At 34.9% G+C, this 51968-nt stretch overlaps 1 protein-coding gene across 2 annotated transcripts; it reads right to left on the minus strand.

Moving 5' to 3' along the window:
* Window positions 1-1069: 1069 nt before the first annotated feature.
* On the minus strand, window positions 1070-27313 carry LOC124372849 (ubiquitin-protein ligase E3B-like). Of its 2 annotated transcripts, none has more exons than XM_046831258.1 (12): window positions 27276-27313; window positions 23862-24036; window positions 22498-22647; window positions 21541-21640; window positions 20019-20246; window positions 15922-16110; window positions 14025-14216; window positions 13341-13612; window positions 10751-10905; window positions 10185-10356; window positions 7920-8038; window positions 1070-1270 (listed from the first exon to the last, which is right to left on the minus strand). In XM_046831258.1, the coding sequence occupies exons 2-12, from the start codon at window positions 24017-24019 to the stop codon at window positions 1086-1088; spliced, it is 1920 nt and encodes a 639-aa protein (XP_046687214.1). In that variant the 5' UTR covers window positions 24020-24036; window positions 27276-27313; the 3' UTR covers window positions 1070-1085. The 2 variants fall into 2 exon arrangements, with proteins under 2 accessions (XP_046687214.1, XP_046687213.1); XM_046831257.1 differs by having other exon boundaries at window positions 27158-27305.
* Window positions 27314-51968: the final 24655 nt, after the last annotated feature.

Raw genomic sequence — 51968 nt, forward strand, 5'->3', positions numbered from 1 at the left:
GGTTAAGAGTGTTTGTTTAGGTTTAAGGGGTTACTCCAGGAGGAAGTGAAACTGAAGATTGTCAAAGCTGTGGTTTTCCCAGTTATTGTTTATGCTCTTCCTGTATTTGGGGGAAGATTGACCCTTGAGGGTGCGGTCCTGATTGATAGGTTACAGAACTCTGCTGTAAGATTTGTGTACGGCCTGAGAAAATTTGATCACGTTAGCCAGTATCGCCGTACAGCAAGGATCCTCCCGATAAAGTACATTTTCAAACTCCAGGTGGCTTGCCTTGTTCACAAGGTGTTGCTGACGGGAAAACCCTCTTACCTCAGGGGGATGCTACAGACCCGGGCTGAGATTAGGGACTGTCACACTCGGCAGGACGCCATGCTGGAGGTGCCCAGGGTCAGGCTGGAGATGGGGAGGAATGGATTTCGATACTTTGGCCCCCAGATATACAACAGTGTCCCTCACAGTCTAAAGGGTTTATGGATATTCCTCGTTTAAGGACAATCTGAGACTGGCTTTGGAGGAGGAGTGTTTCACCTCTAAATAGCTGTGTAATGTATTAGATTAGTTTAAGTTAGGTTAGATTAGTTTAATTTTATATTTCTCGGATGATGATATATATTTGTATGTGCCTTGATTAAAAATGTATGACTTCAGTTATTTTGAAAAACAACAATGTAATGTTGAAAATCGCTGCAAATAAAGACGTTATTATTATTATTATGATTTTTAGAACAACTTACATTAGGCTTAAAAGGTAAATAGGTCATTCTTGGGAAAACACAGCTACTAGTTCCGGGTGCTTCGATGTCTGTATCTGGTGTAATATTTTCTCCAACAGCTGACTTTAAACTAGGTGTCAATGGTTTTTCAGTTGTCACGTTACGCATTAGGGGTTAATTCAGTAAAGTTTAAAGAGGCACTGAAATCCTTAACTTTGCAAGAAGAATATTTTTTATATTCAGAATTTTGTAACTTTGCAGAAGAGTAAATAGATTGTTAGTGTTTTTTATCAATCTTTCTTTTATTTGTGTTTTAGTTATTATTTAAAATTATAAATCTAACACTAACTGCACATATTGAACTGCACACTCTTAGCAGTTACCTGGTTGGGCTTCTTGCCTTTGTCGAGGTCGGCCATGAACGCAGATGTACGTAGATCCTTGACAAGCCAGTGACCGGGCTGCGTGTAGCTGCGGCGACAGTCTCTGCGGTACAACACCATCAGCAGTGTGTGGCACGAATGGAACAGACCATTGCTGTTTTATACTTTTCGGTTCTAAACAGACAGACAAATGTATGGTACTTTAAACTTGTTATAAGTTCCAAAATTCGATTCTGTACAATTCTTACTACATGTTTTGGGACGAAAGTCCCATCATCGGGTATATAGAACACAGAAGTCAATGGAAGTCAAAAACATGTAAAAATGATACATAATAAAACACAAAATCAATAAATAAGACACATTTACGATAAAAAAATTTAAAGTACATATAGATGATGATGGGCCTTCCATATACCCACAACCATGAACGCAAAAACTGAGGGTTGAAGATTTTGTCACCCCTGCTTCCTGATTCAATCATATCTACTAGAGCAGTGGTTCTCAACCTTTTCAACACTGCGACCCCCTTTTTAGGTTGAGAATTTTGGCAACCCCCTTCTTGTAACATCGTAAAGTAAGCCTTTGTATGCAAAAAAAACAGCAATAATTAGTTTTAAAAAATATAAAAAACACTATTCAAAACTATATAAAAACGTTAGTGAGCACTAATTTCTTAATAATTAATAAACAATCCGGTAATAAATGTAACGAAAGTAATTTTAATCATTTTCAATTCTTCAATATCAAAGCAGGCAATAACTGTGCGCAGTGTATTTACAGAACTGATGCGTGGTGTATTTAAAGCCGCGGAAACAGCCTGACATGGAGCTGCGCGCGCAGCCATCGCACGGCGCAATTCGTCCTCCGACAAGCCACTGTGCCAGTCGACTGCCTGACGTCTTGAGAAATAGTGCGTACTTTGATCTTCAAATTGAACACTCACGTTTTAGTATTAATAATGGATAAGTTTTTAAAAAGAGAAGCTTCATGTAGCAAAAGTAGTTCCGAAGTCTCAAAACCAAAATGCCGAAAGTATGATAATGCATATCTACAGTTTGGTTTTACTGAACTTGAAAACAAACCTCAGTGTGTTATTTGTAGTGAAGTTTTATCAGTTGAAAGCATGAAACCTTCAAAAATGAGGCGTCATCTTGAAACTAAGCATTCTGCGCTGAAAAACAAACCAGTCGAGTTTTTCCAGAGAAAACTGCTGTCCCTTCGCAGTCAACAGGTAAATATTAAAAGTCATACTGATGTTAGCAAAAATGCCCTCAAAGCTTCGTACGAGGTAGCGCTAAAGATTGCTAAAGTGGGGAAGCCACATACCATTGCTGATGAATTAATTCTTCCCGTCTCAATCGATATGGTTTCAAATATGATTAATCCTCAAGAAGCTGACAAGCTAAAAAAAATCCCACTATCAAATGACACTGTATCACGACGAATATCAGACATGGTGAAAGATGTTCAGAACCAGCTAAAGATGCAAATAAAAGAAAGCACGTTTTTTTTTTTCGATTCAATGCGACGAATCAACTGACATTGCTAACTGTGCTCAGTTTTTGTGTTTTATTAGGTATGATTGCGGTCACTCTATTAAGGAAAATGTATTATTTTGCAAAATCTTTGCCAGACCATGCCACAGGTGAAATTCTTTTTAAAGTGTTCATTGAGGCAACTGAACCATTTGAAATTGATTGGAACAAATGTGTTTCAATTTGTAGTGATGGTGCAAGAGCCCTTTCGGGTAAAAACAGCGGATTGATTGCCAGGTTGAAAACGTTAATGCCAAATGCAAACTGAATGCATTTTTTTTACATAGACAAGCTTTGGCAGCTAAAGGAATGCCGGATGACTTGCGTCAAGTTTTGGCTAGGCTATCAAAGTTGTTAACTACGTCAAGGGTCGACCATTGCAGAGTAAATTACTTGAAAACTTGTGTGAAGAGGTAGGAGCCCTGCACAAACATTTGCTATTCCACACCGAAGTGAGATGGCTGTCTCGGGGTAACGTGTTGAGTAGGCTGTTTTTATTGAGATCAGAAATGTTGCTTTTTTAATGGACAGTAAACATGAACTTTCCCATTTTTTCAGCGATGAAAAATGGTTAATAAAGCTTGCTTACTTAGCTGATATTTTTTCTCAACTCAACATTTTGAACTCATCCCTACAAGGACCAGAAACAACTATTTTGTATGCTCAAAGACCGAGTAAATGCATTTGTAAGAAAACTTACTCTTTGGAATACAAGAATAAAGGATGAAGACTTTGAAAAATTTCCAACTTACACAAGAATTCAAGGAGTATGTCCCAAGTATTGGTGACACATCCATTGACACATCATCTCTCTCATTACTCATATCATCACACCTTGAAGCCTTGATGAAGCAGTTGAATGATTATATTCCTGTTAAAGATGCAAGTGGATCTGTGTGGATAACAAAACCATTTTCCGAAAAAGCTGTTCAAAAAGCTGAATTGAATGCTGGCCTCCACGATGAACTGATAGATATATCAAGTGATCAGTCATTGAAACTAACTTTTGACGATGTTTGTCCCGACAAGTTTTGGCTAAGTATAAAGAAGGAACACCCAGAATTGACCAAAGTAGCATTGAAGATTTTGATACCTTTTTCTACTTCTTACAATTGTGAAAAAGGATTTTCCACAATGGTGAATTTAAAAACCAAATCAAAGAATCGTTTGGCACTGGAAAATGATATTATTTTGTGTTTGACAAAAATCAACCCAGACATTCTACAGTTAGTTAATTCAAAGCAAGCTCAAGTTTCTCATTAAGTGATTCTGCTGGAATTAAAAACAAATGTATTTTTTGCAATGTATTTTGTGTAGTGTGCCTTTTTTAGAATAAACAAATTTTGTCTCACAACAATAAGGCCTACGTTACGATACAAGCGGCGCGGCAGGCACCATCATTTTTAGCAGCGATGTTGAGTCATTTAGAGCTCCATTTGTTCCTTTTTGTTAATTATAGTTGTATTTTAAAATAGTATTGATTAATTGTAAATTGATTAAATATACTTATTGTATTTAACAAGCGGACTCAACTCAGTTTCTAAATAAGTACATGGTCGCTTCATTTGATATTCGCCGCTCATATGGTACATATGGCCTGAGATTTTTAGTTTTTTTTTCATTTATCACCTATCTTGCGACCCCCCCAGACCTGTCCCGCGACCCCCAAGGGGGTCGCGACCCACCGGTTGAGAACCCCTGTACTAGAGTCTTATAAGTAGTTAGTAAAGTATTCATGTGACCAAGGATCATATTAAGAATATAATGGGAACTGAATTGAAATTTTTTGTTTAGTATCACACTATTGGTGTTTTTATTTTGAAAACGTTTCTATATGTCGTATTCTTCTATGGTGTCAAGTTTCCTAAACCACGTGGTGATGAAACTTCTCACAACCTACTTCCAGATGAGCTTAAAAAGAATCCAGGACTCCAATGAAAAACCTACCTCACCAACTGGCAACTTTATCACGCCTTTTACACAGTGACAGAGGCTTTTCGTTGGAGGGAGGGTGAATTTGTACGGACTTGATAAACAATGAGTCAAAACAAATTTTGACACTATGTTGATTACATTGTCAGAGTAATTTTTATGTAACCTGATTGGCACTAACTCTAAACTTAATTGTAGACTCTTGGAGCAATTGGAAATTCTTTAAATATTATTAAATATTAATAAAAACACAACTTTTCCAAATTGTTTATTATTTCGGGCGAGGCCTTTCAAAACCAAAGGTTTCATCTTCAGGCAACTCCACAAATAAATATTTACATATTGTTTGTTAAAATTAATATTAAATTAACATATGGTGTAAAATGTAAATACAAAAATTTTGGAAATATTTCAGCCAGTATGAAAAAATTATATTTGACTAGAGTTTAATTTTTGAATAAATTCAGAAGAAAGAAGATTGGAATTTTCAATAGGGCCCTCTTCATTGTTCATGAGTTTTTCTTTACTTCTGTTTATGTATAGTGTTTCCCAAGCATTCAAGTTCATTGGTTTTGTTATTTCTTTTATTAATTTTAGATTTGTAATTGATGTTTTGTGTCCTGATTCAATGCAGTGCTTGGCTACAGCAGATTTGTCAACTCTTCCATATTTTGTGTGTGATAAATGCTCTTTAAATCGTGTTTTTATTGTTCTTTTTGTTTGTCCAATATAAATTTTGTCACAGTCATTGCATCCAATTTCATAAATTCCCGATTTACTATCATTTGAAATTTTGTCCTTAGGGTTTCCTAAAATTTGGGATAATTTGTTGCTTGTTCTGTGAGTGACAGTTTTATTTGTATGCTTTTTAAAAGTTTTGCATATTTGGTTTGAAAAAGTGCTGTATGTTGTGCAAATAAATTCATGTTTTGTGTCTTCAGGTGGTCTTAATGTTGTCTTATCTTTTCTACTTTTTCTTTTTAAAGCTTGTTTTAGTATATTGTCAATGAGTTGTGTAGTGTAACCATTGAACATAGCAATAGATTTGATGTAATTTAGTTCTTTCTTGTAGTTTTCTGTTGAAAGTGGTGTATTTAACAGTCTATAAATCATTGAATTAAATGTTGCTCTTTTTTGTGCAGAAGGATGGTTAGATTCATTGATAATGAACCTATCTGTATGAGTTGGTTTTCTGTAGATATCAAATTCAAATTTTGTTTCATTTCTAATAACTAATACGTCTAAAAATGGGATACTATTGTTTTGTTCAATTTCATATGTAAATTTAATAGTAGGGTAAAACGAATTTAGAGTTGTGATAAAATCTTGTATGTTTTCATTTTTATTAAATATTGCAAAAATATCATCGACGTATCTTATCCATTTTCTTGGGAAATATGTCATTTTAGATTTGGCTGTAGTTTCAAAATAGCTCATAAAAATATTGGCAATAAAACATGAGAGAGGATTTCCCATAGCTGTTCCATCAATTTGGGTATAATAAGATTCTCTATATTGGAATGTGCTCTGATTCATACATAAATTTATCATACGGGAATATTCATCAATTATTTCCTTTTGTAAATTTTGAGAAGTTAACCAATCTGTAATTATTTTAATTGTGTCCTTAATAGGAACATTAGGATAAAGCGATGTTACATCAAAAGAAACGAGATATTCATCTTCATATAGAACAATGTCTTTAATATATGAAGATGAATATCTCGTTTCTTTTGATGTAACATCGCTTTATCCTAATGTTCCTATTAAGGACACAATTAAAATAATTACAGATTGGTTAACTTCTCAAAATTTACAAAAGGGAAATAATTGATGAATATTCCCGTATGATAAATTTATGTATGAATCAGAGCACATTCCAATATAGAGAATCTTATTATACCCAAATTGATGGAACAGCTATGGGAAATCCTCTCTCATGTTTTATTGCCAATATTTTTATGAGCTATTTTGAAACTACAGCCAAATCTAAAATGACATATTTCCCAAGAAAATGGATAAGATACGTCGATGATATTTTTGCAATATTTAATAAAAATGAAAACATACAAGATTTTATCACAACTCTAAATTCGTTTTACCCTACTATTAAATTTACATATGAAATTGAACAAAACAATAGTATCCCATTTTTAGACGTATTAGTTATTAGAAATGAAACAAAATTTGAATTTGATATCTACAGAAAACCAACTCATACAGATAGGTTCATTATCAATGAATCTAACCATCCTTCTGCACAAAAAAGAGCAACATTTAATTCAATGATTTATAGACTGTTAAATACACCACTTTCAACAGAAAACTACAAGAAAGAACTAAATTACATCAAATCTATTGCTATGTTCAATGGTTACACTACACAACTCATTGACAATATACTAAAACAAGCTTTAAAAAGAAAAAGTAGAAAAGATAAGACAACATTAAGACCACCTGAAGACACAAAACATGAATTTATTTGCACAACATACAGCACTTTTTCAAACCAAATATGCAAAACTTTTAAAAAGCATACAAATAAAAACTGTCACTCACAGAACAAGCAACAAATTATCCCAAATTTTTAGGAAACCCTAAGGACAAAATTTCAAATGATAGTAAATCGGGAATTTATGAAATTGGATGCAATGACTGTGACAAAATTTATATTGGACAAACAAAAAGAACAATAAAAACACGATTTAAAGAGCATTTATCACACACAAAATATGGAAGAGTTGACAAATCTGCTGTAGCCAAGCACTGCATTGAATCAGGACACAAAACATCAATTACAAATCTAAAATTAATAAAAGAAATAACAAAACCAATGAACTTGAATGCTTGGGAAACACTATACATAAACAGAAGTAAAGAAAAAACTCATGAACAATGAAGAGGGCCCTATTGAAAATTCCAATCTTCTTTCTTCTGAATTTATTCAAAAATTAAACTCTAGTCAAATATAATTTTTTCATACTGGCTGAAATATTTCCAAAATTTTTGTATTTACATTTTACACCATATGTTAATTTAATATTAATTTTAACAAACAATATGTAAATATTTATTTGTGGAGTTGCCTGAAGATGAAACCTTTGGTTTTGAAAGGCCTCGCCCGAAATAATAAACAATTTGGAAAAGTTGTGTTTTTATTAATATTTAATAATATCTAAACTTAATGTTTATGAAAAAAAATATTATTGACTATTGACATGTTACAATCATGAAATAGCACAATTTTGGTTGTGGAATTTATGTTTACCACTGAATGCAATACTACATTTGATTACTAAAGGAAAATTTATGTAAAATAAAAATAAAATATGTTGATAAAAATAAATTCTTACCAAAATAATTATTCATGATGCCCGTGAATAGAAAGTGGTTGAGGAAGCTGGACATTGAGATGTAGTCATTCAGTGTGAATGGTTTCTGTTGCTCATACATTTCAATGTCATCAAGAATCCTGCAATAAAAACATTACCAATTCATTAGTCTATGAGTAATTAGACCCTGTGAGATTTCATGTTGCTCTTTTGCTCTGTCAGACAGTGTTATAATAGTGTTGTCCACATCATCACTGTTTAACGAAGTCCTTGTAAAACTATACGGAAATCATTAGTTAGGAGAAAAAAGAGTACAGATCCCAGTACTGACCCTTGTGGAACACCACTTTTAATAGGTGACTAATATTGAAGCATTTATACAAATTTGAGCACCTATTAAAAAGCAGATACTGGACAAGTTTGTAGAATCTGTTACCTGATTTGTCAACCAATACTGCAACGTTTACACATCATCATCATCACTAATACTTTAAGACTGCAACACTTTTTGAAACTTGATCAAACTCATTATAAAATGACAAAATCATAAAGGATCTGCTTTATTTGCCTTTTAAATCTACTTTCTACACAAATATTGATCAACAAAATATTGTTTAACCCTTTGAGTAGTACGAGAAACTGCTTCAAAATAGTAATGACGTTCCAGAACGTCAAATGAAAAACAAGCCAAAATGAGTAGTGACGTTCCAGAACGTCATTTATTCTTTGTTATGAAATTGTTTTTTTTTCTTTCGTTTTTGTTTTATTTGCATCCATTTAGAACCATATAGTTATTTAAAACTGATTTAAAACCAAACCATAGTTGGTAGTGTAATTTTTGAGGCAGAATAATCGGCAAATAAGACATTATTATCAACCATCTTATTTCTCGAGCGGACAGGCCGGGCCGCACACGCCATCTGTTAGAAACAACAACTACTCCTGAAGGTCAAGCAAGGAAAGCTCAAAAGCGGTGTTATGTATGCTACAACACAACCACCCGTGAAAAGAAGAGGAAGGATACCACATTTCACTGCCCATACTGCAATGTAGCATTGTGTATTTACTCTTGTTTTGAGGAATTTCACACCAAAAAAATTTGTAAATCACCTGTAAACCACAAAAAATGTAAACATTCCCACTTTTGTACATTTTTATTTGTAATCAATTTTAAAAAAAGAATACGTTTCATGTGTTTTTTTTTTACTCCTAGGTTGTATTTTCATGTTTCAGCTGTTACTACTCCTGTGGAACAGAACCTAGTGACGTTCCAAGACGTCATTACTCCTCAAAGGGTTAATCACCATTCTCTTCATGAAAACATTGATTTAAATATCATTTTTTAATATTTAAAAATATATTTTACACCTTATCAATCAAAACGTTTGTTTCTCTCCTCATACTACTGAAATAAAACCAGCAAAATTTGTACTTATGTAATGCAACCTAAATACACAGAAACGAATACAAACGGAGTATTATGTTTCTGCAACGGCTCATTAGGTAATACAATATTCATGGTTCAGCGACCATAGTGGTACATATTTATTTTAAGAAGTAACCTTGCAATTCCTCTGATATCTGATATAGTCTTTTCAGTGCTCCATTTCTATATGAGTGAAGTCTAACACTCCAGCTACTTCAAGGATTTATGATGAGGATTGTGTAGAACAGCTATATGAACATCAAAGAGAGAATAACCACCGGATCCTCAGAGGTTACGCTACGTGAGTTAGGTATTCCTCCTACCTGTCCCACAGGTGTTGAGAGGTTAATATATCAGGTGTACTGACACCTAGTGATCATTTCATGCAATCAGCAAACAGTATGAGAACCTCTGTAACAGCATCGAATTCTAGACGCTGCATTACGAGGAAGGTGAACTGGGGAGCTAAACTCAACGTTCATATTAAATTCCCACTATGGCTACGTTATGTGTAGAAAACTTGGTTGCTCCAAAGCGCTTTGGGATAGCGTCAGTAACATCGTAGTGCACTCAATTGTGCACCTGATGAGACAATGAGAATACCAACTCACCTGTATTACACTTTATCTTTGATTCTAGGTGTCTCTGATGTTGAAACGATGAAAATATTTCGTTTTAAGCTTCTTCGTTGACAACATTTCTTGGATCTCTTCAGACGAACATGACTCCAGATTCCAAGAGTCAAGTCTGTAATAGCATCAGATTCCAGACGCTGCATTAAGAGGTAGGTGAACTGAACTGTATAATATCTTAGAGAGGTCCAGATCCCATACTGCTGATAAGTACGCTATGTTACTCACGTTACATAATGCGTCATGCAGTCGGCGAACAATATGAGAATGTTGAACTCTGGAGCAGAACCCTTGGTGTTGACAGAGAGCAGGTTGAGGAAGGGCTTGAGACCACAGTGAGGTCCTAGCGAGGTCAGAAACCTCCACAGCTGATAGAGGATCTTGTCTTGGTAACATAGACCTACACACAAGAACTAGAGATGACTAAGAGTATCTTGTACATAATGAAATAAACATTATAGAGATATACACTTTTGTTTGTTTTAGATAGTGGTAAAAATTAAAAAACAGAAGTCAAATTTCACTTCTGCTGATGACAGACACCTTGCTAGTTCACCTTGAAAGAGGATGCTATTTTGATAATAATAGTAGAATGAATAAAAAGTAGATTAAAAACAGTTTCTTACACACTATACAGTAAATTTAAGAAGTATTTGACATTTACTAATTAAAAGATACAAATCCGACATCTATGAATACCAACAAATTACTTTAGTTTTAAAGAAATACATTTTTAGATTGTTTTATCATAGAAATACTGTTACAAAAGAAAATTCAACAAACTCGGTACATACCAGTCAGTATATCTAGACGAAGCTGAGTGAGTGTGTTGAGTGCAGTGTGGTAGAGAGTGCAGATGAGTGCAACTTTGGTCGTCTCAGGACTACCCAGCTTGTTGCGCAGTTGTTTTGCCGCATTCGCTCTGTTTGTCCTGGCCTCGAGGGCACGTCTGAATGATGAACATAAATCAACATTGCGTGTATCGGAATTATTATTGCTGATTAAATTACTTAACCTATTTTATAGGATATAAAATGTGGATCCATTTAAAATTTGAATCTATTTGAAACCCTTTCCACTAGAATGTTGCCACCCTGGTGATATTGCTGGATTTCACTTCCAAGAATTTCATGGTTTCGGCGACATCGTACATCATTGGCTATTTGATATCAATATGGCATTATTATTATACACTGTATTGCTCTAACATGTCAACCTAGTTGTCAGCTTAGCCAAAGCTGTTTTAACCTTTTGGGTACCAGACAAAAAGTTTTCATTGTGTCCAAGAAATACCAGTGACTTTTACCCAAGGATTACCGAATAATATTGGGACTCTTTTTAGGCTGTTGTGCACTATTTTACATTTTTCATGTAACTCCTTTTTTGTAAAAATTAATGATTTTTTGAACAATACATAAATTTTGTAACAGGTGAAATACTATAATATTTTCCCTTTATTTAAGTAAGAAGAAATTCTAAACAAAAAATGTCAGATGCAAAATGTTTGATTTCACTAAAAAAATACAGTGATTTATTGGTTATATAATAAATAAAAAATTTTTAGAACACGGTTTGATTATTTTTTGCACATTTTAAGTTGATAACTTGTAGTGTATTTACAATAACAAATGTCAGTAAAAATTTAAAAAATATAGTATATTTGATTTTAAAAACAATTAAATTAATTTTAAAAAATATAAAAATAACATCTGGAACATATCCAGATTTAATATCTGAATTTCTTTGCATATCTGATTATCTGGATGTTGGTACCCAAAGGGTTAAGCTTGATATTTATTAAATGTAAATTATGTATTTTTTTCAGCTTTGAAGTTGTATTGTTGGAAAAATGTTTAAAACCACACTATAAGCAGCTGAAAAGGTTTCATTATTTAAATGAAAATTATTGTTAATTTTTCTATTTATTTTTAATAATTTTCATTAATTTTAAATTATTACTATGTAAAAATGTTCTGCTGCTACTAACCTATATCTACTTTCAAACAGAGTATGGTAAGCCGTTTTTTTTATATTTTTTTATTTTCTTTATTTTTTTTTTTGCTGACTTTTCTCGGATCTAAGTATATCAATACAAATAAATGCAAGTTCAATGAAACAACAGGGTCAGGAAATTTGAGTGGAAGGGTAAAAAGATTTGATTCTTGGTATGGAGAATAACTATTCATCAGACTATGTACTCCATACATGATCAATATTGTATTTTGATTCATCAATCTTATGTTGTTGTAGTAACTTCAAAATTAACCAAAATAATATGTACGACTTTTCAACTTTATAATCTGCGAGCTAACAGTTAATTTGAATCATTAACCCTGTTTTATCAATAATTCAATAGCGGAATTCCTGTGTTAGTTTTGGTGGAAGTCAAAATAAGAGTATCAAAAGAGTTAATATGAAGTATTAAGTTCGTTCATTGGTCTGAGACAAGAAAAAAGGTTGAAATAAACACTGAATGAAAACATGATAATCAGCTGGATGACATTCTTAAAAAATACAAGTGAGATGATAATTATTTGGTAAAGTAAAGAAAATTATTTGGTTCACTTCAGTTTTTTTTCATTAATCTGTATTTAAGCCCAATCATTCAACAAGTAGTCAGTATTACTGTCCATAATTTAACCCTTCCCACGTCATAGACGGATATAATAGAATGGCAGACTTTGACCAAAATGCCAAATACAGTTATATCCGATATTATAGATTACATCTCTTGCAGAGTTTTTTATTTCACAAAAAGCCTTTGAAATGCCTGGAGCACACTTCGTGCTTATTGCGGTTGCCAAGTAAGTATTAATAAATGACCTTCACTCAGCAGCAGCAAGGGGAGGGGAGTGCCCTTTGTCTAACTCCGACCACCTGCTGGTCAGTTTTGCATCTCCTACAGACCCATAACCAAATATATTCGTGGCGTGTATTACTGCTTTCTTGGTTGTCACGAGCATGCAAAAGTGCGCAAGTCTACTACGTATCTCATTATTATTCATCGTGTAGAGGTGTTGTGATTAGTTTGAAATATTTATCTTAATGTAATTAAACTTTTCAGTTTCATTTCATTTCATAATTAAATTGAAATTTATTTGAAATAAATAGTTCTTATTATATTTTTACAACAAATACACTAATTTTAAGTGAAACGCTCTGTTTTATACTTTATTTACTTTTACCTCTTATAATTTAGTTATATTAAAAATTAGCTTTGAACTTAAAGAAACAAAATTGTTCTACTTGTCTTAGCGTTATAGGAAAGTTAATGGATTTATTAGTGGCATGTGAAGGGTTAAAATAATGACAAACTCACTGTTACACCGGTTGTACAGGGTATATGAATTAAAGATTACAAAATGACAATTGCAGGTGACTCACTTGAAGAGGTTACTGCTCGGAGGAGGTGTGGGTGGTGGAGGGGTCTCTGGGAACTGTTCCAACGCCTGGTCCAGAGCGGAGCCGAGCAGTGCTGCCACGACGGGCTGACTCCACAGCAGGAACAACTGGTCCTTCACTTGCGGGATAGCCTCCTGTAGGCCGGGGTCTAGCGACTGGGCGAACCACCCCAGCACCGGGTTCCAGTGGGTCAGGTTAGACTGCTTGGTCGTCACGTAATGCTGGCACGACTCAAGCAGACGTGTTATAACCAGCTAGCACCATAATAATGTTGTTATCAGTTATATCATTATTATATTATAAGAGAAAGTAGTATGATACAATTTTGATTTTAAAGTGGCTTTTGGGATATTCGGATCAGAAAAATATGGATTATGTGACGGTCCATGCACAAACTTGTGTGTCCATAATCCATTTGTCCAGTTATTTCTAAAAATCAAAAGTATAGCTCAGTTCAAGTTTTAATATGCTCAAACAGTTTTTATTACACTTGTAACGGTTTGTATTGTTAAATAAGGAAGAACTACTCATGCATAAGAATTATGTGTTTTAAAATACTTTATTTTTATTTTGCACAGTAATCCGATTCAAACCAAAAAATGAATTACAAATTGTAATGACATAAAAATGCTACTTAAACAGTGTAAGAAACACCAAAGTACTCACAGTGAACATGGGGAAATGAATAAGCTGGAAGGTGGTATCTCGCTGCAGGTATACCAACTGTATCAGGTTGGCCAACAGACACAGGGCGTAGTTACCCTCCAGGGTGTTGAATACTATCCTCATGTCCTGCTCACCACTCAGCAACTCCAGGGCTCGCAGGAGGAAGTCAGAAGACTCCAGAACTCCAAGGCACTGGAAAAGTTTTCACTGATCCACTCACTGTGCATCCAAAAACATTTTTCAATTGGAAGTGATTTCTTAACCTATTGTATCCTGCTACTGCACAGTTTTAACAGAGTTGTGGCTGCTAGCAAACCTTTTAATTTTGCGTTTCCTTGGACAAACCTGGCAAAATTAAATTACGTTCAATATACTGGGACGCACAGCAGAACGTATATACGTACACACGTGTAGGTGCGTGTGGCTTTCTTGTGAGGTCTATATAGTTTTGCATTACAATACTTGTACGTATGTACGTGCATGTGGCATTCTCATGAGGTCTATATTGTTTTGCATTACGATACTTGGCAGCCTGTTTTTACTCCAAACGTCGAGGCATTTCAGCCGGCAACTGTTGTTTGTAAACACAAATATGACTTCACTTAAGTGTGAAATTATTTGATAAAGAAATCAATGAATTATTGACCAATGATTTTAGTGAGTTATGCGACAGTGACCAAAACAGTGAAGTGGATATTTTTAGTCGTGAAAAATTTGACGATTTTGATAAACCAATACCAGGACCATCAGGTGGTACTGCTACTTTTGCTGATCTTTATTTAAATGGGCCTATTTTGAATTGGGTCAACTTGGTTATAAACGAGGTGGTTCAAAATCATAATGTAAGCAATGGTAATGAACAAACGGGAAATGAATCTAGGCAAATACCCAAGCGTAGAAAGTTGACTCGTACCACCTATCCTTGGGTGAATGATACCAACTTTATACCACACATATTTACATTCTGGGCCATGTAAGTAAAATTATGTTTTAATGTTACTTGTTTTTTTGCATGGTTTTATTGATTTATAAAATAAAAACTTACAATTTAAAAAAATAATTATTGAATTTGTATAACTTAATATATAACATTAAATAAATAATAATCAAAATAAATCTTATATGTATATGATATTCCAGGAGCAAATAATAACTGTAATGCACAATAATAATCAAACCCGAGTCAGCATGGGTACCTGAACTGCAACAACCTGGGACTCCACAAGTTAATGAGTCTTCAACCTATTTATCAAATACAACAAAGTTGTAGGCTTCAGCATGTGTTTTTTGTAAGATTTTTATAATTCTTAACCTTCAAAGTACAGTTTACGGGTATGTCCATACCATCGGAATCGTGATAATTATAATGTACAGTAATCCATGTTCTCTTATTTTAGTTCATTGTGTACATTACAAGTCATGAATGTGTAAATGTATTGATTTATGACAATCAGGAAGTAAAATGAAATGCGTGAAACACCAAAATTAAATCAATAACCAGTGCTATTCTTTTTTTAATTGTTCTGAAAATGCGCAGTACAACACAAAAATATATGCATGCGCCACACCTACTTTTGAGGCATTCAAAAATATGTTTACTATTTCTTATTCGATAAAACAGAAAAAATTTAACTTAGCCAGAATTTCAATAAATTAACGCTAATTGTATCCAGGCCAAATTTTCTTCAGCGTTTTAAGGGTTGAAAGTAAATGATTATAAGTTTTTTTAAGAACAAATATTAAAACCAAAAGTGCATCGATCACCAAATTTATTCCCCACATTAATTGGAATGTCCTCACTACATGCCGTACGAAATTTAATGTGCCTTGTAAAATTATTGCGTAGGTTCTCAAAGTGAAGACTAAACGCACTGTTATCAAGATTAGCAGTGTGTACCTCTGGAGCCAACGTGTGCAAGTGGTGGATCAGGGCTGGTACACTGACGATGTGGATGAGAAACATGGAGACCAGCTTGTCCGTGAGACCGGCGGAGATCAGAGGTCTGGTGGCCAGGGTCATGATTGCGGAGAGGGAGACGTGCTTGAGACACACCTTGGAGCGCGCCAGACCCTTCACCAACAGTGCCTGCAGACAGATATTATGTTGAGAAAAAATGCTCAATGTAAAAATAGTGAAAACTGCTATCAGGTATCACCCAGCAGGGTTCACTTATGGCTGGTTTATACCTTCCAGTTGAACCTATCACTGGGTAAAGCAAAAACCGATGTGTCACTTAAATCTGAGCAATCTTATGGATGTCCAGGAGCGAGTTCAAAATTAATTTTCCTATAACTTTTGTTATCAAGCTAAACAAAATGTATATAATTCAATAATGATGTAAGACAATTTTACACGACAAGTCTATATCTGGCTTTCCGTCTACAAATAATCAGGCCAGATAGTCGTTAATAAGTTAACTCCTTGGTTGTTGGGTAAGGCCTAGTAATGTAATGCTGACACTGCGGAATTTTTTCACAGGATAGGATCACTATTAACCTGTTGGATCCCGTAGCCGCACAGTTGCGACTGAGGCAAGTGTGCAGTCGTGGCCCGTTGCCGTACTGTTGCGGCCGTGCGCAGAGCGTTTTATTTTTGCGTTTTCTTCAACTCAATTCGCTAAATTAAATGACGTTCAATATACCGGGTTACTCGGGAGAACAATGGCTTTCTCGTGAGGTATATTTTGTTTCGTGCTACGATACTTGGCAGCCTGTTTTTACTCTAAACGTCGAGGCGTTTCAGCCGGTTGCTGTTGTTTGTACACAATAATTATGGCTTCGCGTAAGCATGAGTTGTTTGATCAAGATATTAATGAATTATTTGGCAGTGAGTTTAGTGAACTATCTGATAGTGACGACGAAAGTGATGTGGATATTTTCAGTCGTGTAAGAAGTGGTGATTTTATTTTTAGTGAACTAGTTCGTGATGCAGACTTCAACCACGATTTAGGTTATCTCGATGAACCAGTACCAGGGCCATCAGGTGATACTGTTTATTCTAATAATCGTCCAAATAAGCCTACTTTGGATAGTGTTGACTTGGTAATAAACGAGGTAGTTCAAAATTATAATCCCAGAAATGACTTTACTGGTAATGAAGGAACTGAATGTAGGCCTAACCCCAAACGTAGAAAGCTACCTCCAATTACCTATCCCTGGGTGAATGATACCAACTTTATTCCGCACATATTTCCATTTGACAGCTCAAAATCTGGAATAAATGCTGATTCTGGAATAAGTAAGGAATCTACAAACCTAGATTTTTTCTTGTCGTTGTTTCCAATGGAATTAGTATCACACATTGTTGAGCAGACTAATCTCTATTTTCATGAAGTCGTTTCTAAGCTGCCCAATGTTTCTAGATCTGAAATTGATAATTGGTACAATACCAATGAGAGTGAAATGTTATGCTTTTTAGCATTGTGTATCCTGATGTCCCATGTGAGAAAAAATAAAATAAAAGAGTACTGGTCTACCGATACAGTAATTCAAACACCATTCTTCGGTCAGGCAATGAGTCGAAACAGGTTTCTAATACTGTGTAGAATGCTGCATTTCAACAACAGTATTGTTACAAACTCTAAAACCTTAGGAAGATTACATAAGATAAACCCTATTCTCTGTTCTATAAACAAATCATTTACTGACAATTTCACTCCTTATGAGAATCTTGCATTGGATGAAACACTTTTCTTGTGGAAAGGTAGGCTACTTTTTCGCCAGTATATTCCTAGTAAGAGAGCAAGATTTGGCATAAAACTGTTTATCATATCTGATTGCAAAACAGGATACGTTCTAAATGTTTTACCATATATTGGTTCTGAAACTCAGCTAAATTTTGAAGACCTCAGTGATAAAGTAGGTATGTCAGGTCAGGTAGTGTTGACTCTTACACAATCTTTTTTCAATCTTGGACACAAACTGTACCTTGATAACTGGTATGTCTCACCCTCATTAGCAGAAGAACTATTTAGTAAAAGTACAAATATGTGTGGAACATGCTTGCCAACAAGGCGTGGTGTTCCAAAAGAAGGCCTAAAAAAATTGAAAAAAGGGGAAACTGATTCACATCATGCAGAATTTATGTTATATGAACGTTGGCTAGATCAACGGGAGGTTAGGGTTTTATCAACAATGCATGAACATGGTATGAAAGAAACTGGTAAACGTGATCTCCATACTGGTCAAAAGATTGTAAAACCCGTTAGTGTTCTGGATTACAATCAGCACATGGGTGCAGTTGATGCAGGTGATATGCAGTTGTCGTTCAACGAAACCGCTCGGAAGTCATTGAAGTGGTACAAAAAACTGTTTTTCCATTTGTTAGATGTAACCATACGTAATGCATACATTTTGCAGCATCAAATGACAGGAAAAATTCCTCAACTATCAGAATTCCGTAAGGAATTAGTGAGAGAAATCATTGAGAAACATTGTGAGATGAAAAAAGACAAAAGAGGAGGTCGACCTTCAGCAAATATTACACCACTTAGACTGACACAATGTCATTTCTTGGAGCCAATTCCAGCAACTGTAAACAAAGACAGGCCCAGGCGAAATGTCATGTTTGTGCCAACACGACCAGAAGACCACAAAGAAGGCAAGACACTTACTTCATGTGTATCCCCTGCAATGTGTCTCTGTGTGTACACCCATGTATGATGGAATACCATACTTATAGGAACTTTTAGGCCTAAACCATACTCTGGACCATGTAAATAAAGTTTTGTTCTAATATTATTTATTTAGTTTGTTTATCCTAGTCTTATTGATTTATAAAAAATAAACTTACACTTGGAATCAAAAATATATATATATATATAAATTTAAATATGTATATTTGAATTTAGAAATATCAATAATATGAAATAAATAAACATAAAAATAAAACTTAAGAGTATATGATTATGCAGATGCAAAAAATAACTATAATGCAAAGTAGTAACCAAGTGCCAGAAAAAACCCGGGCCAGCAGATGCCCCTGTGCTGCCATAACCCGGGACTCAACAGGTTAAAAGTTGGCCTAATTGTGCTACAATAAAATAATCACGCTCATTACCATCGATGAACAATAATATTCCACACTCAAAATAAAAACAACTCCACGAATAAATGGTGGAGAAGCACAAGTAAAACTCTGTTTGCTGGTCTTGTAATAGTTCCAACATAATTCGTCAAACTTGGACCTGAAGAACAGTTCTCACTGAGGCAGTTATCTCTTACTGATTTGATTATTCACTAAAACTAGGGACAGTTTCACACAAATGCATGTATAGCAGTAAGCCATGTGAGTTATGGTTCTTTGAATACAGTTTGTTTTAAAGAAAAGCAAAACAGAACGGACGAAGCTTAGCTAATGATGCTCCTGTGATACCCAATGGTAACTAACTTCTATCAGCTGTCCTGTTGTGCATCTTCCCAACAATAGTTTGAGAGCATTTTGCTACTCATATTGATAACATTTGCACAGAAAGAAAATTTAGCATGTACCATCCAAAATACTCTATAAAATAATTTGTATCTTCTCTACTAATTTTACTCTATCTTATAATTTAATCTACAATTATTAATAGAAATTTATCTAAAGTATTGTCAATTCTCAATGAACTGTACTACAAGAAATTAGTACATCAAGTCAATTAGTCACCATAAACTATATTTTTACTTACCATATTTCAGTGCAGACTGATGTACTTGGACTTTATTAATGATTATAAAATATATTACTTTTATATTATCACATGGGAAATAAAATGTAATTAATTTAATGACATTCTAAAGAGGGTATATATTGTAACCCATTTACAAGCAGTTATAACTACTTGCTTTTTGCATATAATAAAGGTCACTTCCATATAATTGTCACTCCTTAACCAAATTCATCGGAAATCTCCTATCATTCTTGTGTCTTTTATACCAATCACCATGACTACGTGTTAGACCGATGGCTGGAGGCTTTCACAGACTAATAATGTACATACTAGACTATGGTACCTTAAGTGTTATGTAGAAGCCTCGCATGAACAGGTGGCCCATGATGTTAGCGCATAGCTGCGCCATGCCGGCACGAAGAGGTGCCATGTTAGCGGCTCGCAGCAGTGCCCACGTGTTGGTAGCAGTGAAGGACACCAGAGTGTGCAATAGCAGCAAAATACTACGAGTATCTGACGGCACATCCGGTCTCAGACCCTCCAGGTATTCACAGCACTTCCAGAGTATGTCCTACACAGCAAACAGTTACTTAAACTTCAACCGTTGATGATTACCCAGGATTGCAGATAATTTGTAAAATATCATATTAAACACATAAAAATTACTATTATAATTTTTTTTATTCAAACTCTGTAATTTGTAATTACTAAATTGGTCTAATCAAATCAACCGAACCAGTTCCATAAATGATAACGTGTATATAAATAACTGAAAAAAATAGTAATATTCAACAGGAGAACACTAAGTCAATCTTGTGCTTCTGGGCAGAAAAGTGGGTGCGTAAATGAAGCATTGCTGTAGCATTGGCTGGGTAAATAACGTCCTTCAGATGATTCACCTTCCCCTTCCCTCACAAACCGCCACCACTCCCAGGAGGGTTCACTTCTGGCTGGTTTATACCTTCGAGTTAATCGCACACTGGGTACAGCAAAAACAGATGCATCACTTAAATCTGGGTAACCTTATGGATATCCAGGAGTGGCACATCACTAGCTGTGAATTTCAAGATTCTGAGGTACAAGGGTAATTCGATAGGTCTAGACCGGTTTGTTACCTAAGAGTGAAAGGTTCTTGCCGGCCTAGACATAAGGCTGTGCCACCCCCTGCCTGCTTTGACTGGAGAGGCTGGTTCAGAGCTGGCTTCTCCTTCTAACTTGGGGACATGACTTGAGATTAGTGCCCTAAACTTTTCCTCATCAATCTCAACAGGAGGCGGCCTCTACTCCCAACCTTAACCATCCAAAATATCCTGTTACTCCGGAAGCTGTGCAAACGTCCTTATAGAACTAGGTGCAATTTTCTAAGCTTCTTGTCCTAAGATAACAAAAAAAACTGCTGCCATGAAAAAGCCTACTACTGCGCTGCACCACTTCAATCAACTGCTATTACTCATCTCCCCCTCTCCTACGTTCATTTCCAAAGCATAACTTACAAAAATCCTTTTGTTCGTAATTCATTTCCCCTACGCACCCATTCTAATAGGTTACTTTGTGATATAATTGTGTTAACCCCCCCCCCTTTATTTCAGTTAACCAGGGTTTAAGTGTAATAAGCAAAAATAAATCAATTCCAAAAATTTGAAGTTTTAGATCTTACTTCTGTGTTTGTATCTGTTAAACAGTCGGTCTCACTCAGTACTGAGCCGCAGTTAGGGTGTTAACACAATTAGATTATTGGAATACAACAAAAAAGGACATCAAACACTGAAAAATATACTCAATAGTAAGAATGTCATTATTTAACCAAATTTAAAGGTATGTTTTACGTAAAAACCCTAAAATCTGCTTATGGTGACCAGTCTCACCTTAATATGAGCTATCCAGGAGATGGCGAACTCTTTGTTCAGAGCCACTCCTACGTAGCTGACTCGGCCGTTCTCTGCCTCCAGGCTGAGCACCAGGTATCTACAACATTTTTCAAAAATTTTAAAAATAAAGTATTTGCAAACATAACTAAAAAATGTTTAACCATTACATAAAACAACATTAATTTCTAAAAATATATTTTTCCCTTTGGTGACAAAAACAAACAGAAGTACTTTATATGTGTACTAGAGAAAATACAATAGCTGAGATCAGCAAGCGGTAACAGTGTTTTCTTCCATTTTTAATATGACATGCTACGTATAATACCCTTGTACTCCTATTTGCCAATAGGAAAAACAATTCCATACGGAAGAGAAATGGAGAAGGATTTCACCTGTGCAGACATTAAAATTTGATATTTTACCTTCCTTCAGCTTTAATAAATAAAATATCAGAAACTGAACTTATTGTTATCAAACCAGGAACATTACCATTAATGGAAAAATATCCTGATGCCACCACAGTCACACCCTTCTCTACACTCATTTGAAAATATACTAAAAAAAATTACAATGTGAATGTTTTCTCAAAACTTTACGCACCGGTATAAGTAATAAATAGCAAAACAAAATTAGGCTGAGTATTCTTAGTCCTGAATTAGTCAGGTCTGAAATAGGCCTGCTTGAATAAAAAAAAATCATAGGTTAAATAAGTAAAAGATGAATAGAGAGTTACCTGATTTAACATATCTTCGACCAATTAGTCATCCTAACACAATTGGGCATAAAGCTGACTGAAACGAGCAGACACATTATTGGCTCTGCATGTCTCGTTACCAATAAACTCGGTGTTTAACAACAACTTATGATTTGGGACTTTTTGTGAAAACTAATAACTCATTAAAAATGTAAGAAGATTTGTAATTTATTTTTTTAATTTTCCAATAGCACGTTTACCTGCACAATTTATCAAATCTATCCTTATCCCGTTCTTTCTTCCACACCATTAGAAATCGCTGGATGATTCTATACATGTGGAGAGATGGCTTCAGGTCTGCCAACTTCACCTCCTCATTTATAGTCTTCATCTCGTTGTCATACTCCTCCCTGAATAAAATTTAACATTAAGATGTGAACAAGTTGTGCAAAAAACAAGAATCCACATTTCACACCTTCCACATTGTATTAATTGAACAAGCCGCTCCCAATACTTCAACCAGTACTTCATAGAATATATCTTTTATGTCATGTGATCTCACATATAAATTTTACAAATCCTACTTCAATTCGAGTTAATATTTCTTTACTCTTGAACAACATGAACAAGCACAATGAATGGTGACACAAAAATAATATACTTAATTAAAACTACAATCACAGTCACCATCATAAAATCTTTATTGGGATTTAGCCTTGAGAAGTGTTTGATATAAGTAAAACACTTGTCTTACACACATGCAAAACAGTCACCTATTGCCAACTTCAGGACATTCAGAAATTTACAAAAGTGCCAAAATTAATCCTAATGTATTATGAAATGACAAAGATTTCATAATAATGGCAGGTGAAAGCGACAGTCAATAATATAGAATAGCGACAGTCACTATTTACACTACAAAAATGCCTGACTCATCAACAACAATTCTGAATCAGATGTACTCAGATATTCCACAGAGCATTAAATAAACACAGGTTTCACTGATTGCTTACATCTGTGCGTGCTGGTGCATTAATCTGACAATAGTACGTCAATGCAGATGACACACCAGCCACACATAAGAAACTCAAAGGATTGAAGTGCAAATCAAGTTTTAAACAATTACGCCTGAAAAATTAATGTCAGTTAAGTGGAATCAATTTGGTAAAACTTTTGTTTCATAAAAGTTTAAAATATATGTTTCTCAGTTGTTAGAAACTTCAAGAACACAAAATGTATCATTTCTTTCCAAAAGTTACAACCATAATTTAAAATGGTAACAATGATATATTATTTACAGCCTTTACATAATGATTAGTTTAGTTGCAGATTTCACCCATTTGTGTGAAAAGGTGTCGTAATGTTATCATTTCATATAAAGATGTTTAACAGATTTATTTAAAGATAATAAATAATCAATAAACTGTAACAAATTTAATTAAATGATGAACAAGCATGGCAATTACATACATGTTGTAAAGTTTTTGGTAAACGCATTTTACAAAATATTTCAAATACAAATCCTTATTGGTATGTACGTTACATTTGAAATCATTACAATTTAGTAACCTTATTTTATAAAGAAACCGCCAACAACTAAAATACTATGACACATTTAACTTACAGAATGAGGAGACGAAACTGACACCTGGCCAGCCACCCACGAATGTGTGCCTGGATTGTGATTGCTGCATTCTCTTTCTTCTTCTCTAACGCTCTTTCTTCTCTTGCAGCTTTAGTCTGTTCTAGGAAAGTTCCCTTCTGCGACTCTGGTTTAAACATTTTCCCGAATCAATTTCCTGGAACAAGATAAGAATTGTCATTGTAGCAACACACACCCAAGAGAGTACCAAGGGGCAGGAAAGCTACATAGGATAGCTTTCTCCAACAGCAAAGCTCTTGTAAAAGATTGGGAAAAGAGGATAAGAAATTGGAGTATAGCCTCAGGATTAAGACAATAAGAATGATATTAGGAATGTTGACAGGACATGACCCCCTAAGGAAACATCTTATGAGGGTGGGGCCTTAGTCAGACTGAAGAATGTAGACTCTGTGGAGAAGAGGAGGAATCAGCGGAGCATATTTGGCTAAACTGTCCTGCCATATCAAAAATTCGGAAAAGACTCCTGGGAGCATATCTCCTCAGCTCCAAGTACATCAGAGAACAGATTCTGAGGACACAAATATAAGTAAGGAAGGGGCAAAGGTCCCTTTTAGGGCTAAGCGCGGGGACAATCAGTCTTTTTCCCTCACTACAAAAAAAAGGAGCAGGAAAAGTACTTGGAACTGTCTAGACACAAAATGGCTGAAACATAATTACTTTAATTGATGAGATTTTAATTGAGCAATTAATTAGAATATGGTTAATATTATTGGGAGAGCTTGTGTCTGCACTATCTGAGGTGTTGGACTTTGCATCTGAGCAAGAGTTAGTACAGGTTCAAGTGCTGTGTGTGACCGAAGAACTTTTTATCAGTAACTGTACAGTAATGGATCATCTCTCCCACTTACTTTGCTTGTTAGGTTCTCCGCACACATCTATAGTCTTTGGGGAACATGCAGAGTAAGGCTGAAAGATCAGACTCTCCTTTAAAAAATTATGGATCTCATAATAATTAGGTTATTTAAATTAATTGTTAAAGCCTAAAGGATTTTTAAATTTATAGTAATGATTGTTGGAAGCTATGTAGTAATTGCAGTAAAAGCCGACAACTTAAGGACTAGTCACTGATTTAAAGTTGTGGTGGAGAAACAAGATATTTGGAGCATTCTAGGTGATTCGTCTTTATATATATGGTTAATTGTTTGAATGCTTTCCAGGCATAACTGAGAAGTCTGGTGAGTTTGGGTTGACCGGGGAGCATGTAAATCACTCGGGAGACTATGCTATTTTTTCAAGACGGTGAAAAGGAAAAGAATGACAAGAAGAACACTGGAATCTACAGTAATGATCAATTTTGTATTATATTTACACAAGTGAGAAATAAAAAAATAAATAAAATAAAAGGAAATGCACCAATCGCCATCACTTACAAAAGAACCAATTAACACTTAACTGTGATTTTTAAACATTTTCATCATATTTCATTATTTAAGATTAATTATTATTCATTATTATATAAATAATACAATTATTTTGTGAAATGCACGCAAAACATGTTTTGGTTTCATCTACCATCAGACTTAAAAAATATATACTTTTCAAGTCTAAAGGCAGCCTAATATTTTTTATCTGCAGTATTCAATTCGCTTTAACATTAACCTTTTCTCTGAACTCCTGTTAAATTTTAATTTAATGTCAATATTTATTTTTATTCTCTCTTATTTATTTTATATAATATTTAAAACTTGTTTAGTACTAAATCAATGATGGTTTACTAGCTAGTTCATAACAGATTTTTTGCCTGTAGGGGAACCAGATGGATTTACCTAGAATCTGCTTGGTTCATGGTCAGCTTATCAGGGTGGTAAAATTACACAGTAAATTAGAAAACTAGCAAAATTATATAGATCTGTTTGGTACACAATCAGTCAATTATAGTGGGAAAATAAGCCTTGCTTGGTTTGTTAGTTTGCGATAAGTCCTCAAGTTGGTTAAATGATAATTAAAGATGCAGCTGGATTGCTTTATCTACATTGTCATCTATCCATTTGAGAAAATTACTCAGCCAAATATAAAATGATTATCGGTAAATGTTCAAGAGTCCCACTTCACGTGATTTGTTGATAGTTTTTAATTGAGCAGATGCAGTATAATAAGTGTCCAACACTCGAATGATCGATATTCATGACTATCGACTCATCAATATTTATGAGTAAATAATCCTCAGTATTTAACTACTTCAACCAAATTACATTATAGGTGTTTCAAAATTACAGTATAAAAAGTAATAATGTTATAGTGAATAAATAATATCTAGACTACATGTATTTATAAAACATAACAAACGAAACGGTGTAATATTTACTTACTTTTTACTATTTTAAAGGATTAAACGCATCTTTAGACGTTGTGACAAAAAAAACATGAACATAACCACTGTACTTGCAGCCATTACAGATGGGCAGTATTAGTGTCAGGAACATGTTATTCAGTGGTAACCTATTACTGGGATCCTGTTATTTAAATAACAGGTGGGTTGAATGATTTGGTGTCCTCATAATGACTTTCTGGTCTTAACTTAAATAACACCTGAGGCCATTTTGTGCAAGCAATGAGACTAGGAATAATATTACATTATGGAATGTTATTATGCGATTTAAGTAGTTTTAGATTAGGTTATCGTAAATAGGTCAGTAGTATTAAAGTTAAAGAAACCCTTTACATCATGATCTGAGCTTGAATTTGAATACTATCTCGAGGGATGTTTTTTGCCAGAAATGTGGGGCCACCGAAGACTGCACTGATGGCCAGGGGCATTTCTGATTGGTACTTTCCTGTTCTCAGATCACATCCCAGATCATCGAATTTCTCCGTCAGGTCTATGAGAAGCCTATGAGAATAACAGTAAATAAACGTTACTGTCTTCATGAAGCTAACAAAAAATTACCTAACCTAACTATCTGACTCTTCTAATCAACAGCCACCCGAGGACCAACCACCCATACCTAAGGACCTATCACCCTACTTGAGAACCATCCACTTCACCTGAGGGCTTAACATCCTACCCAAGAGAGATTTCCTTCCTTCAAGGTGGAAGTATTTTTTTAACTTTTTGGATATATAAATGTGGACTGGATCTTGTAAACTAGTTTACATCTGATTAGCAATTACCACTTTAAATCAATAATTTATGAGTAAGGACGCGATCCTCGCACAAAGCTATAATAAATAATTTTCATTTACATTAGGCTTCTTGTGTCAGATCTAATTCAACTATTTTTATATTACATTTTAAAATGAACCAATCTGGTACTTACCACTTTCTACATCAATAAAGTAAAAGTATTTTGCATGCTGTAAACTTGACCTTCGTTTCACAACATACTACTAAACAATTTTGTATATTTACATCGATAAAGTGAACAATACACTAACCTTTGATACTACGCGGCCATTTCATTATTCACTTTGACATAAAGCACGATTGTAAACATAATCAGCTGACGACGACGTCAGAAATCATTAAAAAAATCTAAAGCAAAGAGAAAGTGAAAGGTGTTAAACAATTTTTAGAAGCATAATACTGAATAAAACCAGCCTTATTCCTACATTGAATTATGATAGTTCGATTATGAGTCTTTTGACCAGAAGACACGTGTGAGTAATCTATTATAATATAGCCTATTAATTAATTCTTATAACCAGTCTAAACTTAAAACTTTGATTTTGTTTGGGGAAGACTAAAAATAGAGTGAACAGTACATGTTGTCGGTAAGAAAATTGTATTAACACGCACTCTTAGCTTTGCTGCTCTCTCTGACTTAACTGAAACGTTTGTTCCTAGTTTCTGAAATATAATATATAAAGCCAATTCCCAAGTTTATCCAAGTACGTACATTTATTGTTTCTACCTATAAAGAATAATTTATTATTCTGCTGAATAAGTGGCGATGCAATCAGTGGACATATAAGGAAGGAAAGAGAAAGTAATAATAACAAACTAAACAATCATTGAGACATTTTTTAAAAAATTTATTTTGTTATGTAATATGTTGCCTACATTCAAGATTCTTATTTCATATATAAAGTGTAATGCTCAATACAATAGTGGTACATTGGGATTATACCGACCACACCAGTATGAAGAACACAAAAATATATATATTTATAGAAACAAACATGATAGAACGAAAAAACAACTCTTTAATAAATTACAAAATTACAAACTTACAACGATTATCAATTGTTAATGGGGTCAGATTCCGTTATATGCCCCAACGCTTAAACTTTTTTCAATTAACTTAGAACGTTATAAAACGATGTAGTTGAGTAACAGAACTAACATTCAATCAATCAACAAGCATTTCCAGGTATTGTGATCGGTATTGTTGTCGCTGTTATCTTATCTTTCTCGAGAATCCCGATTACGGCAGGCCGCGCGGCATCACATGATTATGTAAGTTTTTTGCACGGTACATAATTGCCTTTCCATTACAATTAAATTTATATTTCTGATCAGCCCCTCTAGAATTTGACATTTTACTGATAGGTACTATCTCGAGGGATGTTTTTCTTTCGTTGACATCAGCGCTGATGGCCGGAGGCACTCGCATGTTGGGTGGCGGAGTGTGATCAAGAATAAAAACAAGTTTTGTGTGTTTTTTCAATAAAGAGTTTAGTTTTTGTTTGGTAATGTTTGTTTTGTTGAATTTTTGTGTTTGGAGAAATGTAGGGGTAAAACACGGAAGTACAACAAAGCGATGCACCAGCTGAACGGGCGGCGAGACTCTGCAATCATGTTATCTACTAGACCGCTCGAATTTGACCTCTGTCTGAGGATGGGAAGGGGTTTTGTGATAAGACAATTCCTGCTTTATATTGACGAAATATTGTTGTACGCTAATCTAGTAATCAGTAGAAGCAAAATGTCAAATAACGATTCATGTCTGGGTGTGGTCGGTATAATCCCAAAGTACCAAAATAGTAATTCAATAATATTAATTGCTACATATTTTGAGGTGTCTCCAGGGTGAGACCATAGCCCTTTGTGTTAGCAACGTGTGAAATGATATGGTTAATCTAGGAGTCCAGTCAACCCCTCTATCACTAAAGCGATTAAGTTAATCTTTAACAAATTTTTGGTCTGAAAACTTCTTTTCGTTTTGTTGTATTGGCTACATCCCATTTGTTGATGATTTTTAGAACAATGTAATGCCATATCTTGAATTGTTTATCTTTTGTGTACACTTAACCTTATGTTATAAGATTTGACACCTGAAGGAGAGGGCAAATACCAGTCCTGGAGAGTAATGGGTCTTCTTTCTATTGTTATAACAAAAACGAGTAATCTAGAAGTTCGTTCATGCTACCCATAATTTGATGATGATAAATTGTAAACAATAAAAATGTGTTTATAAAAATAACGTTCCATGAGTAACAGGGAATACCCTGAAGTTTACAGATTAATATCACTTTTTATCCTTACGTGACATAATTTAAGAGTCTGTAATTAGGAAATTTATTGATAGTAAATAGTAGGAGGATGACAAACAAAGTGACATGTATCAGGCTTTGTTACAGATAGAATGTGAAACGATCCATGTGGAGACACATGCATCATCATTGATCTCGATCTTGCCCATCTAGAAATGAAGTTTTATGCAAAATTTTGATTCTATGATTTAATTAGTATTAGAAGCACACTACAAAAAAGATGCAGTCAGTTAGATGAGAAAATATCGCAGTGTCCTAAGTGATAAATAGATCACTAATTTTCAGTCAACATCAACAAAAGGTAGGGAATGGGCGGAAAGAAATTATTTTGCACATAGCTGTGAAATTATTAACACCATTCCTGCTTCTGATTTTGGTTTTGCTTTTTTGGTCTACTTATTTTGGTCTACTCCATGTCATATGTCTATGATTACATTTTTAAATAGCCTTAAAATATAAATATAGTCACAAAGATAAGAGGACTGTAATAAACTATCTGATTAACTTCATGCATTATACAGTATTTTAACAAAAACGTGTGTTTGTCAGTACATTACATAAATAACACGAATATAAATAAATATGGAATAGTAATTATAATAATTAAATTACGAAAAACCAAAAAAATATGTAAATAATTATTAAGTAATTTAAATTTTGAGTTTAGCTCCATTTCGTCCTTTAATTAGTGCAGCGTCGGGAATCTGAGAGTGTCGCAGACTTGACTCCTTGAATATGGAGACCATGTCCATCTGTAGAAATCCAAAAAAATCGGTGACGAAGACGTTCAAGACAAAATGTTTGCAATTTTTGACATCACATACACCTAGACTACAAAAGAGAGCTGTCTGGTTTACCCATCAGCCATCCAGTGTAATCTAGATGACGAGGTGTTCTCATTGACTCATCAGGTGTCCGAATGAGTGCACCATAAGGTTTTAGACATGATTTCACCTAAAGTACAGCAATCGACATCTGATGTTGCCACAGACTTGACTTTTAGAATGTATTTGGAGATGCAAAAATTATTAATTAGATTAATTAATTTAGCTCAGGTACCAGTTTGACATGAAGAGTCAACAAAAATATTCTCAGCAAATAAAAACAAAATACTATAGTGCTTCTTCTGTGTTACCATCCAACTAACACCTATAAATGAAGAAGGATCGGGTAACACTCTTGGCTTTGTTACCTTAATGTGAGTTAGACTTAGCTGCTTTACAACAGTCTCACTCCAAAACTGCACTTAATCTGAGTTACGAAACTTTCTACTATGTGCCAAACTTGCTCAATGTTTGCTTCTACTAAATGAACACAGATAGAGAAGTGAATCAAAACATTCTTAACAACCTCAAAGTGCACTAACGTAGTAAAAAGTCAAACAAATACAGTTTCTTCTGTTTACTCTAAGACCACTCTCTTGTTAATATGACAATCTTGATCCATGATACAACCTACTTCAGTGATTTCCGGTATCACACTGGCTACATCACTGGTAATGTCTCTCCTCTTTATTTACGCCTGGAGCCAGTAGCGTACCCAGAAATTTCGTTCGGGGGAGGGGGTCCGAAACCGGGGAATCCGGGGGATGTTTTGTGTGTTATTTGCCAATGAGTAAACTGGTAAAAGGTAAATGCCAAAAATATGGAGCTTTACTAACTACACCTTATAGAAAGTGGAAAGATGTAATAGGCAAATTCAACTCTCACAGCAACTCTAGTACCACCAATTTTCTTGCATAGCTACAAAACTTTACAAAGTTCGATTCTGGCCGAGTAGAAGGCACCAAAGTGATGTTGGATTCACTGGATAAGAAAGAAAAAGAACAAAACGGAGCTTCACTCAAGCTATAATATGACACAACTACATTCTGTGGAGAAAATGAAATACCCCTTCGGGGACATTGGGCCACTGGCGGCCGAAAAACCTTTAGAAAAGGAGGGCAATTTTCGAGCGTTGCTCGGGTTACAGATCAAACTAACGGTCGGAAAATGCACCGGAAAAACTCTACTGAGTAGAAGTTCGGCTACTTTGGATTTCACTGATTGAGGTATTTATGAATGAGTTATAATGACGATTTTTTGTATCATTACACTGTAGACTAGTATATAATTATCGGAAAAAAATCACTTTCGGTCGGAAATAAAATACACCTGAAAAAAATCTAATGATTGGAATTTCAACTACTTGGGACTTCAGTTATTGAGGTAAACGTGGTATTTTTGATTGAGTTAGGACGACGATTTTTTATCATTAAACTGTACTCGACTACCTATATAATTATCGAGAAAAAATCACTTCCGGTCGGTAAATACTGAAGAAAATCTCTCTACAGATTCAAGTTTTTACAATTTTGGATTTCACTGGTTGAGTGGTTGAGGTAAAATTGGTACTTAGAATTATGTTAGGACGTTGATTTTAGGTATTAATTCAACGCCGACTAATACATAATTATCAAGAACAAACATTAAAATAATCACTTCCGATCGGAATATATACTAAGGAAAATTAAATAATACCTCAGTCAGTGAAATCCAAAGTAGTCGGAACTTCTTACCAGTAGAGCTTTCCTAGTACAGCACACCACTTGTCACGTAATAGGCTTCGCTCAGATTGGATGCACAATTTCAAATCTATCATTTCAATGCCAATATGTCCTGGGATCAGAAAGGTGGAAACACATCATACAAAAAAGAGATTTTTACATTCTTCAACAGACAAAAAATTGTGTCAATCTACTAAGTGTTTCAATGATGCTCAGCCAAATTTCATAGTTGGATATTCACCATCATAGAACTTGTCTATGTTGAAATGAAAATTGATGCAAAATTTAAAGCTTGCAGATGATTTTTAATAAAATATCTTGCGATATGATAAATTCACCTTTTTGTTCATTCATATCAGCATTTAAATAATACAAGTTCTGGTGAGATCTGGAGATTACAACAAGAGTGTGCTGAACAGTGTAGCCAACTTTTACATTTGACCTTCACTCTTTTTTCTACTTTTACTGCATGAATAGCCCACATGCCTGATATGTCACTTGATAAAATCACATTCTCAGCTTGTTTACAAATTTATTGATTTATTTATTTACATTCCAACGGCAATACACCAATTTACACATTACAACAAGTTGATGGCTCATGTTAAGAAGAAAACAAAACTGCAAAACTAACGAATAAAACAAACAACTGGATATAACAATAGCTATGCTACAAGATGCTTAACTGTCAATGCAAAACACTGCCAACAAACAAAAACACAAAACTGTCTGTGGATTCTGCTATTTTCTCATTGTATCATGGTTATTCATAAACCCAATAAGAAAGTATTTGCTAATGCTCAGCCAAATGCCATGGAGTGACATGCACCACCATCGAACTCAGTGTTGCTAAAATAAAAATGGAGCCTTGTGCAAAATTTCAAGTATATATGTCAGTTTATTTTCAAAATCTCATGTGGATAGACAGATAGACAGACAGACAAGTAGCAACAAACTTTTTCCAGTCCCACAAGTGATAGGCTTCGCTAGTACTCAGCCTAAATAGCAACTAGAAGAAATTATATTTTGATATTTACTGATAATTTAATATAACTTTTAGCTACAAAATTAAGTACGTATGCAAAAGATGTTTGAAGTATCAGACTGAAATTGTATGTTTGATATTTATCAATATATCAGTGTAAGAGATTTGAACATCAGACTTTTCCTCCTGTTAAAAAAATCATTACCTTTTTATAACACTTTATGTGTATGCAGCATTTTTTGGGATGTCAAATACAAACTTTAACAAAAGTTTTGGTCAATTACAACTGAGTTTTGGTTTAACAGGGTTGTTGATTTTCCAAAGCAAGGCTGAATTTTTTTAAGATATGAATTTTTAGTAATACTTATTCAACAGTGATTTGAACATGACTGAATGACTTGATGTTTTTATAACCATGGTACAATGGAAAAAATAAATATTCAGTTTCATTTTTTATGTAAAACACAATGGTGTGATTTATTTCTAGACTTTCAAACTGCTAAAAAGTGGATACTACTTTTGTTTAAGATGCTAGATGCATTTCATACGGTATAAGAGCAAAGAATTATTACTATTTTTCATTATGTATTCATAAAGTAAATAAAAGCATTATATCCATAATATTATTATTTATTGATTAAATTAATATTGGTTTCACAAGTTTCTACTAGACAGCAGCAGCGAGGAGTGAGCTTGGATAGTACCACCGTGAAGTTAGCGTCACTTTATCGTCCAGACCGTCTAGTGCATCAATGTTGCAGTCATCAATCTGAAGGCGTTAACAAAAATTCAAAACTGAGATAAATTGTATAATACTAATTATAAAAACGATCTTTCACAAAATCAACACAGTTTTTTCTATTTATTACTTTCCACAAAGGTTTCCCATTAAATGTGTCATGAATAAAAATCCCAAATATAATACCTAAGTAAACCGTAGGAATGTATCGTAAAATGGACGTCCTCTAATAAATGCCACTCCTGAGACTTAACCAAACAAGTGCCCGCAATGGAACTTTGTACACAGATGCTCTGTAAGCTGAACTTTAATATACCAACGTCAAAAAGGTGGTGTCGGCCGTCAGAGGTCCTATCGTCGAAATTAAATGCACCGTTAGACGGGGCGTTCTCGTATAAAAGTCGCTCCTGAGACTAAACCAAACAAGTGCCCGCAATGAAACTTTGTACACAGATGCTCTGTAAGCTGAACTTTAATATACCAACGTCAAATAGGTGGTGTCGGCCGTCAGAGGTCCTATCGTCAAAATTAAATGCACGGTTAGACGGGCGTTCTCGTAATAAATAAAAGTCACTCCTGAGACTTAACCAAACAAGTGCCCGCAATGAAACTTTGTACACAGATGCTCTGTAAGCTGAACTTTAATATACCAACGTCAAAAAGGTGGTGTCGGCCGTCAGAGGTCCTATCGTCTAAATTAAATGCACCGTTAGACGGGGCGTTCTCGTATAAAAGTCGCTCCTGAGACTAAACCAAACAAGTGCCCGCAATGAAACTTTGTACACAGATGCTCTGTAAGCTGAACTTTAATATACCAACGTCAAATAGGTGGTGTCGGCCGTCAGAGGTCCTATCGTCAAAATTAAATGCACGGTTAGACGGGCGTTCTCGTATAAAAGTCACTCCTGAGACTTAACCAAACAAGTGCCCGCAATGGAACTTTGTACACAGATGCTCTGTAAGCTGAACTTTAATATACCAACGTCAAAAAGGTGGTGTCGGCCGTCAGAGGTCCTATCGTCGAAATTAAATGCACCGTTAGACGGGGCGTTCTCGTATAAAAGTCGCTCCTGAGACTAAACCAAACAAGTGCCCGCAATGAAACTTTGTACACAGATGCTCTGTAAGCTGAACTTTAATGTACCAACGTCAAATAGGTGGTGTCGGCGGCCGTCAGAGGTCCTATCGTCAAAATTAAATGCACGGTTAGACGGACGTTCTCGTATAAAAGTCACTCCTGAGACTTAACCAAACAAGTGCCCGCAATGAAACTTTGTACACAGATGCTCTGTAAGCTGAACTTTAATATACCAACGTCAAATAGGTGGTGTCGGCCGTCAGAGGTCCTATCGTCAAAATTAAATGCACGGTTAGACGGGCGTTCTCGTATAAAAGTCACTCCTGAGACTAAAACCAAACAAGTGCCCGCAATGAAACTTTGTACACAGATGCTCTGTAAGCTGAACTTTAATATACCAACGTCAAATAGGTGGTGTCGGCCGTCAGAGGTCCTATCGTCAAAATTAAATGCACGGTTAGACGGGCGTTCTCGTATAAAAGTCACTCCTGAGACTTAACCAAACAAGTGCCCGCAATGAAACTTTGTACACAGATGCTCTGTAAGCTGAACTTTAATATACCAACGTCAAAAAGGTGGTGTCGGCCGTCAGAGGTCCTATCGTCGAAATTAAATGCACCGTTAGACGGGGCGTTCTCGTATAAAAGTCGCTCCTGAGACTAAACCAAACAAGTGCCCGCAATGAAACTTTGTACACAGATGCTCTGTAAGCTGAACTTTAATATACCAACGTCAAATAGGTGGTGTCGGCCGTCAGAGGTCCTATCGTCAAAATTAAATGCACGGTTAGACGGGCGTTCTCGTATAAAAGTCACTCCTGAGACTTAACCAAACAAGTGCCCGCAATGAAACTTTGTACACAGATGCTCTGTAAGCTGAACTTTAATATACCAACGTCAAAAAGGTGGTGTCGGCCGTCAGAGGTCCTATCGTCGAAATTAAATGCACCGTTAGACGGGGCGTTCTCGTATAAAAGTCGCTCCTGAGACTAAACCAAACAAGTGCCCGCAATGAAACTTTGTACACAGATGCTCTGTAAGCTGAACTTTAATATACCAACGTCAAATAGGTGGTGTCGGCCGTCAGAGGTCCTATCGTCAAAATTAAATGCACGGTTAGACGGGCGTTCTCGTATAAAAGTCACTCCTGAGACTTAACCGAACAAGTGCCCGCAATGAAAACTTTGTACACAGATGCTCTGTAAGCTGAACTTTAATATACCAACGTCAAAAAGGTGGTGTCGGCCGTCAGAGGTCCTATCGTCTAAATTAAATGCACCGTTAGACGGGGCGTTCTCGTATAAAAGTCGCTCCTGAGACTAAACCAAACAAGTGCCCGCAATGAAACTTTGTACACAGATGCTCTGTAAGCTGAACTTTAATTTACCAACGTCAAATAGGTGGTGTCGGCCGTCAGAGGTCCTATCGTCAAAATTAAATGCACGGTTAGACGGGCGTTCTCGTATAAAAGTCACTCCTGAGACTTAACCAAACAAGTGCCCGCAATGGAACTTTGTACACAGATGCTCTGTAATCTGAACTTTAATATACCAACGTCAAAAAGGTGGTGTCGGCCGTCAGAGGTCCTATCGTCGAAATTAAATGCACCGTTAGACGGGGCGTTCTCGTATAAAAGTCGCTCCTGAGACTAAACCAAACAAGTGCCCGCAATGAAACTTTGTACACAGATGCTCTGTAAGCTGAACTATAATATACCAACGTCAAATAGGTGGTGTCGGCCGTCAGAGGTCCTATCGTCAAAATTAAATGCACCGTTAGACGGGGCGTTCTCGTATAAAAGTCGCTCCTGAGACTAAACCAAACAAGTGCCCGCAATGAAACTTTGTACACAGATGCTCTGTAAGCTGAACTTTAATGTACCAACGTCAAATAGGTGGTGTCGGCCGTCAGAGGTCCTATCGTCAAAATTAAATGCACGGTTAGACGGGCGTTCTCGTATAAAAGTCACTCCTGAGACTTAACCAAACAAGTGCCCGCAATGAAACTTTGTTACACAGATGCTCTGTAAGCTGAACTTTAATATACTAACGTCAAATAGGTGGTTGTCGGCCGTCAGAGGTCCTATCGTCAAAATTAAATGCACGGTTAGACGGGCGTTTCTCGTATAAAAGTCGCTCCTGAGACTAAACCAAACAAGTGCCCGCAATGAAACTTTGTACACAGATGCTCTGTAAGCTGAACTTTAATATACCAACGTCAAATAGGTGGTGTCGGCCGTCAGAGGTCCTATCGTCAAAATTAAATGCACCGGTTAGACGGGCGTTCTCGTATAAAAGTCACTCCTGAGACTTAACCAAACAAAGTGCCCGCAATGAAACTTTGTACACAGATGCTCTGTAAGCTGAAATTTAATATACCAACGTCAAAAAGGTGGTGTCGGCCGTCAGAGGTCCTATCGTCGAAATTAAATGCACGGTTAGACGGGGCGTTCTCGTATAAAAGTCGCTCCTGAGACTAAACCAAACAAGTGCCCGCAATGAAAACTTTGTACACAGATGCTCTGTAAGCTGAACTTTAATATACCAACGTCAAATAGGTGGTGTCGGCCGTCAGAGGTCCTATCGTCAAAATTAAATGCACGGTTAGACGGGCGTTCTCGTATAAAAGTCACTCCTGAGACTTAACCAAACAAGTGCCCGCAATGAAAACTTTGTACACAGATGCTCTGTAAGCTGAACTTTAATATACCAACGTCAAAAAGGTGGTGTCGGCCGTCAGAGGTCCTATCGTCGAAATTAAATGCACCGTTAGACGGGGCGTTCTCGTATAAAAGTCGCTCCTGAGACTAAACCAAACAAGTGCCCGCAATGAAACTTTGTACACAGATGCTCTGTAAGCTGAACTTTAATGTACCAACGTCAAATAGGTGGTGTCGGCCTTCAGAGGTTCCTATCGTCAAAATTAAATGCACGGTTAGACGGGCGTTCTCGTATAAAAAGTCACTCCTGAGACTTAACCAAACAAGTGCCCGCAATGAAACTTTGTACACAGATGCTCTGTAAGCTGAACTTTAATATACCAACGTCAAAAAGGTGGTGTCGGCCGTCAGAGGGTCTATCGTCTAAATTAAATGCACCGTTAGACAGATGTTCTCGTATAAAAAGTATTAGATTTTCAAGTATCAAGGTTATATAAACTAGATTAGTATATATACTGCAAAATGTTCAAACGTCGTATGGAATTTGGTACTCCAAACTTTCATTATTTTTAAAACATGAAAAATTAAAAGCATTATAAAAAGTGATAGCTTGAAATTCTAGCATGCGGAAGTATTTTAGAAGTTATAACATAAATATTACTGCTTCTCTTTTGCGCACTTTTTTAAATGACGTTGTCCTTTTATATCCATGAAAATAATAAGTAAAATTTGTAGGCTAATTAACAATATATTTTTTCTAACCTCACATATATTTCAAAAAACAATTTATTTTATATTTCATTTATTATTTTTATTCTGTTTACTTCTGTTTTTTATCTGCAACAATTTATTTTTAAATGTGTCACCAATTATTTTACTATTGTAAAGTTTTGAACTATTGTTTTTTGTAATCACTGAATTTATTCAGGGTATGTGAATCTTATTTAGAGTTATTATATCGCATGGTTGTATTGGTATTTAAATGTCGTGTAATTTAGGACATTAGGGTTTCCCTGATTTTTTTCTAATTTTTCAGAGTCAGATGTGGTTGAGGCTTGAGAAATTTATGTTATTGCTGACACCTGGTAGGTATGAGCAGATGTTATAATATGGAAGAAAAGCTATTGTGTAGACTTATCTCTTTACCCAATACCCCTCACGGAATTTCTGAGAATAGTTTTATAACCCTTACACGTAATTTCATTAGACACATTCAGAAGGGACACGCAAACTCGAGACCGGTTGCCATAAACCTATTGTCTGGTAATGACACCATTTCGAGGAAGGAACCACCTCACCCGAGCCTTTACCTGAGACTACCTCACTGTTAATTCTGTTGTAGTTAAAATATTATGTTCCATTCCATTATTTGAACGTTGATTAATTTGAACTGTAAAAAATCATGCAATGCTAACAAACATCTTTGTACAACTTATACATGAAATTAACAAATCGATTACATGGAATAGTAGGCTAATCACGCCAAACATTCTACGTAACAATATACCATATATGACGCCAGGGACTCGCTTATTGGAGAAAGAAAACGTATTATAAGTTTTTTAATATTAAAGCTCGTATGCATTAAACAGAGGTAAACATCAATTTAATACTAACAAATGACCATTATAAATTTTCAAAATAGACAAATAGAATGAATAACATGATAATGATGCATTGACTTAAGAGAAAAAATCCTTCTAGAAGTTCTATATTTTTAGAATTGATAATATAATTAAATGGCGGTACCATTACATCAACTCATAGAAATAGTAATACCATTGAAGCATTCATTTCATATTGACTATGTTTAATAAGTCATAAATTGCAAACCTAAAACATGTGGTTTTAAAACGCACAAACCTCGGAAATTGTTTGCTGCTTAAAATACAAAGTATGACCTCAATATTGGCTTTATATTATAATATGCGTCAGATACGTTTGATAACATACTGTATCGTTGAACTTAATATTTTAGTGCGGAAATATCAAAATAAATAAAAATAAAACAGACGCACAAGAATGCAATATTCTTATCTGCATAGAATATTAAACTAATGTTTAGGTTGTGAGTAACAGCTGATCATTTATTCAACACTTTTTATCGTCATATTTTCTTTGCAAAGGTTGGCAATATCAGCTGATCAACAATTAAGTTCATGAAGTAATATTTGAATAACCTTTATGGAGGTTTTTGTATTGTGGCGTGTGAAGATTGTATTTTGTGAGATCCTGTGATTATTTGGAAATATTTTATACAAGTGTATAAAATATTTTATTAAATATTTATTTTTTAAAATATTTTATTAAATATTTTTATAAAAGTGTATGTAATTATCTTAGTAAATAATGGCAGATAATGTAAATGGTATGTATTCGTTTTTGAAGAGTATACGGACATGATACTGATTTACGGCAAAGTTAACAAGAATGGTTTAGCTGCAGTTCAGGAATATCGTGATACTTTTCCACATTGAAGAACACCTGATCGCAAAACATTTGAAGCTGTGGAGAGACGACTTAGAGAAACTGTTAGCTTTAAACCGAAGCGAAGCGAATAGATATTGGTCGTCAACGTAGCGCAAGGAACTATAATAATGAACAAGCAATAATAAATGCTGTAGAATTATCACCAACCACAAGCACCAGACGATTATCACGTCAGTTAAATATTTGCCAGTCAAGCGTATGGCGGACACTTCATGAAGCACAGTTGTACCCATTCCATTATAACACGTGTTCAAGACTTATTACCGCAAGATCTTAATAAACGGAAGATGTTCTGCCGCTGGTTAAGAAGAAATTGTTTACGACATCAGTATTTTTTCTTCGGCGTATTTCTCGTTACTGATGAATCCTGTTTTACTAGAAATGGAATTGTAAATTTTCGTAATACCCATACTTGGGCGTACGACAACCCACATGAAACTGCGACGAGGCTATTTTCAACATAAATTTTCAGTCAATGTATGGCTTGGTGTTCTGGGGTGATAATTTTGATTGGTCCATTTTTCCTCCCTAATCGACTTAATTGGAGTAGCGTACTTACATTTTTTAAGAACAAACCTGCCTACCCTCTTGGAAGATATTCCTGTTCAAAACAGAATAAATACATGGTTTATGCACGACGGAGCACCTCCACATTTTTTCTAATGATGTGAAAAACTATTTAAATGATACATACGGTAGACAATTGGATTGGTCGAAATGGACCAGTTAAAATGGCCACCACGTTCTCCTGACCTCGCGCCAGCAGACATTTTCTTATGGGGTTGGATGAAGTCAATTGTTTTTATTCAAAACGGATTAACACCATAGAGGAGTTACGTAATCGCATTACAGAGGCGGCAGAAACTATCAAGAATGCTCCAAACGTTATGAAACGCGCTAGAAAAGAGTGGATTTCGTCGTGCGAAAACGTGCATTGCTAACAAACGGAGGACACTTGAGCAACTATTATAGGTGATGATTATTACAGTTTTTATAAAGGTAAAATACATTTTATGTTAATGTTCAGTCTAGAATAAATGATCAGCTGTTTACAACCTAAACATTAGTTAATATTCTATGCAGATAAGAATAATGCATTTTTGTGCGTCTGTTTTATTTTTAAAATAAAGCTAAATTTCAATACCTATTATTAATTTTTTTCCTAAGTAATTCACATGAATCTTTTCAGAATTAAATGTTCTACAAATCTGTTTAAGAAAAAAATGACCTTTATTTAAACATTTATGGAAGTAATCTTACGTTAAAACACAAAAATGTGTTATTTCTTTGCACCAATTCTTGTGTTTTTAACGTAAGATATCTCTGAAAGTATTGCATTTACAGCTCTGGGACGAATTTTAATAAATTTGTCAGATATAAAAACATAAAAAACAATCGTATTTGTATCTTTGTAACTACCTTTACCATTTTTTTATACGGCCTGACTTCACCAAGGGTTCTGAAATCCGGGCGAAATCTTTCGCTAGGCGTAACTCGCTAACGAAGCGTTTCCGGGCATATGGTTATATGAACTTTTTACTTGTTTTTAGCTATAGAATAAGCTCCCGAGAGATTGCCGTTTAGTTTTGAATCACCCTGTAGATCTTTTTTAAACTTGTAGTTTAAGTAACGTCCTGGAAGACATTGAGAGGAAAATGCCTAGTTCTGATTTTGCATTCCTTGCTTGTGTAATGGTAGGTAGCGATGTCCTTGCTTCTAATAGGCAAAGTGAATATTGGGATTTGCCAATAGAATCATAAATTCTATTCAAAAATTGCTGGCACAAGGGCGGCACACGGGCGGCGCCCTTTGAACACCCGGAGAAAGTTGGAACCTCACACTTTGCTGAAAACCCTACAGTAGTCTAGGACCATCTTCCTTCTCTGTTCCCCGTTGTAAATCTCCAAATATGTCAAATAAATATAAAAACGATGCCTGAGGGATGTTTGGCACCATTCTTGGATTGGCTGTGATCTGTGAACGTTGTTTGCATTAGTGCAAAGTTCAACACACGGAGTGCTACTTGATCTTCTGTATCCTGTTTATCTGAGGTAATTAATTTTAAAATTTTAAAACATATTATAAACTTTACCTGGTATGGATAAATTGGTATTAATATTTTATACTTATCACTCCGCGATTAAATTTTTAATGATTTCGTACTAATAGTGAAATCGAAATTATTGTATATCATCCATCTGAAAACAACAGATGTAGGCTTCAATTGATTATTTTATTTATCAAATAGCAACAAGTTTGAATTTTAACATAAACATGTCCGTACTTTACAAATAACGGAAAATATAATAAGAGATTTATACTTAACAGTTTAATTTCAAAACTCAGTGGTTACACGTAATCTAACACAACTTTTTTTAGTTTAAAACCTTTCTACAGAAAAATTATTTTGTTCATACCAGTTACAAAACATGGTTTAATTTTGTAATACCGATTTTCTATTGACAAAACATTACCTGTAATGAACATAAATTAAATATTACACGACGATATTGGTTCTTACCATGCCTATCTGTACACAGCAAGGAAGATATTTAAATTAATATATTCTGGACCCGATCCAATTTCTTTCATTGTACAGACATTCATATCGCCTATTATTAAAGTAGGATTTATTGATGCATTTAAAATATTTTCAAAGTCATATTTAAACTGAGCATTACGGTATTATATTAATTTTTTTTGTGCACGTGTTTTTATAAATATGACAATTAAAACATAAATACATGCGCGGATTTAAGAACAGTGAATACAGAGGCCAGTCTTTTACAAACAAATTTATTTATTTGCTGTGCATTAATATCTGACCTTATAGTGCTAACCACCATCTATCATATCCAAAATAAAAGTAGTTTATTATAAGTTACGGTGACTTAACTGTGATTCAATTTGAAATTTATTTAAGTATTATTATGGAATTAAAATAATTTAGTAAAATGGAACTATTGAATTTAAAACATTTATTAAGTAATCGTTTAAAAAATAATCAATGCACATGTATTTACGGCTTACAACTTAAACACATTATCCTCCTTACTGGCCGAAGATACATGTTTCGATATTTTTTCAGGATTTTGTCAGTTATACTCAAATCCTGTTGGTTGATAAATCTGCTACTTTGTCATGGCTTTGTTGCGTGGTGTCGCTACTACCATTATGCGAATAATAATAGCAGAGACAAGGTAGGCCTGCATTAACTTTAAACAAAGGTTTCATAGTTGTGTAAATTTTGTATAATGTGTAATATTTAAAAATGACTTTTAAATGATGCTATTGAGATAAAAAGAGGTTTGAAGACTGCCTGTATAGTCCTGGACAATAGATAAATCACTAAGACCAAATGAAGGAGGCGATATAAGTAAAATATATACTTTTTTCATATTTCTGTTATAAACTTATCCTAATCTTCTAAATGAGCAGTTTTTTACTTATTTTCAAAACAAGTTATATGATGCGACCATTGTAATATGTAATCAATAATGCGTATTAATGTTATAATAATAATAAAATAAGTACTTTTATTTTAGGAGGTGTTTGAAAGAGTTAAGGTTATAGGGGACGGTCAATTGTTTATTTCGGGCAATGAGTATGGCGTTGTGGGTACACAACATCGGCACGCCGGAAGTTAGGACGAGCATAGTTGAACCACGTAGTAACAAACTGGCAGCATTTACTATGAGAGAATACAATATACGCTCGGAGAAGAATTTAACTCTCCTCTAAAATATGCAAACCTAATGGAAATGTACAGAAGCGAATATATGGATCGGAATTTGAAATTACAGTTTTTTGCGAGGTTTACAAGAGAAATGCAACTGTATACAGAGAAAGAGATGTTAAACAAAGGATTTTGTGGGAAAGATACTATCTTTAAGGTTGCTAATTTTAATATCAATCAAGTGTATACAACATATGATTTTGTATTTCAAGGAATAGAAAAAGGTCACGAGTCAGAAGGCCATTATGATCTACTAATAAAAAGAGATTTATTTGAGTTGGAAGTCTCCGATGAAACCCCACAAATCTAACACCAGACATGATACTACCATTCATAAAAGTGGCATCGCAGAAAACAGTTACATTTCGTCTGATCAACCTAAAAATGTAGAAAAAACCCCCATTACAGAGTCTGCAATTGAAAGAGAAATCGATGACTAGTTCAACATATCCTGATGTGTTAGAGAAATTGATTGCGTTTTTAAACAAGAAAGGATGCTGTAACCAAAAATTAAAAAAACGTAGTAAGGAAAGACCACGCATTATTCAAAGAGGCTGCTTGGTTGATAATTTGGGGACTGCAGTAACAAACACATGTTATTGCTTAATAAATTGTATGAAAAAAAACTTGTTCGAAAATTCATAACAAAAGTTTACAGCAGAAAAAGACATCCAACAATCTCCTTCGGAAACAAAGTGAAAACGAGAAGTATGAGGAATTACTAAACAGTAGTTTTGAACACCACCCTGTCTGCGGTGTGATGAAGATAACACAAAGAAGACAACTAATGGAAAAGGATAAAATAAGATCGTTTAATCATAGAAGTGTAACAATCACTATTGTCCAGAAAGGTAGGAATGGAAAGGGAGTTAATAAAAAATAATGCAAGAGAAATTTCAAGCATGTTTTGGAATAAGTTTCTAACAGCAATTACCTTGAGTCAGATATTGGAATAAAGCAGAATAACAGGCAAATGGAGAAAAACATGTCGCTGATAGATTAAAAGACAGCAGAGGCTGTGTGAAATCATTGACTTATTGCAAATCACCAAGCCACTCAGGGACTTACAAACATCAACGAAAACAGAAATCTTTTATTTAACAATACAATTCATAGCACTGTTATTTTGTGGGAAAATGAGTGTAAAAAAGATCAGAGATTTGAACATTTAGTTCGAACAGAGTTTATTTAGCTGTCATTCGTTTAGGGGTCGGTGGAGTGTGTATACGTGTTGACAGATTTTGATGACATTGTTAATAAATATAAAGAGAAAATTCTAAAACAAAATCAGAATCTACTAATCAAAAAAACCCGTAATTCCATAGTTTCATTAAAAAGTGCTTGTATAAGTTTTTGCGACAATGAAATAGTATCAATGAAGATTAGCTTCACTTAACGTACCTGTGGGCAAGTTGGGGACGAATTAAAAATTGAAATACAGAGAACTCAGAAAAGAGGTTAGTGACAAACTACGACATCTGTGGAGCTATACCCCCATACCAGTATTATGAACGATAAAACAAATACCCGTTTTGATAGAATTGGACGATAATTTTTATATCGATGATAGAATATGAGATGTCAGTATTCGATAGTTCAAACAAGATCGTTTAACAGTGGAATATGTCACCAATGAGACTGACAATATGAAATTAAGGAAATATTATACATCAAAAATGGAAAAATTAATTGTATCGGCTAATTGTTCAAAACAATGTAGGAAAATACCTAAAAAATAAAATATTGAAAATATTGCGAGAGAAAAAATACAGGAAAAATCGATACATTAGCAGTACCTAAAAGGAAACGATTCCTTGTGGGCGTTGCCATCTAATAAATATTTTGCAGTTTGGAAGAGAAAAAGAGTTACTGGTCCACCATAGACGACGTAATGGTTAAACGGTTGTATTATGATTACAGCCCACATTTAGAATTTGGCTCCGAAATGCTGTAATAAAACAAGCAAATATCAGTTGCAGCGTTAATATTTACAAAATACGTTAGAGCTAAAGGACAATAATGAAAATTTAAAAGTAATGTTAACATATGGCAAGGTGTGTTGGCCTCAAGCGCAGCTGGAAAATGTAAAGGAAGTTTAAAAATTTGAAGTTGAAAATAACTGATATTTGTTGATTGTAAAGAAATAACGAGCCAGGGCGGTTACGTCTGTCCCGATTCATACAATGGAAAAAGAGAAATGGCGTCTTACCTAGACTGAGCGGGAGGAGAACGTAAAATTATACAAAAAGAAGTTGTTTACTAGATTCAAGCAAAAACGGTACAGACATGAAGATAATGAAACAATATAAAATATAGATGCGAAGTGCGAGCGAGAGTATTGAATCTTATATATGCAGTTCTGTCAGAAAACATTAATGACCGCTGAGGAAAATGGTCCCGATCAGAAGCGTTCAACAGAAAGATGACTTGCACTCTCAAACGACTTGTTAGACAGACCTAATTTTACTGGCAAAAACCGAATCAGTTTTTCATCCACTGAGGAGGGAGAAATATATAAGAAAGGTAGTAGCCCTCAACCCTTCCAGGTAATATATGGTTTTAGCAGGTCTGCAAAGAAAGGTAATTCGCCAAGTAAAAACGTTGCCAGCTGGTTTATTTTGATGCAATACAGGCCTCGGTTGCAAGACAAGTGGTCTTATCTAATAACAAACCTGATTTTTGTTATTTATGCATTGGTTGTTAATGTTTAATGGTGAAATGCACTAGATTATTACCTCTGTCCATGAGAAATGTTGTCTGAGTGGTACAATTGACATAAGCGCCCTACGCTGATTTATTTACAACTTATAAGTATTTTCTGCTGTGAGAAAATCAAGTAAACAACATTGGCCACTTATTAAACGTATTGTTTGTGATTGTGAGGCTGGGCTATGATGATAGGAAATTGGTTTATATCTGTGGAAACTCGATGGATTTGTTGGCAATATCTCCGTATGTGCTATAACAACATCATTCGTAACGGACAGGAGGTGACCCGCAGCAGTTATAGAGCTAAAATAACAATACCGGGATAACAATACACGCTATCGCCTGTGTCATCATTTCATGAAAATTGGTTAGTGACAGGCTCTCAAAAAAAATATATTTTAAATAAGAGAGTGAAGGAAATGAAACTGAAAGTGATGGGCTCTCCTGGTAATATTGCAATTCAGTGGAGTGGAGACTGAGATGAGATCTAACACAATGCTTTGTCGCGAACTATATCACTCAGTGAAAAAGAATTACTCTATTACACAAACATGAGATTTGATAAAAGTGAAAACCAGATACGTTGAAAAATAAAAGACCTAGTTATATCAAAATCAGCACATTCCACTCAAAATTCAAACCTTAACGTAAACGACATAGATAATGAATAATTGTGAGTGGAAATAACAAAAGCTTAGATAGTCCCTTTTGATTCTACCAGATATTGTTCAATATCTACAAATTTGTTACGGACAAAGCTACACACCATCAAGGAAAAATGAACCAGCAACCGAAGAACTTAAAACATTTAATTACTGTCCAGGGATTCTTTCGATTATGTTTCATAACCACTTAATGACCTACTGTTACCTATTTTATTGGAGTGGATTAATGTATGTTTATTGCATGTGAAGTGAATAAGAATTTTATATAGAATTATGCAAACCGCGAGACGTTGTAGAACTACTTGTCCAACAGGTTAAACACAGACTTTTTAAAATGAGTAAAACGAATTTAAAAATAGGGCGTTTTTGATAAAACGTACCAATCGCTCTTCTAAAAAGCGAAATATGTACAGTCTTCATTGAAAAAATATAAGTATAGATACTTCTCAGATTATAATCAACAGAAAGAAAACAACGAGTTTAGACAGAAAAAATAACCTTTTAGTCGATATTGAAACTAAGGTCATATTGAATCCAATGGGAGCCAAAGACTGTCTCCCAAACCACTTTTTGAACAGCCATGCCAGATAAGTAATGAATACTTGCATTCTGAGGATATTGAAGATGTTGAATGATCCAAGTATCACAGAAACATGGCAAAAGAAGCGCAGGTTCGACTTCTACCATATCATCTTGAACTACAAAACAGAACCCTTAAGAAATTTCGAAATTATTTTACAAAACAAACTTGTAAGTGCAGGGATTTGAAGAAACGCCGATAAAACCTACAGTAGACGAGCCTGCACAGGGAAAATGGAAAGAGAAGTCGACATAACTATTGAGTAGGAGGGACTACCTTCAGAAAAACGAACACAAGTACCAAGAAAAGAATAATAGGAAGTGTAGGTGAGAGATAATAACAGGATCACAGCGAAATTTTAGGGTGAGTATGAGCAAACAGTATCCTCACGTCTGTTGCGATTCCAAATGGCCAGGATTTTATGAATTCCAGATTTTTATTTGTACGAGGAACAAATGAATTAGAAACAGATACGTATGTAGTAAGCCTTTGTTTTTAAAAAATTGTAGTGCCTACAAAAAAAAACTGTTATCTAGTTTCAGGAGACGCGTAATTTCACATTGAATGGACTCGAGGAGAATTACACCAAGAAATGTTGATTCGGGACTGCGCTAATTGTTGAGCTCCTAATTAAGAAATAAACTGTGCAAAAACAGACAACGTTAAATTCCGTCAATACAAGAAACTTGAGCGGACGGCACACCCTGCTTTTTTATAACACAATTCCGTTACTTGCAAGCATCGCCCTGTTTGGTGATTATTTCCGAAAAACTTAAATGGAGTATGACAAAATTCTAATGCAGCGTAATATTGTATCAAAACAAAAAATCACTATTGGCGTTGCTGGTTTGGAGACAATACAGGAACCACCACAATGCTTTATTTTCTACAAACCCACTGCCAAGAATATCCGGACATACTGTAGAAGTTGGATTTAAAAAATTTATGAGACATTTCTCAGTGGTGTCCTTCAAAAAAACTCAGTACAGAGGAATGATGGCATGAATGCAAAGTAGACAGATGGACATATTGTAAAAGGCGAGGGGGGCAAAGTCCAAAGTGATATGCTTTAATTGATGGGAATATATGTTATAAAATATTATATAGAATGTTTTGCTGAAACGAACCAAAAAATTGCCGACGAAAATAAATCCTACTTGATTTAGTAGAGAATCATTTCGGCAATTACTTAAAAAGAGAGAAATTCTGAACAATGGGTCAGATAATATGGAGCATGAACCATAAATGCTTAACAAATGTGGAAAGGGAGAGACTCGATTAGCAAAATAATGGGATAATTGTGGCGAGACAGCTGTAATTACTGCAAACGATGGGCTCCACTTCAAACCATGTCTTAAGTATTTTAAAGTAAAAAAACTCCAACATGAGGTTGAAGGTAAATTGATTTCATATTTTATTTGCAAACTTATGCCCAACAATTTAAATCGAAATACAACAGGAATACGCCATGGGAATGAAACAATTAACAACAACACCCTGTTTTTAAAGGAAAAAATATTAGGTCCCGCCGCAAACGCAAAGAAAAGTGCTTAAACGAGTTTGGTGGTTGGATTGAGTAGCTGCCAATATCGATTATGCCAAGCAGTATATTGATAGAACAGAAGCCAAGGAAAAGAAAAGGCAATTTTCATTAATTTTGTAAATAGCAATTTGAGCATCCAAGCTCACAGGTATTATACGCAAAAATTATTAGGTCCCGCCAAAACGCAAAGAAAAGTGCTTAAATAACCGGATTTGGTGGTGAATTGGAGTAAGCTGGCCAATTCAATCGTTTACTGCACAGTATATTGATAGACAGAAGCCAAGGAAAGAAAGCAAATTTTTATTAATTTGTATATAGTGAATTAGCATCAACCACGGTTATACTAGCAAAAAATATTAGGTTCCCGCCCAACGCAAAGAAAAGTGCTTAACGGTTTGGTGGTGGATTGAGCTAGCTGCCAAAGATCGTTATGCCACAGTATATTGATAGACAGAAGCCAAGGAAATGAAAGCAATTTTTATTAATTTGTAATATAGAAATTAGCATTCAAACCACGGTTTATAAGCATCAAATATTAGGTCCGCGCCCCATTACGCAAAGAAAGTGCTTAACGGTGTTTGGTGGTGGATTGAGTAGCTGACCAATATCGTTATGCTACAGGTATAATTGATAGGACAGAAGCACAAGGAAAGAAAGCCAATTTTATTAATTTGTATATAGAAATAACATCAAACGCACCGGGTATAGCAAAAATATTAGGTCCCGCCCAACGCATAAGAAGATAAAGTGCTTAACGGTTTAGTGGTGGATTGAGTAGCTGCCAATATCGTTTATGTCACAGTATATTGGATAGACAGAAAGCCAAGGAAAGAAAGCAATTTTATTAATTTGTATATAGAATTAGCATCAACCACGGTATAGCTTTTGCCACAAAAATATTAGGTCCCGCCAAACGCAAAGAAATAGTGCTTAACGGTTTGGTGGTGTAATTGAGTAGCTGCCAATATCGTTATGACACAGTTATATTGGATAGACACGAAGCCAAGGAAAGAAAGCAATTTTAAATTAACCTGCAATGTAGACAATTAGCATCAAGACCGACGGGTATAAATTGCAAGAAATATTAGGTCGTCCCGCCGCGCTGCCCGAACAATGGACAACGAACGCAAAGGAAAAGTGCTTAACGGTTTGGGTGGTGTGATTTGAGTAGCCCTTGGGCCAAGTAGTCGTTATGCCAACATTTGTATTATTTGAGTAGATCAGAAGGCCAGATTCAAGAAGCCAAGAAAGAAAGCAATTATTATTAATTTGTATATAGAAATAACATCAACCACGGTAATAGCAAAAATATTAGGTTCCCGCCCAACGCAAAAGAAAAGTGGCTTAACGGTTTGGTGGTGGATTGAGTAGCTGCCCAATATCGTTATGCACAGTATTATTGATAGACAGAAAGCCAAGGAAAAGAAAGCAAAATTTTATTAATTTGTATATATAGAATTTAGCCATCAAAACCACGGCGTAATAGACAATAAATATTAGGGTCCCGCAAAAGGGTATCCACAGCCAAACGCAAAGAAAAGTGCTTAAACGGATTTGGTGGTGTGAATTGAGTAGAAGTAGCTGCCAATATCGTTATGCCCAGGTATATTGATAGAACAGAAAGCCAATGAAATTGAAGAGAATCCAAATAGAACTTGCAACACAACCACTAGTTTGGAAAAAGTTATTAGGTCCCACAAAAATAATGAGATGTTTCCTGAAGTTGTTTTGGTAGTGAAACACTAGTAGCATACCATGTAGTTTTATATTAAATTGTAATTATTATAAAGAACCCTAACCCTATCCATGTGCCTAACCTAACAAACTAACTACCTCATGCGCCATACTTTAACCCCGAAAATATACTATACTCTACTTCCACCGCACCTCATCTCTTTTCGAAAAGCAATCCTTCTACAACCAGTAACCAGTGCTTAGACGATGGTAATGACCACACGAAGGACGTGTCCGCTGTGTCGTGAGCAAAAAAAATCATGTTTTCTCCTCTTCCTGACAAGATGATTTTACTGATAGTGGTTAAAGGGATACAATTGTCCCTCAGAGTTGAATATTTAGATTAAACGTATATATTTAGATTGTTTATAAGAATACTCTTTACAGGTGAAGTAAAACATCTAATAACAAAAAAGTAATTTTTAGAAAATTGTAAAATGTTTTACAGCCGTATTTTTCTTTCATTATTATTGTATGGGAGATTGTGTCATAACTGACAGAGCGCAGTGAATACATACACAACGGTCCTTACTTATCCCCATACATGTGTTTAGCGTAAATATTTTCCATCCACGAATAATTTAATTGTTTTGCTTAAAATCATGGCCTTGTAACAATTTCATTTTCCCATAATATATCATACAGTGAATATAGACACTTTCAGTAACAGTTTCTGCTACTATTGATGTCGCGGTAAAATAGGGTCCATAAGTTTGCATGGCAGAGTAAATTTTGTTGGTGTTGGGTATTTGTAATATAAAGTCTTTAAAAAACTCGTACATAGCATATGAATGCTTTAAGAATATTGTAATAACCATATTTGTTGGTATTATCTTTTAAGTTTGTAGCCCGTTGAGTTCCAGAGTCTTAAGAGAAGGAAGAAGAAAAAAGTAGAAAGTGGTGTTTTTTTTAGTGGGTAATGTCCCGGTTCTCAGAATACTATCTGGTGGAGAGCCCCACACTTTGTTTCGCTTGGTTACGGTAAGACCAAGCGTTCGTGCAGCAATGCGATTTTTTTCACCACTTTAAAAAAAAAAAAGAAATAAAAAAAAACATGGTGGTTTGTGTACATATATTAATTTTACTTTTTGTTTATAGCTCTCATATTTTTTAAAATTTCCTGACTACATGGAAAAGAAGTACGAGTATTGTCCCAAAAAAAGGAAAAGTATT

This window comes from Homalodisca vitripennis, unplaced genomic scaffold (genome assembly GCF_021130785.1).
Source record: "Homalodisca vitripennis isolate AUS2020 unplaced genomic scaffold, UT_GWSS_2.1 ScUCBcl_4200;HRSCAF=10233, whole genome shotgun sequence".
NCBI lineage: Eukaryota > Metazoa > Arthropoda > Insecta > Hemiptera > Cicadellidae > Homalodisca > Homalodisca vitripennis.

Excerpts from the sequence above, each read along its gene's own strand:
- LOC124372849 (XM_046831258.1), bottom strand. The coding sequence starts at position 24,019 with ATGTTTAAACCAGAGTCGCAGAAGGGAACTTTCCTAGAACAGACTAAA. Across the intron at positions 16,111-20,018 it reads GCTTCTACATAACACTTAAG|GCACTGTTGGTGAAGGGTCT; the intron begins GTACCATAGTCT and ends ATCTGTCTGCAG. Across the intron at positions 14,217-15,921 it reads TGCACACGTTGGCTCCAGAG|TGCCTTGGAGTTCTGGAGTC; the intron begins GTACACACTGCT and ends AAACTTTTCCAG.